Consider the following 72,089-nt stretch of genomic DNA (forward strand, 5'->3'; position numbering starts at 1 on the left):
TGGGCCAGCCCTCTTCTTTTGGAATCCATTTTCTCAGTGCGGTGGGAGGCAAGGTCATCAATGAGAGCACCTGCTTCTAAGTGCGATCAAGCACCTTCCGGAGAGCAGGAGGTGTGCTCCGGTTCCCAAACATCACTCAGAGGGTGGTGGTGTGGTTAGTGGGTAAGTCTGTGTTGAAAACCAATTATGGGGTCTGCATGCAACTTCAACTGAAATTCAAACAACAGTAAACACATATGCAATGCTCTGAATTTTATTTTCTAATAACTATTTGAACCACTCTACAAAATGTTCTACAATATTATTTAACAAAACATGGGCAAGATTTAAGGTGGGAATTAGACCCCATTTCCCTACCATCAAAAACACCTTCCAAACACTTATTTTCTTAGAGGATATTCAGTTTGTGGAATTACTTAGACGATGGCATATTTTAATTCCATTTACCAGCATGGGGATTTACCAAGAGCATAAAACTCTTCAAAATAAAACACTACACATTTCTTTTGAACCACCTCCAATTAAGCTGTGTCAGGTGTTTTCCCAAAAGTTGAAACTAAGCTCAATCTCCTTTCCCCAGTCACAGCCTCGCAGCTGTGGCAGGTCTGCACAAAATCCACCCACTCCTCAGATGGCTCCTCTCGGGACGCCCGTAGTTCCCGTCATCACAGGTAGAAGAGAGAGTTCGCTAATTCCAGACTTGGTTCTTTGTGAATGCTCTGTGCTACCAGAAAGGTCAGCTTGTGTGCATACTGACAGGGGGCTGGGATGCTGATTAAGCCCTAAGGAGAAAACATATTGACAGCAATTACGAGGTTTGCCTGTTCTTTTTTTTTTTTTTTTTTTTAAGATTTTGTTTATTTATTTGACAGAGATCACAAGTAGGCAGAGAGGCAGGCAGAGAGAGAGGGAGAAGTGGACCCCGCACTGAGCAGGGAGCCCGATCCGGGGCTCGATCCCAGGACTCTGAGATCATGACCTGAGCCAAAGGCAGAGGCTTAACCCACTGAGCCACCTAGGCCCCCCGGTTTGCCTGTTCTTTAATCTTTGTTCCTGAGTTTTATCCTCTGCTAATTCCATACACAGCAGAATGCATTCGCAAGTAAACCGCCTAAACTCAACAACAAAGGGCAACCGCATCACAGGGAGCACAGACTCACCAAGCGAGATGGGGTTCGGGGCCCGTCTGGCTCCACAGAGCTGGGAGCTGGGAGCCATCACACTTAGCACTCATCTAAGTTTCCTGTGACTTGAGGCCCCAAAGGGCTCAGAGCAAACCTTGGCCTTGGACTTTGACAGGGCCCTCGGCTTCATGCACGGAAACACAGAACAGATGCATCCTTACGTCCCCACCACACAGTGTCTGAGTTGACTTCAATTTCCTCAACTGCAACTTGGAAATAACACCCTGATTTCCTCCCTAGTGTGCTTAAGACACTGCACAGAATAAGGTCCTCCGGGAATGATAAATACTAGGGCTAGAAGTAATAATAATAACGTTAACAGTTAATGCTGCTTCGTTTCTATGACAGACTGGATTTCTCCTACTGTGGACTCAGGACTCATTCATTCATTCACGCATGCATGCATTCATTCCTTCCTCCTTCGGGAAGTCTGGCGTTGTGCTGGGTGAGCTGGGTGATGACCCTGGGCGGGAACACCACGTGTCAGTGTCACACAGCGTCACTCACCGGCCAGTTGTAGTAGAGATGGCACAGTTTGAAGGTGAGTCTCTGCATGTGGTCGGGCTTCAAGCCGTTGTCATCATAGATGACGTTATAGTGGGTGGGGGTAACTGTTCCCTGGCCAGCTGCCTGACTGATCAGGTAGAAGTCATACCTGAGCGGAAAATGGGCACGAGTGTGAGAAAAAAAGGCCAACCGAGGAAGCCCAACGTGAAGAACAGGCAGCGAACACTTCGCGGAAAACTGGCTTTCGAACAGCACTTGCCATTGAGGACGTGTGGCCTCGGAGTCCACCACAGTGCCGAGCGGCGGGTTCTGCACCGACCGGTTCCCTTCGGTGAAGAATCGGGGTGCGCACTTCTTCCTGACCACGATCACCGACAGCTTGGCACTTGGAACCAGAAAGGCAGAAAGGGAGATGCAGAGAGCCAAAACCAAGCCTGCAGCATTCTAGTCATCTTTTTTGGTAATTTCTAAATAAATTCATCCATTCATTAGAAAAACACGGTCAAATGAAAAAAGTAAAAATTATCCCCCATATCAACTTCCCCCAAGATACACAAGTTTTCAAAATTAAAGGCTATTCTTCCTTGTGGCAAGAGTGTGCTATGTCCAGTCACTCTGCTGGTTTCTATGCCTGGAAGGGGACAGGGGAGAGTGTTTAGTAAGACAATGAGCTTCAGCTAGTACCTCTAAAGAAAGACTTTCCAGAATTTTCCATGGAAACAAGATTTCCTTTTTCCATTAGCAATAACCCCCTATTTCCCCTTCACCCTTCCTCTCAATTCCTGAACAGCAAAGAGACCCACAGGTTCCTCTTATTCCTCAAATCATCATTCCTGAATCCCGCAAGACACACACCTGGGGAGGATAGTGGATGGACCAACCGAATGTACATTTGGGCCAGATGTTGAAAGACCAGGAATTAAAGTCCGGATTCAGTAAATCCAAGGCCATATCCAAATACTGGCCATCATTCCCAAAGGACCCACTGAGATGCAAAAATTATGGGGAAATTTCACTTTAATCATTTTATTTGAAAAATATATTGTTTCCAATGTAGAAACTTATCAGAGTTGACGTCATACTGAAAGAGAATCCCTTAGCACAGCCGGCTGCTGAATGTACTCCCACTGGCCCGCAACCGCATGCTTGTGGTTGGGAGCAGACACAATCCCCTGAGGTGAGTGGGGAGGGACCTGGGCCGTGAGGGTCTGGTCTCAACGATACTGCCCTTGCCCCAAGCCATTACACCCTCCCCCCGCTGCCCCGCCCTCATGCAGCCTGGTCTCAGCTCCTCCAGGGCTCACGCATGCACCTTTGGTGTTGATGGTGTCCCGGACAGATGAACGCAGGGGTCTGCTTGGAGAAAGGTGCTCCCCAAATATTTTAAGAAGCCAATTTGAGATTATCATCCTCCCCTGTTTGTCAGTTCCAGTGTTTTCCCTGCACCTGCCACTTGACGTACTCACTACCACACCCCTGAATCCAGAAGGCTGGTGACAAGGCGAGGCAGCCCAGCTGGCTCTGCCTTCCACTGCTGTCCGCACCTCCCACCCACCTTGGCCATGTACCAGGGCCTGCACTTAAAAGGGCCTGAGCCCTGGCTGATTTGGGCCTTGAATTTCAAACCACAGCATGTTTAGTCCCCTGGCTTATCAATATGTGTGAAGCGTCTTCCCCCCACCCGGCTGAATCCCCCCACATGGCTGTGTCAGCCATGCTGAAGGACACCTGCTTTCCTCCAGGTGCCCCGACCCGCCACTTCACGGAAGAGCATCCCAACAATGCTCCAAGCTGCAGGAGAGCGAACCATCGGCTGTACCCACATGACGCAGGCACAGAGCCAACCCTCACTGCGTGAAAAAAGAAGACGCTGGCGTCCATGAATTTTAACACTTCTAATGTGCTGTCACCGCCAGAGTGGGGAACGCACAGCGGTTGCCTACCTGGTATTGGAACTTGCCTCTGTCACACTGCTCAGCAGCTGCGGAACCTCGTATTCAAGCAGGGTCTGCAGCTGGCCGTCCCCCACCCCGTTCCGGTACACGACCACCCGCGCAGGCAGGCCACGGTTGTGCCTGTGCCATCTGTTGAGCGCTCCTGCGGAAGGAGTAGTTGGTGAGAAGAGAATGGCTCGTCCAGCGCCACCAAAGGGTAACATCCCCCTAGAGCTCAGGGTTTTAGAGACCACTGTAAAAGAGGGTAATGCCTAGACCTGAGTTGTATCTGCAATAATATAAATAATATAAAAGCGGGTAACTTTAGGGGGACATTCGGCATCTCTGCTCTTGGAGGACTCATAATGGTTTCTATGGCATAACGTATTCTTGAACTTAGCATGCCTCTTTTGTGACATTTTAATATTCAAGCAATCAACGAAGTCATGCAATAAACAAATTCCCAAAACCAGACGAATACTAATTTGGCTTCTTCGAGTCTTTAAATGCTATCGATAGCTACAGGCTGGATAACTCCATGTCATTTCCTTCCCCAATGAGCCTAAATATGAAGACATAAGGAAAGGATGTGGCTACTCCTCTGAGAGCATCTCTTACCGTGGACTCACCCAATTTGATTCTAAGTTGCACTGACAATGTGAACTCTGAGAACATCGCCACCCACTCCAACTAGAAACTGCCCCAAGAGCAGAGACCAGACAGTAATTCCTATCAACAGAAACTTTTCATAACTACTAAAAAAAACCCCAAGTTTTGATGTGAGGGCAAAGTAACATAATACTTATTTTCATGTAGACATTGAGCAATTGCTTCAGAAGAATTTATTTTCCAGGAAATTTTAGTTCAACAGATGATGATCATATAGGTAAGGTCATAACCAACACATATCACTAAATTCACTTTTTTTAGGAAACATTTACAATGTCCCCCTTCGCCAAGAGTTTACAGATGGGAAAAGCACATCAGGAGAGGAAGTGAATTGTACAAGCCACACTGCGAGGTAGTGCCAAGGCCAGGCAGCGACCAGGGCTGGAGAGGAGACGGGAGCACCAGACACTGTTCCCATCACATCCCACTACATAGAAGGCACCCTTCCCCGCCTGCCGTCTTCCCCATCTTCTCCTGCTAGGCCGCCCTTCATCTGCCAGCATCCTATTCTACCCCCGCCCCACAGGCTTTCTTCCTGTTTCTAGACCTCACATCACTCTGTCACAATCCTTGTTTCTCTGGGGTAGGTTCCTTTGGTATTTTCCCTGCTTGCCAGAGCCACCAGCAGCTAAAAACTGCCCTTCCTCTTGGCTTTCTGTTTATCACACACACAGGACACGTGTAGCTTCTCCAACATCTGTGAGCATGAGTCAGGACATAGCACTGGAAATCTCTAACCAGGTGACGGTCTACTCGGACAGGCTTAGGGCATCTGCTGCCCCGGTCTGGTCTGCTACGGGCACACGGACTCTGGGCCAGAAAGAATAGTGCTCTGCTCGGAGCCCACCCACACCACGATACTTTGAGTACCAGTCATGAAAACTTTCAAGCAATCTGCAACATCTGTCGTCGCTCTCTGGAGGATACAGCGAGAGAACCACCTAAAGTGAGAAGAACACAAAAGTAAACTTCAGATTCAAAATGTTTACCCTAGACATGCATTAGGATTAAGTGAAGAAAAGGAAAACAACCGAAGTGTCCGTCGGTGGGAGAATGGATGAAGATGTGTGTGTGAGCCCGCACGCGCACACACACCCAGAATTCTATTTAGACACAGCAAAGAATAAAGTCTTGCCATCTGTGACAACATGGATAGATCCTGAGGACATTACACTAAGTGAAATATGTCAGGCAAAGAAAGACAAGTACTGTACATTCTCACTTATACGTGAAATTAAGAAAAAAAAAAAAAAGCTTCTAGGTACAGGAGGAGACTGGTGGTTGCCAGAGGCAGGGGGTGAAAGTGGGGGCACTGGGTGAAGGAGATCGTAGGATACAAACTTCCTGATACAAAATAAGGAAGTCCTGGGGAAGTAATAAACAGCTTGGTGAGCACAGTTAATAAGACTGTTATTGTATATTTAAAAGTTGCTAAAAGAGTAGATCTTGAAAGTCCTCATCACAAGAAAAATGAATGTGATGACTATGTGGTGATATTCACCAGACTCACTGTGGTGATCGTTTTGCAATATGTACAAATACCGAATCATCATGCTGAATACTGAAACTGATGTGATGTATGTCATTAGGCCTCAATCGAAATAAAAAGAAACAGACATTGTGAGTAAAACTTAATACTCATGATTTTGTATATGCTACATGAGTACAATTAAATTAAGAACCCCCCTTCCCCAAAAGAAATTTGTTGGTAAGAGAAACTGAAGCATGGTACTGGCATCAGATACAGTTGGGTTCAAATCCTAGCTGGCACACTCACCAGCCATGCGAACCTAAGCCTCAGTCTCCTCGTAGGTACTAAGGAAACAAACAAGGCGGTAAGGTAGTTACTAGCTCATAAGGTTGTAAAAATTAACTTAGATAATCTATATAAAGGACTTAGCACAGTACTGGGCACAAAATAAGCAATAATATATATAAACCACTACATTATTGTTTCAAAGGAATTTATTAGTTTAGCAGATCTACTTTCAAAATACTCAAAGATTTCTCAGGCATAAACGTCAACTCCTATCAATGAGTCTTTTGGACTTGAAATCTGAACATGATTAACTTATTTAAATTTCAGAAGTTCTCTTGCTAAAGTTATTAATTAAATAAAAGCACTTGAAAAATGAAGTCATGGCTTAGCGGTAAGTATGCACTGACATTATTATTATATAACCGACAATGACACAATGAGGAATGAGGTTAACAAACGGGAAATCCTTTATCTGCTTCATTAACGAAGTGACAAACAGGATCTCATACAAGCTGGAAGGAATTTGACATCCCACCGCTACTTTTCCTGTTTCTCGCCATCATAAGTATATACCTGACCCCAAATTTAATGGAGTAAACCAAATAGCTTACATCCGGGAATAAAATACGTCACGGTTCCTACAGCCTCAAAACACTCCATTTCGTTGCAAATAGTAAAACGATTCTAAGAACTACAGTTAAGTACCATGACTTTATATTTAATGCGTTACCGCAGAACCTGTTTCTGTTTCCAACAGCTGCACGAACAACTACACCAAGTAAGTGTCAGTAACAAGAAGCACGTGCTGCGCGTACTGAGCCTGTGGTTTAAGCATTTTATTTCGTGTTATTTCCACACATGCCCTATGAAACAGGCATTGCCAACGTGACTACAAGTGAGGTGCAGCAAGCTTAAATAGCCAGACGTCAAACACAGAATAAGTACATGGCAGATCAGGATACAAATCCAAACAACGTGAAGCCAGAACTTAGCTGCCTGACATAATGTACGTGAGATTTCTAGTATAGGACCTGAAACAGGGCAGATGTACAGATACATAAGAATTTCCATCATCCATCACTTTGGGAATATGATAAGTATATGAGTGGCAGCTTGTCCTGATGTTTGCATAAATACAGTTTTTTCACAAGGCTACCTATTAATATTATCAAACACATTTTTATCTGTAAGTATAATTTATGACTAAAGTGTTCATATTTTTTAAAATGAGTGAAGAGGCACCTGGGTGGCTCAGTGGGTAAAGCCTCTGCCTTCAGCTCGGGTCATGATGCCAGAGTCCTGGGATCAAGCCCTGCATCGGGCTCTCTGCCCGGTGGGGAGCCTGCTTCCCCCTCCCTCTCTGCCTGCCTCTCTGCCTGCTTGTGATCTCTGTCTCTCAGTCAAATAAATAAGCAAAGCCTTTAAAAATTAATTAATTAATTAAATAAAATGAGTGAAGAACACAAACTGTTTCCTGCTCTATGGTTTCTAGCTAAACCACAAACAATAATTAGAGAATATGCTGGGGTAATTGTAAAAGCACCTGGTGATTCCGGGGTTAGTACTGGCCACAAATCCAACCACCACCATTCCCTTGTTGAACTCATCTTTGCGGACATCAATACCGACCACCATCAGGGACTTTAACTGTAAAAGTAAATTTTTCATGGTTTAATGGAATGGGACATTATTTCCCCAAATGATGATTTAATAAGTTTTTTTTTAAACTGTCCTTAGTTATTAAATTATTTAAGTGAAGCTACATGCCGGCGAAACCAAGGGCCAGAGGAAGCAGCCTATTAAAACAGAAACCAAAGAGACTTAAAGATGGAGGGATGGCTGTGGTACACACTTTGCTTCAGAGTCTCACTGTAGTGGCTACCATCCTTTGGGGAGAGGGACAAGTGCCCGTGGTGACCCAAGAGGCTCAAGGTGAGTGGTCCGTCATTTATCCGGGCCTCTGGGCTGCAGGTATCTCAAGGAGAAGTGCATTTCCCATTCTTTAGATGTCTGGAGGACCCCCCCCCCACTCGCTCCTTGGCTCTGCAGCCCCCAGGAAGCAGCTGGGGCTCCCCACATACATCCTGCTTATAGAAATGGAAGGCAATGGACAACATTCCTTCACTTCTCATCCCCTCCCCTCCTTCCACAGTGGCCAACAGTTAGGGAAAGAGAAGAGGACTTTCTCAGTTCCCGCCATAGTCCAAGATCAGAGGTCTGCCTGAGTCCCGGGGGAGTCTCCTCCAGGGTGTGGAGCTCCTCTGATGGCCAGCAGCTGCTGAAAGCTGATAAAAGCAGAGACCTTGGAGCAACAGATTTCCTGTAGCAGCAGCAGGGCGGCTCAAGATTGAGACCCTCCAAGTCTCTGCCAGCCCAGCTTCTCAGTCATGAGACGTGCTGCCAACAGCTCACCCGAAGCTCCCGGGCAACAGGAACCACACCTCACCTTCTGGATGGGGTCCTGAGTCATGCTGGAGCCCAGCGCCAACACACAGACACTTCTGGGATCAACAACCACAACAAACACAACAACCACAACAAACACTTCTGGGATCATGGGAAAATACCTCCCACTTGATGTCATTGTTAAATTAAGGAAAGCATTGAGAGATTGCTAAGAGGAGAAGAGTGACAGACTGCTCACAGGGATCTCCACAGCCCACAGCTCGCCTCCCAGTTTGCAGGCCATTTGCATCGCGATCCTGGTGGCAATGCTCATCGCCATTCCCTGTCTGTTCAAGGTCCGCGTGAGGGCGCACTGGCTTGGCACGGGGCAGACGGAGCTCAGGTATTTTTTAATGGAATCATAGTAGCTCTTCTGATAAGAAGGCAGGATACACATTACCTAAAAGACCAAAAAAAAAAAAAAAAAAGGAAGGAAAAGTCACCTTACTTATGTTTAGAAGTAGCTTTACAAAAACTGAGGGGTGGCAGGGTGGCTCAGTCGGTTAAGTGTCTGACTCTTGATTTTGGCTCAGGTCATGATCTCAGGGTCATGAGATCGAGCCCCACGTCAGGCTCCCCCACACCTCGAGCATGTGTGCTCTAATAAACAAACAAACAAACAAACAAGAAATGAGAAGGGGGATTCTCCAAATATCTTGCCCTTAAGTTCTGAAGAAGCAAACACTAACATATCTAAAGTTGTCTCAAATGGCCCTTAACCACTGACAACGGGTCAACGCTGCTTCAAATGCGCTTTCCTCAGCCGCCTGCTCCACAGTCCCACTCCAAAGCTACCCATCCCTCTTGGCTTTCACTGCCTCACATCTCTTCAGATTTGATTCTATTAGGCTCCCCAAATTCCCTCCTAACATAGCTCCTTCCCCAGCTTCCTCCCCACCCCTTGTCAGCCCTTCCTGTGGTTCTCCAGCTCTCACCCCCTCCCTCTACTCCCCCAGCCTCACCCACACATAGGCCAGGCGGAGGATTAGCTTGCACAGTAGTATTTTCCCCCACTAGGTACTAGACAACCAAAATAAAAGAAACAAACAATATTTTGTTGTTGCTATTGTTTACTGTGACCTGAGAGTGGGGATATGGGAGGAGGGAAAATAAGGAGAAAGAAGCTTCAGGTCCCCAGGTATTTTTAAATTCTGCCACCTCTGTCATCGGCCCTATTTCTGATCAGGTGCTTCTCTCCAAAGGGCCTCTCCTGACCTACCTGCATCTCCTTTCCCTCTTGTACTCCTTACTTTCAAAACTGCCATATTGTAGAAAAAATGGGCACTGTCATGATTAGCAGAGGACAAATAAAGTGATTCTTCACCTATAGATCTATTCAAAGTATCATCACGCCAAGGGATAAAATTATTTACATTTAATTACATAAAATAGGGGAATACATTTGTCAGAACAGTCCTCTCAGAGGAGTATTCCTTCCTTCCATCCTATGAATTTGGAACCAAGCAAGGCAGGTGATAGAACAAGACAGTAGTCCAGCGGGGACGGGGACCAAAAGAAGGTGGGAGACAAGTGAGACTGGTTGTCTACAGGGGATGGAGGCACAGGTGATACGTGAATAGCAGGAGCCATGCTTCCCCCCAGAGAAGGGACGTACAAATACAGATGTGGGGGACACTTCCCTGTGCTGCTGGTTTGGAACTGGAGGTGTGAACACGTTTAACATGTACATAGACACACACAGATGTATGTGTGTATGTATCTACAGTCAACCCTTGAACAACATGGGTTTAAACTGTGTGAGTCCGTGTCTATGCAGATTTTTGGATAAGTATAGTTCAGTACCATAAATGTAGCTCCTCTTCCTTATGATTTTAATAACATTTTCTTTTCTCTAGTTTACTTTATTGTAAGAATATAGTATATGGTATATATAAAATACAAAATATCTGTTAATCAACTACGTTATAAGGCTTCCAGTCAACAATCAGGTAAGGAATTAAATTTGGTGGGAGTCAAGTTGCATGGAGATTTTTGGCTGTGCAGGGGTCTGTACCCCTAATCCCCACACTGTTCAAGGGTCAGCTGCATCTGAGAACATAAATGTAGACCCACACTACACGTACTCCTAATTTGACCCATTGAGAAAACCGGGGAGCAGTGACACCCCAGTAACAAATGAGCACACCCAGTTGCCAGATTCTGATTTCTAAATACTGTTCTCTACCAAAAGGCATCATAGCTCACTGGAGAAATATCTAATTCCACAGTGGGCAGCAGAATTTCAAGATTAATTTGGAATACCTTATTGTGCCAGACAGTAAGGAAATGTCCCCCCAAAGATGGGGATATGTCAAAAAGACACAGAAGCCAATCTGAATGGGTCTTCCACTAACAAAATCGGGAACGATTTCAGCATCAAAATAGATAACAGTAGTAATAGACTGTAAGCCGGTAATAAAATAGGAAACTATGAATCCATAAGGATTTAAACAAATGAACAAAGAAATGGGGAGAAGAGAAAGCTCTTCATTGTAACATAATGCTACCTACTAAATGTAGAAGGAAATACAATGCTACATACTAAATGTATAAAATTAGAAAGCCACTATTTGGCAAACACCATAGTGATAATGGGTTCAGATTAAGAATTATCAGTGGATTCTGAAACTAGCAGGTAAAAGTTTGATGAGAACAGGATATTTACATACTCTCAAAGTATCTTCCTGCAAAACAAAAACAAAAACACCTGAAAATTACAAAGCGAACTGTAGACGTAAACAGAGAAACCTGGCAGATAGCACCTTAATTAATGGGGTACCTCCCAGGAAGACGTATTAAGAAAACAGGATCATTGCTTGATACTCCTGCCGAAAGTGCATAACCTGAATTGAATTATAAGGAAACATCAGACAAACCCAAATTGAGGGACATTATATAAAGTAACTGATCTATACTCTTCAAAGTTGGAAGGTCATCAAAACTATGGAACTATTTCATGAAAAGAGAGCTATCCTAATGACCCAGCAATCGCACTTCTGGGTATTTACCCTAAAGATACAAACGTAGTGATCCGAAGGGGCACGTGCACCCGAATGTTTACAGCAGCAATGTCTACAATAGCCAAACTATGGAAAGAACCTAGATGTCCATCAACAGATGAATGGATCAAGAAGATGTGGTATATATACACAATGGAATACTATGCAGCCATCAAAAGAAATGAAATCTTGCCATTTGCGATGACATGGTTGGAACTAGAGGGTATCATCCTGAGCGAAATAAGTCAATCAGAGAAAGACAATTATCATATGATCTCCCTGATATGAGGAATTTGAGAGGCAACGTGGGGGGGTTGGAGGGTAGGGAAGGAAAAAATGAAACAAGATGGGATCGGGAGGGAGACAAACCGTAAGAGACTCTTAATCTCACAAAACAAACTGAGGGTTGCTGGGGGGAGGGGGGTTGGGAGAAGGGGGTGGGATTATGGACATTGGGGAGGGTATGTGCTTTGGTGAGTGCTGCGAAGTGTGTAAACCTGGCGATTCACAGACCTGTACCCCTGGGGCTAATGATACATTATACGTTAATAAAAAATTTAAAAATTTTTTTAAAACTATGGAACTGTTTCAGATTGAAAGAGGGTCTAAAGAGACAGCACGACCAAGTGCAATGCAGCAGATCCTTTTACTAGAGAGGACATATTTTGAGGACAGATGGAGAAATGTGAAGGGAGTCTATGGATTAGCTGGTGTTACTGTTTCCTGATTTTTATGGTTGTCCTATGGTTCTGTAGGAGAGTGACCCTGTTTGTAGAGCACTGAAGTACTCAAGGACAATGGGGCATTAGATCTGTAACCTACTCTCAAATGGTTCAGGAAAAAAGAGGACAGACAGATAGATATAGGAAGGAAGGAAACAATAAAAAAAATATGATAAAATGTCAACTGGAGGATCTGGGTGACCGGTATATGACAATTCTTTGCAGTATTCTTATGATCTGTTTTTATTTTATTTTTAACGAAGAGAAATGCTCTTAGGGTTAGAATTCCTTTTGTTCAATATATCATCCTTATGGGCCTTTTTTGTGTCTGACTAGAAGAGAAGCAGACATGGCCAAGTTGCTTTGCGGGAAATACAGAGGGATGCTGGGAGCCTGAATGCATACATTGAACAGGTGAGACACTGCGGTGCAGCGAGAGGTGGGGCCTGGGAGAAGAGGAAGCATTTCCAAGAAACAGGGATGGCTGAGAGATTTTTCAGAACAAGGATGCCAATTTTAACTTGTCTGCAGTGTTGGGGTATGCTCTAGTCATGCCTTGGTCCCAAACCCTCCGCCAAGTCAACTCACCCGTGCACATGCGCAGTGGTCTGGGAAATGAGGCCGCTGTGGGAGCTGACGCACTGCACGGGGAATGGCGCTCGTTAAAGAGGCGAAAATCTAGCGGCAGCAGCCATAGGCGACACGGAAAAACCTAAACTCTCCAAGAACCCACTGAAACACTGGGGGCCCCAGCATTTATGGGATACAATGGGAGTCACTTTATCTTAAATCTTAAATAAATATGTGGACATCCAAGAGGATAAGATAGAGGTACAAACAAGTATTTAAAAATTAACATTAGAAGTGCCTGGGTGGCTAAGTCATTGAGCGTCTGCCTTCGGCTCAGGTCATGATTCCAGGGTCCTGGGAACTAAAGGCCCCACATCAGGTTCCTTGCTTGCCGGGAAGCCTGCTTTTCCCTCTCTCACTCCCCCTGCTTGTGTTCCCTCTCTCTGTGTCTCTTCCTGTCAAACAAATAAACAAAATCTTTTTTAAAAATTAAAATTAACGTTAGAAATATGAAAAGGAAATTAAATGCTGATTAAAATTCTAAGATTAATACTTTCTTGGGTTCTTGGGGAAATGCACAGCCATTTGCAAACATATTATAGGAGAATGTGCTCACATTCCTTCTTCCAAGGAAAGAAGACTATTAGATATAAAGAAAAAATAAAAATTACACATCAAAACAAAAATTATCCTATACTTACCAACTGAACATTAGGATCAACGTGTCTCTGTAGAGCGCTAAGGAATGCAGCTGGATTTTCTTGTACTTTGATGCTACATAAAAAGATTAATTTTGAGGATATATAGTTCCCTTTTTAGTAACACATAATCATATAGAGTTAAAAATAATACAGATTTTTATAATCCCACTACAAGACAACACCAAAACACTTACTAATCATTTTTTATTAGCTTAGAAAATAGTCTGGTGGAAACTGCGAATTTCTCAGCTGTATATATCCCTACAGTTAAAAATTCCATAGCCCAAAATGAGGTTGAACGTGAGGTTTTGAAAGCACGAGTCTCAATACTAAGCATCTGAAACTGGTTTGCGTTAACCTGGGATTAAGGTTTCTTTAATACTAAATCCCCACAAGAACCTTAAAAGTCTCAAAAATCATCAGATGAGTGAGACCAAGCTATTCAGCTAATCTGAATGGTTCTGACTAAAAGATTATTTTTTTCCTCAGTGACTGCTCGTTTGGAGCCTGGACTATCTAGCCTGTACCAGTCATTCAGCAAGTAGGTATCTGTTCTGTGCTCACATTATGTTAGGAGCCAGACGCCGTAGAAGTAATTCCCACACAGAGGACTTCACAGATTGTCTATGTAGAATCAGCTTCTGAGAGGCGGACATGCTGGATGGTCCTAATGCCCAGCGGCCTTTTCAGCCTTGCCCAGCAGGTGGCAGGACCCCAGTTCCCTGCTCACGGATTCTAACTGAGCACCAGGGATGGCCCGCAGCTCTGTTAAAACTAAACGTCCCTGACTTTTCCAAATCAATCTCTTGCGCACGCAGTCTCAGCCTCCATCTACTATCCATTCTTTCCAAACTCATCAGGCAAATGTTTCAGATAGGAGGAACTAGGCATATAAATCCAACAACCAAGGGGCCCCTGGGGGGCTCAGTCATCTAAACACCCAGCTCTTGATTTCCGCTCAGGTCATGACCTCAGGGTCGTGAGATCGAGTCCCCCTTTGGTCTCCATGCTAGACAAGGACCCTACTTAAGATTCTCTCTCTCTCTCTCCCCCACCCCAAAATAAATAAATAAAAATAAAACATAAATGGGAAAGATAAAAGAATGAAATAAAATATGGGTTTTCAGGGCCCCTGGGTGGCTCAATCATTAAGCGTCTGTCTTTGGCTCAGGTCATGATCCCAGGCTCCTGGGATCTAGCCCCGCATCCGGCTCCCTCCTCAGCGGGAGGCCTGCTTCTCCCTCTCCACTCCCCTTGCTTGTGTTTCCTCTCTCGCTGTGTCTCTATCAAATAAATTTTAAAAATCTTTTAAAAAATAAAATAAAATTTTAAAAAGGGCTTTCAAATAAAACAGGCTAAGAAAAGAACACGGCACAGACTTATGCATGGAATTCATATAAGAAAGAGCTTGCACTGTCACCCCAGGGTCTGTGACTGGGGCTTCTTTCATTCATCTTTTCCTGCTTTTTTATCTCCTAGGTTAGGAGAAATTAGAGCAGGTGAAACTGAAACCAGACAATTTGTTAACCGATGTGATAAGAGGACCATTCTAACTACAGTGTAAAATGAGACTTTGGGGCCATCAATGGTTTTCAACAATGCTTGCACTGCTGATGCAATTAATTAGTAACCGCTTGTTTAACGAATAACTTCCCACCTTGCCAATTAGGACATTTGGCCCTTCACTATTGCAGCAGTAAAAAGAAGTAGGCGTTCCTCCTTATGAACCGTACGAAGCTCAATAAAATGAGGCATGACCAACTCGATTGCTTTCCTAAAAGCAAACAAGATCCGATTCTGAGTAACTGGATATGTAGGGATCCCTTACTAAACTGAGAGCATATGCCATATGCTCATCCCCAGCAAATGGTACAGCCTCTAGTATACAGCAGAAACTCAATAAATGTTCAAAGAATAATGCCCTTGGTTTTATCAGAGAACTATCTAAATAATCTTGGGCTAAAGTAACAGAATCAGAAAAGCCTATTTCGGATCTATTTTTACATTAAAATTTTTTAGGGTGTATCAGTGCAGAGCCTGATGCAGGGCTCGATCTCATGACCCTGAAATGACGAACCTGAGCCGAAAGTCAGATGCTTACCCAACCATACTACCCAGGCACCCCTCTTTCTTATGTTAAATTTTAAAACATAAAATCTATCAAATAAGTCGGGAAATGCAACTTTTATATCTTTCAATATCCTGTTTCCTGTTAAGTTTTATAAATAACTGATATGAAATAATAAAGGGGGAAAAAAGTTAATGGATTTATTAAGGACTTATGGCCCAACTAGTACTGAAAAGATCTTGGGGGTAAGGAGACCATTGTCTAAAGCACTGTGAAAGCAGTTGTATAAAAACCAACATAAAATGTGTTTTAACTGTATAAAACTTCAGTCACTACAAAATCTATCTACTTATAATTCTTTTGTTAGTACAAGAAAACTATTTTCTCGGTATTAGGAAACTTCACTGAGCTAAAGCTTTTGTAGCTACATCAGCCATCCTTTCTGATTTTTAAACCAAATTAATAGATGAAAACGGCTGGGACAATTTTCCGTGTTTTCTCACGTTTTGGGGTAGTCCACATTAAATCCCATGGAACTTCCAACTCTTCTCAAGCAGTGCAGAAAATCCTCGGTCACTTTTTCATCTCTGTTGCTGCATATAATCAGCCATTTATTCAAAGACTGTGCACTTAAAATCTTGCAATTTCGCATATCCTTGGACCACTCAGCAGCAGACCCAGGCTGACACTGAGAAAAATAATGATCATGAAAGGGTTGAGCGCATTTATTCACAGAGCAGCTAAACAAAAGTCGTGCAAAGATGGTCCACATTCTTCATAAGAGACCTGTTTAGTACAGTTTGCTATTCACAGACTTAGAACACTGATCCAAGCACTGCACATCTGGACAGAGTAGATGGGCCTCCTGGAAGGGGAGGCATCTGAGCATCACCGCAGGCCAGCCAGTCCCTGGCTGCAGACAGTTGGGCAAGTCGCTTTACCTCGGACTGCTGCTGTGTGCAAAGAAAAGTGTCCCGTTCAAAGATCTCCAGGTTCCCTTCCAGCTCTAAGATCGATGGTCTTTAATATGAATGCCATAGGCCAGTGGGCTGTCTGACTCGGTCTCCTGAGGCAGAAAGCTATCTGAAGGGGAAAATGCTGACTACTCATACTCCAGGGCATCCAACTACAGCTCACAAACGCTACGGAGCAGTTAAGAACATGCATCACGCCAGGAGTAGCTATGTCTAGGAGCAAAGATGAGGCCAGGGCACAAGCTCCTTTCTCACTCTTGGATAGTCCCTGCCCCAAGGGACCAGGAAAACTATGTTCTCTGCACTGAAAAGGGGAGATTTTAGAAGGGTTACCAGCCTTCTGCTGATATCCACAGACCGGAACTGAATGGAATGTTCTTGGTCCAGTGGGCCGGGAAGAGGCACTGAGAGCTGAAGAGGAGACACTGTAATCGAGTCCCTGGTGATTCAGCCTGGCTATCTCCCGAGAGCTTGTCAGAAACGCTGAGTCCTGGGGCCCATCCCAGACCCGCTGAATCGGAATCTGCATGTTAACATGTTCCCAGTCTCATCAGCACGAGAGCGCCTAAGGAAGTATTACGATCCCCTTGTTCCACAGACTCCCCAGCTATGGCTGAGAGACATTATGGAGGCAGTTGGTGCCAGTGACAGATTTAGACTGGTCTTCCTGAGGCTGCATTCAGGAAGGCTGTACTTTCCACCAAACTCTGAAATCCAACCACAGGCACCCTCATAATGCCCCGCCATTAGGTGGCCAGGCAGGGACTCAGTTCCAGGAGGTGACCTTAGCAAAAGAAGGACAAGGGTAGCCTGCCATCGCCGGTTCTCTCTGGAGTTGCGGTTCATTCTTTCTGTTACCACCAGCATGAGGAGAGCCAGGGCCCTCTCACCTCACTCCTACTTGTTATGGGCTGGCAGAAGACCCAGGAAAACTGCCCAAAACACTCTGAGGCCTATGAATCTTTAGTCTACTAAGTTCCTAAAACGCAAGTTCAGAAAAGCAAGCAGCCCAGGACGCCGTCAACGCTCACCAGCCACAACCACCGCTAGGGGGCGCCTTCTCCCATTTTAGTGCCCCTTCTAAGAAAAACCAGTTTCCACACTAAAGAAACGCAACAAAAAAGCTCTGAGAAATGATTTTGCTTACAGAGATGAGACAGACCATATTAAATATTTATAACCTGCTTCATATGTGGAACTGACCTTCTCTTTACTGACTCCTGACCAAAATCTTAATGGGGACCTACTTTTTGTACTTTACACATTTTGGTTCTGTCTTGTTTTTAAAAGTAGTTTTCCCTCAGCTTCTCCAGTGAGGGTTTTGGTAACTTGGATAGATGACAGAAAAGAAATGCTGAAAAATTCCCGTGCCACCAGCACAAAACTTCCGCTTCTCAGTTACGTCCATTTAAACATGTCACCTGAGAAAAATGAGAAGAGGGCCTTTAAAAATAAAATATGTAACTGGCTTTAAAAACGAGCAAAACTATGGGAAAAGTAGAAAAATAATGCACCATTTTGCATAAAATAGGTTCATTTCTTCAACTGAAGCCTGAAAGAGAAGTGTCTCTTCAGGTTTCAGAAAGCCCCTCTAACTAAGTGCTGTGTGGCTGGGGACAGGCTCTGGGCACATTCCTTCACGTTGATGCCAACTGAGCAGCATTTTACTTGGAGGAAAAGAAAGAACCCCGGTATCAGAAAACGTAGCCTATTGGAATTACCTCTCACCAGTTAAAACATTTTCTCAGTTACTATGGAGTGAGTGTGTGAGTGTGAGTGTGAGTGTGAGTGTGTGTGTGTGTGTGAGAGAGAGAGACAGAGAGATAGAAAGAAAGAGATATGAGAGTACTATAACACCTAATAACAAGTAGGCATATTTTAATTGTCATAGCCTGAAATACACATTTTCTAATGCATCTTTAAATGAGAAACCAAACCACACTGACCTAAATCACGTCCAGTGGGTGCTGATAAGTACTCGCAAGTATACTCAGATTGAAAAGGAAAACAGAGGGGGGACTTCAAGGTTTAGGACAAAGGGAGGACGTGGATATGGACATAGAGAAACCAAATGACTATTATAAGCCCACTAGTCACCCCTGCATATGATCACACACACATATTCAAGTAAATACTTTTAAATGAAAATAGAATCATAGTACTTACTACAAGGTCTTGCATTAATAATTTTTCTGAAGGCAAAACCCGCCCAGTCAGAGACATCTGGCATCCAAAATGCAGCCCCCAGGTCTCCAGCTCAAAACGAGCATCCTTGTTTCTGTTGATAGAGTTGAGTTTTAAATCATTAATAATTTTCTAAAGAATTCTGATCATTAGAGAGAGAAATATAACTTACTGAATTGTTCAAAGACTAATTTATCTTTTTTATGATTCCAGACTTCTATTTCTACTCACCATTTCCCCCCCTCAAACAAATGATGGGAACAACCAAACCCATTTGAGACACTCAGAGATGAAGAGGGTTTCTGGTGTGGCACCCTGGTCAGCAAAATGGGCCTGTGAGCCGGACAGACCTTGGTTTAACTCCTAGTGCTGACATTTCACAATATGTGACCTTGAGCAAGACTCAAATTTTTTATTATATGTGCTGCTGAAACGAGCAAAAGACTCAAATTTTTTAAACCTACGGTTTCCTTATTGGTAAAATATAGGGATAATAAGCCTAGCAACCTCTGAGGGTTGATGTTAAAGATCAAGCTGATGTGGAAACCACTACCACAGAACCTGGCACATGCTATGTGCTCAATAAAGATGAGCCATTTCTCCCTAATAAACATGTTAATAAAGAGACATTATGGAGCCTCTGCGTGTGGAGAGGTCTTCTGTGAATATCTGAACTGGCTGGCCTAGGAGAGGATGAAAGATGATAGAGGAAGGGAATATACACACTTGGGGTTTGGAAGGTTCACAGGGTAGACGGCAGGAGGAAGACCGTGAGGAGAGTATTAGTGTCATCAGTAATCACGGCTTTATATTTGTATGGTCCTTTCAGATTAGATCTAGTAAACCCTAATCGTAGTTGATGTGTGATCTCCTTGGATTATGATACATGGTCATCTCTAGTAAGCGCTAAGTTCCCTCAGGAGAGCAAGCATGCCGACTTTGCCTCCAGGCCTTCGACATGGCAGCGGGCACAAGGGGAGCCAGGCCCTCACGAGAAAGACGGATGAGACTCGTGCTTTACCTCGCAAAGCTTCCCCTCTCTCTTTAGGGGAGCTCAAACCTCCTTACACAGGCTCTCTGCAACAGCTCATTATTTCCATCTAGTAATGCTCTGTCTGGTCTGGTCACATGGAATAGTTTGAATTAATTATTTGGCTTCAGATACTATCTGCTCAAGATGAGATGGGTGAAGTAATTGCCAGTCAAGAAACTGGCTCCTGAAGCCGATGGGATTCCTGAAAGATGGCAAGAAGAGGCATCCGGGAGAGTAATCCACAGCCCAGAATAAGGGGAGAGAAGCATCTCCAGGAGGTGTAAGTGTGAGGGATATCCAGGATAAATGACGTGAAGTATAGCCATAAAAGGGAAAACTATGAGAGTAAAAGCGTAACAGAAATGCACATTTACCCTACAGAAATGTTCAAGAAAAAGCACATTACAAAACACGATATACAGTACTTTGCCATTTTCCTAAAAAGAACATGATTATATGCAATTGAAAATATCAGAGACAATATACACCATTCAATTATGATTCATTCATGCATGAAATAAATGTTTACTGAGTGTGCACACACATGCATTTCTTTTCTGTTTGCAGAAATTTCCAAGTTCATCCTCCAAATTTTTTATCTTTAAAGAATAAAAGACCATGCTGCAATGTTGTCCAGCAGAAGTATAAAGCCATCCACATATATAAGTTTTAAGTTTTCTAATAGCCGCATTAAAAACAGTAAAAATTGCCAAGTAAAACTATTTTGAAAATGTATGTCCTTTAGCCCAATAAATTCAAAATGTGATCATTTCAAGATGTGGCAGTAGCCACGTTCCAAATGCCCTGCTGTGTCGTGAGGCTACAGCCCTGGACAGCAATGTCTTCGTAGGTCAGAGGGGAGAAACGGGAGCCGCTCGTTACTGGCATTCCAGGTGACAGCAAACTGTCAGAATGAGGACAGGAATACAGCGTGAGGGTAGACCGGCTAAACCAAAGGGCACAAAGGTATTCCTAAGTTTAAAGATTGCACAGTAGAATCTTTCTAACGATGAATGTGCTGAGGCCACCATATTAAGACCTGAACATTCTCAATCTCAAATATGGGGCGGGGGTGGGGGTCTGCTGTGGTTCTGTTTTCTGTTTTTATAATCTCCAACCCTTTCCTTCATTCAAATGTTTATCCAAAACCTCCATGTATTAAACAGATGAGAGGAGGGTCATCTGGTTGAAGCTGGATGGTACTTCGGCCCGCGCGGCCTCCAGCCTCCTCCCCTCCAACCCCCCCGCCCCCCCGCCCCGTCTGTGATCCCTGAGGCATCAGGGATGAACGTCTGGCTCTGGACCACACAACCCAAAGGTGCCTTGCCCTGAGTCAACAGCAAAGAGACATTCCATCAAAGAATGAGACATTCTGTAGACCATCCAATTCCATAAGCCAGACCTGAGGCAGAATACACTCTGGCCCAGTACCTCTGAATGTCGTCAGCGAGCCTGGCCAGGCGCTGCTGCCTTCCCATAGGGCTGAGACGCGTTTCTCCAGCCACGGCCTTCATCAGCTGGAAATCAGAGGTTGCGTGGCGGGTCAGGCCTATTAATGGAAGTGAAAACAAAGGGGAAAATGAACAGCATGCAATGTAACCCAGCCCAGCTCTGCCAGATTTTAAGCTTTGCACCTAAATTGACTCGGATCTAGCCTATGGATAGCATTGTCCCCCCAAAATGCAAGCCCCTCATGTCATTCTAAATTTTCTAGCAACCACGTTTTGAAAAGCCAAAAACAGGGGCAGCTGGGTGGCTCAGTCGGTTAAGCATCCGACTCCTGCTTTCGGCTCAGGTCATGATCCCAGAGTCATGAGATGGAGCCCCAGCCCAGCTCTCTGCAAGTCTGCTTGAGACTCCCTTCCTCTCCCTTTGCCCCTCCCCCTGCTTGCTCTCTCCTCTAAAATACATTGATCTGTTTTTTAAAAAGCCAAAAAAATGAAGTAATTTGAATAGTATATATTACTTAATTCAATATATCTAAAATGTTATCAATTCAACATGTGATCAATATTAAAAAAAATTAATAAGTGATTTTCCCTGCTTTCTCACACTAAGTCTTAGAAATCCAGGGTGTATTTTACACTCACAGCCTGTCTCTAGCTGGCCCTTCAGTTGCACTAGCCACATTTCCAGGGCTCAGTAACCCTATATGGCCAGTGGCTGCCAAATGGGACTGTGCAGATCTAGAGTATGAGAACGCCATTAAGAATGAGCAGCGTCCCTCCCTTCGAGAATTATCTTTACTGATTTTTCTAACTGTGAAATAAATATATACCCATTGTAACTGATAACAAAATGTAAAAGGTGGAAAGTCCTCCTTGCTTAGTCCCGCCCTGTTAATCAAATGAACATGATTAAAAGTGCTCATATTCTACTGTATGGTGAGAATTACCTTCTAGAACTCACGCAGAAGGAAAACAAGGGTCATTTTGGCACCACACAAACGATGTACCTAAAGAAAATCAAAGTCCTATTGCGTCCTACACTAATGAAGCTCAAAAATGCTGGAGAGAAGCTTGGTTTAATATGATCCAGCAATTCCACTACTAGGCATTTACCCCAAGAAAATGAAAACACTAATTCAAAAAGATACATGCACCCCTATGTTTACTGCAGTATTCTTTACAATAGCCAAGATATGGAAGCAGCCCAAGTGTCCATCAATAGACCAATGGATAAAGACGATGTGGGGTGTATATATATATATATATATATATACACACAAGCACATATATATACAGGCGTACACACATACACATACATATACACAATGGAATATTATCAGCCATAAAAAGGAATGAAATATTGCCATCTGTAACAACATGGATGGATCTAGACAGTAGAATGTCAAATGAAATAAGTCAGAATGAGAAAAACAACTAACATGTGATTTCTTTTTTTTTTTTTTAAGATTTTATTTATTTATTTGACAGAGAGATCACAAGTAGGCAGAGAGGCAAGCAGAGAGAGAGGAGGAAGCAGCTCCCTGCTGCGCAGAGAGCCCGACACAGGACTTGATCCCAGGACCCTGGGATCATGACCTGAGCTTTAACCCACTGAGCTACCCAGGTGCCCCACTAACATATGATTTCACTCATATGTAGAATGTAAGAAGTAAAAGAAACAAACAAAGAAAAAAAGAGGCAAACAGAAGTACAGACTTCTAAATTAAAGAACAAACTGGTGGACGCCGTTGCGGGGGTGGGGGGTGAGCTAGATGAAGGGGACTAAGAGCCCACCCATCAGGATGAGCACTGAGGAATGTACAGAATTGTTGAACCACCATATTGTACACCTGAAACTAATATAACACTGTACAGTAACTGTACGGGAATTATAAAGATAAATAAATTTTTAAAAAGAATATTCAGGCACAGGGGCCAGCTAACGCAAAGGCAGTGAGGTAAGAGTACACGTGGTGTTACCATTTGTAAACTAGTCTGGATTAGAAAACTTTGACCTTGAGAGTTTATCTCTTATTAAGTTACTAGCAACTCTAGAGTCTCTCCCAAATAAAGTAATTTGGACTGGTTCTTTGACTACTCCCTTTTAGCTCACTCTAATTAGATAACACCACTGTAAAGGTTTCTGGTTCTGGTTTCAATTAACTCCCTTGAATCCTCTCGCTCATTCTGGAATGAGAAGGATCATAAAAAAGAAATCAAGATCTGAAGTTGAACAGGTAAAAATTTAAATCCTAAATTCTGAGGTGCCTGGGTGGCTTAGGCTGTCACTGTCTACCTTTAGCTCAGGTCGCAGGGAGTGGGCTTCTCCCTCTCCCTCTGCCCCTCCTCCCATTCAGGTCTCTCTCTCCTGCTCACTCTCCCTCTCCTTTTGCCTCTCCCCCTGCTCCTGCTCCTTCTCTCTCTCCCACTCACTCTCTCAAATAAATAAATTAAATCTTATTAAAAATCTTAAATTATGCCTATTAAAAGACATGGGACTAAGTGCAAGCTGCAAGCTTCGGTTCCCTTGACTATTAAATGGGGGCAATAAGAATTATACCTAAATCACAGGGATTTTCATAAAGATTGCGTGGAAGTTAAATAGAATAGTGTGTCTCAAAGTAATAATAAAAATTGTGGAAGTAAGAAACTTTGGGAGGTGAAGGATAGGTCTATGACCTTGATGGTGATGATGGTTTTTTATGTGTACAGTTACCTCAAACTCATTCACAGGTATTCATTAAATATGCACAGCTTTTACTTGATTTTTTTCTTTACTAAGTACGCTCCACACCCAGTGTGGAGCCCAACATGGGGCTCAAACACACAACCCCGAGAACATGACCTGAGCCAATATCAAATCGCTTCACCCTGAATAAGCCATCCATGCGCCCCTAAATATGTATAGCTTTCGTCATGTCAATCATTACCTCAACTAAGCAGTCTAAAATACATAAATAAAAAAGTAAAGACTGCACATAAAAAAAGAGAGGCTGGGGCCTGGGTGGCTCAGTGGGTTAAAGCCTCTGCCTTCGGCTCAGGTCATGATCCCAGGGTCCTGGGATCGAGCCCCGCATTGGGCTCTCTGCGCAGCGGGGAGCCTGCTTCCTCCTCTCTCTCTGCCTACTTCTCTGCCTACTTGTGATCTCTCTGTCAAATAAATAAATAAAATCTTTAAAAAAAAAGAGAGAGAGAGAGAGGCTTAGTTTCAGGAATCTCTGGGGGCCTATTTTACGTTGAAGTAACAAAGGGAATACATGAGCTAAGGAAAACATACAACTCTTCCTATGCCAAGCAATTTCCAAAGCACTCTCTATCTTCCCACTTTGTCCAACACACATGGCTTCATGGGCCCACCCTGCACAGGTCAGATGAATGCTCCGGTCCCCGAGAGCTGGGGGAGGTCCCGCCCTCCGCCGAGTTTGTCCAGAGCCTGGGATGACGAGCCTGACTGACAGACCGGAAAGCATAAACATTACCTGTTAGAAAGCAGAGCTCAGGGATCAGGTGGGCCACCCGGGCCTCAGTGCTGTCATTTCTCTTGCTTTTCAGCAGACTCACAAGCACTGGCTGGTTTAGGTCAGATAAAGTAATATCATATTGCTACAGAGTGCGAGATGAAGGAGGGAAAAGTTACTATGAAACACTGGAAAATGAGCATCCGCACTTAAAACCAACAAGCTCATCCCAAAATGAACAGATGAGCCAATCTTTTTAATAAAGATACCAAAAAATTCCCACCAATCCTTAGGGTTCCCCCACTCATTTCTATTTCCTGCCAAGGACTCATCTTTCCTTTCTCAGGGTCTGTTTTATGATTTTAATTATTAGCCTTTATAATGCAACACTTTAAAAAAAAAAAAAAGATTTGTTCATTGTTTCATCCAGAGTCCAAATCGTCTCCAGCCACCTCCACACATTACCAGGCTCTCCTGGAGCTGAGTCAGTGTCATTATTTCCACCACTGATGACCAACGCAGCGGCTGCTCCGGGCATAACCAGTGTGCTCATTCAGAAAATATCTACACACAGATTGGAGGTGACAGTTCCATAACTCAGACTCCAGAGATCCCCCAAAAGCAGGACCGTCCCTGATTTCCAGGACTGCCTGACGTTAGTAGCGAAGCAGCTCTAAAGTTTGACGAATGGAAATCTGATCCCTGGCTGGTCGTCTTCATTGACTGGGACACTGAGGAAGTTCTCACCTTTCCACAGGTTCGAAATGGGGTGGGGGACAATCGCTCAGCGGCATCTGCCGTAAACCACCAAGCACGCTGCCTGGTTTATCAGTCCTCCACAATGGTCCGCCCCATCCCTCCCCCTTTCCCTGCCTAAGCTGGAATTTCAAACATTCTCACCTTGCCAAAAGTTCATTTCCTTTCCAACGGCAAAGGTCCCAATTAACACTCGTTTCCAGTATAGCTCACTCAATACTAATGACAGAACAACTGGAATTATAATTTACAAAATGTCTGGGCACTGTGTGATGCTGACATCAGTAATTACAATTAAGGAAGTGAGAAACAGGAGTTTCCCTATTCAATAAGGACTTCTAATCATTAAAATGAAAAACAATTTGGGAAATTGCAGTTTGAAGGGCTAATTGTCACTAATGCTCCAGCTAAAAAGCTTGAGGAAGTCTTCGTAGAAGGAGAATTTTTATATGTGATGTCTTTAATTCAGTACATAGCTCATGTCTGTGATGTGCCAGGAGCTGCCATGGACACAAGGATGAGAGGCACAGCCCCTACCTTATACCCAACTACACATCCACAAAGCAAAGAAGATGAGAAGCACCAATAAGGATATGCTAAGCCCTTGCATTTTTCCTCATTTAATCTTAACGACACACCTAAGAGTCAGACACTATCACCATCCCCTCCACAGATGAGGAAACCTACAAGAAATTAAACAATTTTCCCAAGGTCCCATAACTGGAAATTAGCACAGCCAGCATTTATCCCATAAGATTTGGCAATCTCTGTGTTATACCATTTAGTACTGGGTGCCTGGGGAGGAAGGTGGGGGTGGGGTATGGTGGTGGCAGTGAAACAATTTAAGGCTGATAAGGCTTCATGAAGGAGGCAGAATCCAACAGAACACCTTGAAGAAAATACAGGAGTACGAGGAGTCCCAGGCAGCAAAGCTGGGACATGTTCCAGGAAGAGGGTATTGTATTTATCTGTGACATGGCCAAGAATTCTGCCCCTTAAGCTGTGGCATAGAGTAAACCTTACTCTCTCCCTTGCCCTGATTGTTTTAGCATTTGAAAATGCTTTTCACGAGATAAAACAGGGAAATATAAAGGCTAATATCAAGAAGACCACCGTGAGAGCTGGTTACATAGTAATTTTAGTGTTCCTTCCCTGAGACAGAGAGGAAAACATTCTAGAATTGGCACAATTCCTTTCTTTTTCTCCCTAATTACAATAAATATGCAGTAAACCACAACTCATTACAAAGAAAGTGAGTGGGATTTTACCACGATTCCCTTCTCAGAATATCACAGATCCTAAAAATACCTCTGTTCAAGGAACACACTTACTCAGGCAAGAAAAACCTCAAATGTTCAACAAACTTGGTGTTTAATAAACAAACACTTATGGAGCATATCATGCACAAGACGCTTTAGTAAGCACTGTTCATCTCGGGTTAGCCAAACGCCATCCCTGTTCTACAAGGAAGACATTCTAGAAGCAATGTGTGTTGCGTAGAACAAATGCTCAGAGAACGGCTAGCTCTCCTGTGACTGTGACAGGAAGTGGGGTCAGAGAGGGTTTCACTGATGAGGTGACAGCTGACTTCGAAGCTAGGGTTTTAGCTGGTGTTGAAAGGGAAAAGCGCAGCGTGGATTTGTGTGGATGTCTAGCGAACATGAGCAAAGGCTGAGAAATGCTTAGCAGCAGCGAGTGTATACAGGGACGGCAGCATGAGGTGCCTGGTGGCAAGGTGGGGAGCAGTGAAACTGAAAGATGAGAGGAAATGAAAGAGTGTGACGCTAGAGAGGAAGAAGGGGAGGCTGGGAAAAGAGGGGCAGGGTCTCCTCCACGTGTCCCGAGCTCGCCACATGCAGGTACCGGGCTGAGCGGTCTGTAGACACGCTCACCTCACTCAGTGCTCATGCCGCACCATGAAGGCAGATCAATGGCTCCGCTTTACATAGGACACTCCAAGCTCAGTGTTTTGCTCAAGGTCACGGGGCAAAGCCAGGACTACCTCACTCCAGTCAATGCACTTAACCACCTTCCTGGGCAGTATTTCAGGAGGATCTCTCTGGTGGCAGTGAGGATGGGGAGTCACAGTGAAGATGGCTGGGGCAGGGACACCATAAAGGGGTGACCCAAATCCCCCAGATGGGAATCTGTGAGGTGTCCTGCATTCCTGCAGGGGGAACAGGGCTGGGGTGGGGGGCTGGGTTCCAGGGAGAATTCAAGTGCAGAGGGGGAAGGGTTCATGTTGGTGACGTGAAAGAGCAGGTGAGGGTAAGAAGAGGAAGGCAGCCAGGGGCTGAACTCCCAAGGAGAAGTGGGAGTGGGGAAGACCCGCATTCAGCACGCGTGATGCTATTCTGAGATCCCTGTGGGTCATCCGCGCAAACGCGGTCTGAAACTGGAGATGAGTCTGTAATTTGAGAATGAGGGCAAGGAAAAAGTAGTCCATTTGTGAGGTCTCAAGATAAGAAGATCAGATCCCTCAGGAGGGAGCTAGGGTGGGTAACAGCATTTAACATGTGGAGAAAAGGAAGGGGAAACAGCTAAGGAGGCTGAGACAAGAACAAAATCTGGTGTAGAGGGGTGAGCCCTCCAGTCAAGGAAGGGAACAGCTCCAGGCAGGGGGGAGGGCTCGCTGGTGTCAAGGGCCACCAAAAGCCCTTCAGAATAAGAATGGCAGCTGAATTTGACCTTCAGAGAGCTATTTCCATAGCAGCAGAGCAAATGCCAGACTACCGAGGTTTCAGGGAGGAAGAACAGGAGAGATGCTTGCAGCGAGTGAAGATGACCTTCCAAAGGAATCAGCTAAAGAGGGAAAAAAAAAACCTTTGCTTAAAGGTGTAGAAAGGAAGAGTTCTTGCTGTGTTTGTTGTTCCCGAAAACGTCTGTGAGATTTTGGAGACTGAAATATGATTATACGTCAAAGAGAAGGAGCCTCTGGAAGGAGCTGTGGATGGAAGGTGGGGCAGAGGTCACGGAGAAGGCGCTGACTCCAGCTCCTGAGGGAGTCGACTCCATCAGCAAATGTCAGTGTACCTGCTCCGTGCAAGGTGGTGGGCTAGCCCTGGGTATCCGGAAATAAAGAGCTCCAAGTTCAGGAGGGAAGAGAGACTGTTCACATCCTGCCCATCACAATGTGAAGCCGCCAAATGCAGAAAGGGACCCCTGGGGAGAGCACCAGGAGGTCCCTAAGAGCGGACAGCTCAGCCGAGGAGGGAAGAGTGGTCGGTGACTGTCAGGCTGCGAAGGGGAGTAACTGACAGAAGGACCCTCAAACAAAGGGGAAACACAGCGGAACGCACAAAGGAAGCAAAGTGGTGAGAGAGGAGGCTCAGGAAAGGGAGCGCCAGATCATAAGGGGCACTGCCGGGGAGTTCAGATCCAGCGCCTGAGGCACTAGAGAGCCACAGAAATATTTTAAGCAGAGAAGTGATATTATCAGCTATGCTTTGAAGGGAAAGGCCCCAGGCTACAGGAGGAGGGGCAACAGGAGACAGGAGGAAGGTCTGAGCCAAGCCAGGGAAGGTGGGGACCGAGGGCGAAGGGACAAGTCAAAGAATGGTGTCAGAAACAGACTCAGCCTGACAGTTTGGGAGACTTGTTTGATTCGGAAAGGACTAGGGAGTCTTCTATGAGCTAAGAGGAAGGGAGATGAGGGTAGAGTAAAAAAGTCCAACCTGTTTATAGTAATCCACGTAGGTGACCTCAGTGCCGTCCTTCTTCCGAAAGGTGTGCGTGGGCTTCACCGACCAGTCAATGTCATCGATCCGATAGGTTTTGTTATTGTATCTGAGAAATGCAAGGAATCTTTCAACGTTTTCCCCAAATCATGCAAGACAAAGTGGCTATTTCACTACAGTTATAATTCAAAGTATTAGACTCCTAACTTTCAGAAATTACAATAGTAATACACGAATAGTCTTTTTTTTTCCCCCTAATGATCAGCTTTTATCTGAGAAGAGCATTCATTAACTCTTCAGAATACAGGAAAACCTCCGTATTTCAACAAAGCTGGTGAGAAAGTCATTAGACCACAATCTTTCTCACCGAGAGACACTCTAACTTCACTATAAATTATTCCTAGAAGTTCAAAGGCTGAAGCATTGCTCAAAACTTTCCCATCAGCTTCTGGTGTCATTCAATTTTTTTTTTTTTTTTAGCTCCCAGATAGCTGTTCTGATAAAAAGCACCCAAACAGGGGGCAGGCTGGGTGGTTCAATCAGGTAAGGGTCCACCTCTTGATCTCGGCTCAGGTCATGATCTCAGGGTCCTGGGATCCAGCCCCGCATCAGGATCTGCGCTCAGTGGAGAGTCTGCTTGGGGATTCTCTCTCTCCATGTCCCTTTCCCCCACCCTGCCCCACTTCAGCTCTTTCTCTCTTAAATGAATAAATCAATCTAGAAAGGAAGAAAGAAAGAAAAGAAAGACACCCAATAAAGGCTGATGAACCAAGCAACCCAAGTACCCCACTCAATCTAGGCCTGGCTCTTAGTGGAACTGCCAAGGAGATTGGTTAAAATCCTTCCAAGCTCTCTCTCCTCTGCAGCTCTGTGTGGCATGTGGTGTCTTCACATGCCGCCCCAGCCCTGGGGCAGAAACCTTGTCAGGTTTCTCTTGGGCTCTTAGTACTTTGTAAGGTTACTTTGCAACAGTGTGATACACTAATTTGCGATGATCATGACAGGAGGCTAGGAGGACAGGAGGCTAATTCAACCAGTCCCACCTCCCAGCTGTATAACCCAGAAAAACAACATTAAGTGGCAATTCCAAGCCAGACTGGGAGAAGGCTAGCACGTCCTCTAAAAGAATGATCTGCGGACTAACAGCAGTACACGGTGACTTTCTGGTACTCAGGAATTAACCTAATTTGTGTTTAATTCAGTTCAATGTGCACTGTGGGCAAATTATATATAGAAGAGTCTAGGGACTGGAAAGGTCTCAGCCTTAAAGATCTCATACTCTCCCAGATAACAGGGGCCGTGGACCTAATGTTCTCTCCTGGTGATGTGATGAAACAAAATAAAATGGCTGTGAAGAGCCGGCTGTAAGCAGCGTGCCACCGGCACAGCACAGGGGAGGGAACGGGGTTTTTTTAATGGGGTGGCCGGATGAAGGCTGCAGAAAAGCAGTACTGTTGGAGCTGCGTTTTGTCAAGGAGAAACTTGAAAGTCAAAATTCGGGGTTGAAAATCCAGGCAGAGCTACTGAAGCAGCCAAATGCAAACTACCGGGGGTGGGGGAGGGGTGCAGCAAACGGTAACGCAGGACCCTATCCTATGGCAGAGGCTCCCCGAAGCCTGCTCCAGGAAGTCCCAACCCCAGTCAACCCAGCACGGCCACATCTACACAGGTGGGTAAACTGAACAGATCTCAGGATGCAGCCCTGATGCTATTCCTGTTCCCAGAAGGCAGAAAGAATGCAATTCCTAGGGAAAAGCTTTTAATGCAGGCTTTTACCTTGTGAGGACAATGAGCCCAAGCAGCTGTTTTTCACACATCTGGGTAAAGCAGGACATACCAGTTTCCTGGCAGATACCAGCCATGAATTCTAGAACAGTCTCATTCCGGAGTACTTTATAACTCACGTCAGCAGTAAACAGGAGCCTGCTTTCAAACTGTGACACAGAAATAGCAAACCCAGGCCAAAGGGACAACCTTCAAGTAAATAAATATTGAAAAATACGTATTTGAAATGCCGTATCATGAAACAATCACCATTTTTAAATGCTGATTTTACATTCCAACTTTCTAGATTTTATGAAACTACTTTTCTTCAGTCTGATTCCTTCTAGTTGCTGATTAAAACATTAGCTATTTCTAGCTGGAGTGCCTTTGAACGTACATTTATGAGAATTACATGCCCACAGAGCAGGAGGAATTTACCTTGGCACTACTGACATTTTGGACCGGATCTGCTCTATCCCAGAATGAAAACCTCTGGCTTCAGAAAAGCGCACAGACTCGATGGCCTAGGGAGTGTTGAGACCTCATGAGAGTAAGCAATCATCTAGATGGTATCATGTACAAGGACACAAGGGACACTGTAGTAGAGGCTATGGCTCCCGTCCATATTTAGGGCTATCACGGACCGAAGACCTGCCTAAGGAAAACTTAACAAAAATGACATGAAAGAAAGAGCAAATATTTTTTTTAAGAACTGCTTCAGTTTATTTTGTGGACTTCCTTCACGGTGCTCCTGAGCCAGCCTTCAGGACAAACATATGTCCTGTGCCAACTCCAGCTCACAAGAGCTTCTTGTCCACGGCAGGGGACAAGTGACAAGAATGGACAGGATGCTTTACACAGACCGCTGTGCCACACTGACTTACCATATGGAAACCCAACCCTGTCCCCCCTACCTGGCACAAGGCAAAACAGCCTTCCCCCTCGTGTTCTACCTTTCCCACTCCTTCCTGCGTTTACATATCTGTCTTTGGGTTACCAGCTGCCTGTCTTTAGCTTGACCACATATCTGGGAGAGCTAACAATCCATTCTAGACACAGCTGATGACCTAACCTGAAACACCTCCTTCCCATTTCGAGCGGAAATTCCAGTTTCATGTAGCTGACTTGTTTGTCTGACCTCTGCTTACCCAATGTCAACCACCCTGGCTGTGCTAACTAACTTCCTGTCGGCAAGAAAACGGCTTCAGCTACGTGGTGTGACACCATCCTGCTTACTCTGCCTTCATTATTACTTGTCACACGCAGAAAACGCAGTTTCTGGATTCCTTCTAGGATCGATGATAATGATCTAGCACGCTAATAGAAGAAAACAGGCTGCTAGCTTCACACTGACGTTCTCCATTCTATAAAAAACTTGAAAATTTAGAAAATCCTTATTTTTCATAATACAGAGTCTCTCACAGGAGAGCATAATGTGTAATATTGCATTGTAAATTACGTTCTTCACATTATAACAATTTCAGGGTAACAGAAAATATAAATAAACGTACTTGTGCTGGGGAATTTCCACGGGCTCAGAAGGCTTATAGAAGTTCCGTCCAATTTGGTACATGGCCAACTTTTTTAAGATCCTGCAAGTATACATTTTTTTTTTTTTTTAATCTCTGGTCAGCATCAGTTAGTAAGAGTACAATTCTAAGTTTGTCCCCACGCTGAATATATGATAAAAATATGTCGGAACTACAGAACTCTCATTCTTCTAGTACTGGAGGGTTTAGATGCTAAATAAACCTATGAATGTGTATATAAGAACTATGACTTCTTTCTATTTGAGAATGATAACTGAAATTATTTTTGTCTGTTTCCACTTAACTGCAATGATAAATATGTGGTCACAATATGACTGTGGTTGTAACATTCTGGTTAGCATGGAGGAGATAAGGCAAGCCATGTTTGAGGGTTTTCTGGCCTCTTCCCTGTTTTGAGATGGGAGGCTGTTTCTTTCTTTCTTTTTTTTTTTTTTTTTTTAAGATTTTATTTATTTATTTGACAGAGAGATCACAAGCAGGCACAGAGGCAGGCCGAGAGAGGGAGGGGAAGCAGGCTCCCTGCTGAGCACACAGTGGGATGCAGGGCTCCATCCCAGGACCCTGAGATCATGACCTGAGCGGAAGGAAGAGGCTTTCACCCACTGAGCCACCCAGGCGCCCCTGGGAGGCTGTTTCTAATGAGGCTACATAGCATTGCTGCCTCTTCAGCCACTAAGCCTGGCCACCTCTGGAACAGGACATGTCACCGATCTGAGGCTGCCCATGGCATGGGGGAAGTGTAAGCGTTTCAAGTCAGGAAACATGGGTGACAACTGCAGGATTTGGGCTATGAAATGTCATTGAGCCTCAGCCTCCAACACGGAATACCATCCAAAGCTATTTAGCAAGACGTCTGACTAGAATTAAGAAATAACATACCTGGGGGTGGGGGTGGATTCCTTTTGTGTATCCCACCCAGCAAAACCCAAACTCTCTGTCCAGAGGCTGTTATTAAGCAAAGCACTGGCGCCGAAGCTTTTTGAACATATCACCTTGCTGGTCCAACCAGGAGTGTGGAAAATACTGGTTTACCAGTCTCTGTGTTCCCACTTGTCATCCAGGAAACGTGCTAAAAATTTCGGGCCCCACTCTTGAAATTCTCTTTACCAGGTCGAGTGAGGGGCCAAGAAATCAACATTTCATGGAGATCCACCCAACAACCCCCGAGATGACCCCCAAGAGGCAAATGACCCTCACATCACTTAGAAGGGCACTGGACAGTGATGTTACAACCCTCCTTCTGCCCCAGGGGTTCACATGGCAGGGGGCTGATGGGGAAGGGAGAGCAGAGAGCAGCGGGTGATGTTAGAGCATAACAGATCTTTCATGACAAACCCAGACATCCCTGATTTTTCAGCCTGGGTGGGAGGGCCGGAGAGGGTTCAGAAAAAGAAGGGAGAGAAAAGGCAGCCCTACCCCACCCTACCCCACTCCAGCCCTGCCACCACTGAGACCCCACAACCCTTGAGCTCTTTGTCCCAACTCAGCACTGGATGATGAGGCAGCAGCCAATGAGAGGCTGCAAGGGACTGCGGGGCCCATCACCACACAGCTACAGGAAAGCACGGGACTTGTACCGAATGGCATCGCTAGCCTCAACTAAAGTGCTGTGGGAGGTGCCTCACTTTCGGAAGATGATGCTGAAGACCTGGGTGCACACGGGGGAACTTGCCGGCAGCTCCCCTGTCAGAGTGAGAGTCATCCGCACAGTGTCGCCTCTCAAAGTTTCACTGGACAGTTCGGTGACCTGGGAAAAGAGGTACTTAATGTGCACGCTAGGTCACCCTCAAGTGTGAAGAATCAGAGACAACACAGCCGTCACAATTTAATATGTATTAACAAACAGAACTGCAGGTGTTAGCATGTAATAATATAATCACACTGCACTTGCAGGGTTTTCCTATCTTGCTAATACTAGAAAAGCAACACTTCTCTCTCCTTTCTTTTCTGTTTTTGTTTTTTTTAAGGATTTTACTTATTAATTTGAGAGAGCAAGAGAGCGAGCACAAGCAGGGGGAAAGGCAGGCAGAGGTAGAGGGAGAAGCAGGCTCCCTGCTGAGCAGGGAGCCCCACCCAGGGTTGGATTCAAGAACTCCGGGATCACGACCTGAGCCCAAGGCAGTCGACTGAGCCACGGAGGCATCCCTCTCCTAATTTTTTTTTTTTTTTTTTTTTTTTTTTTGACAGAGAGATCACAAGTAGGAAGAGAGGCAGGCAGAGAGAGGGGGAAGCAGGCTCCCCGCTGAGCAGAGAGCCCGATGCGGGACTCAATCCCAGGACCCTGATCATGACCTGAGCCAAAGGCAGAGGCTTAACCCACTGAGCCACCCAGGCGCCCCACCTCTCTAACTTCTTAATGGAGAATCAAAATCAGACTTAGGATACAGAGACTTGATCCAAAGATAAGTGTTTCTTGACCTCATTTAGCTGAGATTGGGGAGCAGGTCACAAGTTACTTGGAGAGTCTGATAAAAGTTATAGACATTGTCCCTTGAAAACTGCACATATGTATATACCACAACGATGTACCCATTTTCAGGTGGTTCACTGACACCCAGAAGTCTATTAGTGGACTGTCCAGCCCACCCTGGGTTCATGGATTCCAGAGGCCTCTCAAAAGTTTATTCATAGGGGCGCCTGGGTGGCTCAGTGGGTTGAGCCGCTGCCTTCGGCTCGGGTCATGATCTCGGAGTCCTGGGATCGAGTCCCGCATCGGGCTCTCTGCTCAGCAGAGAGCCTGCTTCCCTCTCTCTCTCTCTGCCTGCCTCTCCATCTACTTGTGATTTCTCTCTGTCAAATAAATAAATAAAATCTTTAAAAAAAAAAAAAATTTTATTCATAAACAGAAAAGCAGAGAGACACCCAAGTGGCTCAGTTGGTTCAGCATCTGACTCTTGATTTTGACTCAGGTCATGATCCCAGGGTCCTGGGAAGGAGCCCCGATTTGGACTCCCCACTCCCCACTCAGTGGGGAGTCCACTTGAGGAATCTTTCACCTCTCCCTCTGCCCTTCCCCCAACTTGCACGGGGGGGGGGGGGGGGGGGGGGGAAGCTCTCTCTCTGTGTGTCAAGTAAATAAAATAAATCCTTTTTAAAAAAAGAGAAAAGCAGAAAAGAAAGGTAAGGACAGGGAATTTGTAAGAGGGCAAGTAAACATGGGGAAGAAATCAGCAGACATTAAAACACACAGGGAATCTACTAACTTATGAAAGGTCTAGAGAAATGTGTATATTTCCTATAATCGGAAACAATGTTCTAACAATAGAACAATTTCATGAACAGGTTTCTATACCAGCTACCCAATGAAATATGAAGTTTGCCAGACCAGACAGGACTTGGTACAGGCTTTTGGAATAAAAGAGTGATCAAATCAGACAATAAAAATCAGTGACCAAGGACTTTTCAGGAAGGTAAGAAATCAGAAGAGGCCAGTTCATTAGCTAGTATTTTATCCGTACTTTTTGTAGCTACAGTGTACTCATAATCGCTTTCAGGCTGAACCAGAAATGTAGGGCAGGAATGGCTCACTGCATGGACACAGACAGACGGGTCCTTCCACGGTGGGGGTGAAGTATTCCACTAAGGTGATTTCTTACTCAACTTGTGAGAAGTCAGAGGTGGAGAGCTGTAGGAAGAGCTCATCAACACCTGGGAGAAGTCTAGCAGGCAAAAGAGGTGAGATGCTTTCAAACCGCTGTGGAGATTTCAGGACAAAGGCTGCAGACACCAAAGGACATTGGGTTGAGGGCTTGGCACGCAGGTGGTAGCAGAGGTCCCGCCTCACACTGCCCTCCAGGAACTGCATTCCTAAGAGCCATCTAAGCAAACTCTCCGCTCCCTGCACCTCACCCCCCCCACCCCCCCCACCCCCGCCAGGCGCCAACTGCTCTTGGGTTCCTGTGTTTGTTCTTGCCTACGCCCCCCGGGCTTCCTGTCCCAGGCTGCGTCAGAGTGTGCTTTTACTTCTCAACCCAGCAGCCACCTCATGGTCGTCTGGTTGGCAGGACTTAGCACTTCTACACCAACAACGTCTTTCATCTGTTTCCGCTGCTCCAGTTACTTACCACAGGGCTTAGGAGAACATGACTGGGAACTGGACAAACCCACGTCCTCCGCCTCCTGCAACCCGTGTGACACAGAGCAAGCCACTTCAATTCCTTAAGACCTTTCCCCATCTCTAAAATAGGAGGACGTCTCGCCTAAGTCCCAGTGTTGTGAAGATTAAACAGGATAATTCACTGATCTCATCTTTATCCCACAGCACACGCACGCAGGAAGGTTAAATAAATTGCAGGGCTTTGTCCCTTGATTCAAGCCCCTTTGACTCCTGCCCAGATGACTCCAGTGGCTCTTTATTAATCTTGTCATTTTCCCCTGTCAACCGTCCAGCAGGATGTAATCAGAGTAAATGTAATCTAGCAGAGATCTCATGGAAACACTCTCTCTGAGGCTTCAGTGCTCCATGGAGGATGGTCCCTATCCCCCAGCAGGACATTTAAGATTCTCCCTACCTTTGGAGCCACAACTTTATTCCTTCCTAGCCAAACCTGAACAATCAGAAGTTTCTAAAATATGCCCCTCCCCCCCCCAGCCTTCTGTCACTGCGCCTTTGCTCCTCCCCGTCCTGTCTGGGGATCCCTCCTCTCCCCGTCATCCCCTTCACTGACCCAAATCCCGCCCGAGGAGCCAGTATCAGCTCCCACTGAAGTATCCTGCTGGTCAGGATCTTGCCTTTGGTCAAGTTCTGTATGAAGACCTTGGACGAGATACTTAACCTCTAAGGCTCGAGGGGTGCTAAGAGGATTAAGTGAGAGCCTGGAAGAGCAGGTACTCGAGAAATGTAATCTTGTACAATATTCATTTGTAAATAACCTTGCACTGTATTTGGTCGTCAGTAACTTTCCTACTGAGTGGAAATGATTTGACACGAGCCATGTTTTATCTGTCGCTGTTCCCTCAATGATGCCAGCACCTTGAAATCACACCGCAGGCTCTCTGTAAGGGCAGAATGAATGCTAGGAGTGGCAGCTAGATGTGACCAGTGAAAGCAGGCCACATGGTGGCCACAGATACACAGATGGGGTCTGCAAGACAGTGGAAGGCCAGAAAGCAGCCGACTAGGACTTCTAGAACTGCACACTGGGGGGCTGTGATGAATGCATGAGTGCAGGGTGTCTCTCAACAAAAACAGGGATCCTACAAAGTGTGCAGAAGACGGACGGGAATGCAGGATTAAGCCTGAGTCACTGTGAAGACCAGAATAAAAAGGTGAGCACAATAACATGTTTGTTGTGACACTATTTCTATTATTTCTATCTCACCATCACTGGGTAGGCAGGCCATAGGGTGATAAGATATAAGACAATACTTTTTTGTTGAAACCTGGGAAATAAAGTGAACAACCCTGATTTGTCTCACAACTTTTCTTTTCTTTTCTTTTTTTTAAGATTTATTTATAAATTTTTAAGATTTATTTATTTATTTGAGAGAGAGAGAATGCACAGAAAAAGAGGCAGGTTCTCTGCTGAGCAGGGGCTCGATCTAGGCACTCCAGGATCATGACCTGAGCCAAAGGCAGTCACTTAACTCACTGAGCCATCCAAGTGACCCATGATCTAACCATGTTTTTACTCACCTGCCTCTTCATTAGATACCATCCCTAAGGTGCATACTACATGCTCATTTTGAATGAGAAACAAATAATATGTTTATTCTGAGCATCTGTAGAGTAAAATTTCTCCATTTTGGTTAGATACAATCGAAGAAAGCTGGACCACTCATGGTGTGTGTGTGGGGGGTATAATATTAACATATTTAATTCACTGTTACTGCAGATGTATCAACAAGAACAAGATAATCCTTAATGATAATACACTCAAAATACAGCATTTAAGTACAAGAGGCACCATACTAGCATGCTATCGATGTCTGGTCATAGGACAAAACCCAGAAGGATCAATAAGGACTTACGATGAATTAAAATGTTTCTAAATTTAAAGATCCAGATTTTCCAAGCCTCTAAATTTTAAGCCTATGGTATGATTTTTTAATTCCATATACAGAGAAAATAATCACTCAAGCAGCTCGTATAAATCTTAGACTCTCATAAAAAGATAAAGGCCCCAAGAGTGCTCAAAAACGCATTTCTTGAGGAAATTCACAGAGATTTATATGGAGTCTAGAAAATTTAAATTTATGCCTTGGTACCATCCTGTCCAAAATGTTGAACTAAAGGATTAAGGTTTCTCAGGGATAGAAACATAAAGTTTTAATTCAATGCTCTACTTTAATTTTTTATAAAGAGAGTGGTTCTTTTTTCCTTGTAGTAATTTAAAACTGCCTTAGGACATATATGATAAAAGCATCAAAAACAGTATATTTTAGGACTGAAAATGCTGAACATACAAAAACATGGATAAAGGAATATGAATCATGCGACTGCCGTATCCAGTGATCACACCATTAAAAAAATCCTTAGAATTGATATCAATAACTCATATTTTGTATGATCAAAGAAATGACAGCTTTCAAATTAGAGATTGATATAAAGTTATTTAGGTACAACTGTGCAGGAGCAAAAGAACAAATTCAAGGCTCTGAAGCCATAGGCTAAATGGTGTTTGTTGAAGTCTTGCCTGTTTTGGGAAAAGTTTAAAAAGGAGGCCCATTTCAAGGACACTTTGCAAAAAAAATTTTTTTAAATCGCAGTTTTAGGCAGTGTTTGTAATACAGCTCTTATTTTTTAAATGCCACATCATCAGCTTCTTAATTAAGAAATCAATACTGATGAGATCTTAATTAGGAAGTTTTTTGCTCTCAGGCATGGGAACAGGACAGAGTAAAGAAATGAGACACTCGTCCCAAATGTAATGACAATCAACTAACCTCTTAACTATACTCGGGTGAGTGTAAGTATATACATGTGTGTAGGTGTAAAAGGTAACCATACTATACCTTTGCTTCCAGCTTTTGTGAGAGGAAAAGGATGACGCCATCAAATGCTTTTGCTTTGTTGGAAAGTGCCTTATGACTGTAAAGCAAAGCAATTCTCAGCCTTCTAGATTCTATATCTGGAACATAGGCCACATGATACTGGTAGAGCTGCCAGTCCAGGGGCAGATCTAAACTAAAGAGATTTGTGACCAGTTTCACAGGTACTCCACTGGAACCTGAGAAGACAAATAAAAAACATCTTTTTTTCACCAAAATAAAATCACACCTTGTTAATATTAATCACACCATTTAAGATTTTTACTTACCTGTGCATTGTTGTTGCTGTAAAGCAAGGATTCTGGTTCAGTGACACAAGACAAGCTTTCATAACCTACAGCCCAGTAAACTTATGGAATCCTACACACACACATTCAGGAATTAAAAAGGGATCGTGTGATCATGTGTAAAGGAGGCCTCATAAGAACCTAAGAGAAGATACTGACATTCTTGTCGTAGGATTTCTTCCAGAGCCTGCCTTCCAGCTCTGCGTCTGTGCAACGCAAATTGGCTCAAGCAGTATTTTTAGATGCTGCTCTGAAATTATGCTGCTCTTAGATTATAAAGACACTGTCCAGTTCTTACCATGAGCACCTCCAGCCCCTTGGAAATCGAGACAATCAAAAGTTACCCATCCTTCTGACAATTCTGAAATAGTTCAATCAGGGAAAAGTGGAAGGCCCTCAGAGATTGAGGGAAGAACGGGGGAAGGAAAGAAATTACACATCTTTTATGCATGAAAACAGAGAAGGCCTCTGGGCTTCTTTTCTGCAGACATGGGTAAGCTTCCAGAAATTCCAGCCCCTCAGAATTTTTTATTCACCTCTTCAAAGTGTATCAGACACATTCAGGGATGGCCTCATTATAGTGGTTGTTCAGTGCTCAAGATGGCATCAGATCCCTCTAGGATGGAATCTAGGAGGGCACAAGGAGGTACTTCTGAGTTCTCCTTGTAGGGAATCATCCAGTGTTTGTCTTATAGAAAGGAATCTTATTAGATGGGCACTATTTTGCTTCCTTTCATGAAGGAAGTGGAAACATGAGCTCCCAAGGTGGTAAAGAAAAAGAGCATCATGTGTGCATTGGTATTTCCTCAGTTTCTATGTATGGTAGATATCTGCTAGAAGCAAGTGATTCTTGTACTATTTTAATTAAAGAAAAGCTTTCTTTTGTTCTCCTGTATCCTGGGAAAAGGTAGTATATTTTAGCTACTCATATTCATGGACAAAGAGAAGTCATCCTAGAATGTCAGATCTGGCAAGACCCTTGGATATTACCTACACCAGTGTTTGTACACTGTAATTATGACCCATTAGAGCTGAAGTCATGACAACATATGACATGACCCAACACATTTTATGAAATGACTAGAATACAACAGAAGTGACCAGAGTACCTTGTACATAGTAAGGGCAAGCATTTTTCATGAAACTTGGGTCCCATTTTTTGTGGTACTGTGTGTATGCTAGATAACAATGTATCTACTCCTTAATTTTTTGCATGGTTGTAAAAAGCTTGAAGAAAACTGATCTGCATCAGGGAGTCTTTCCCAACTTTTGGGAGGGTGTCACAAAGCCTTTCAAGAATCTAATGAAAACACCTAACTTCCTGAAGATGCATAGGCCCATAATTCTGGGTGTAATTTCAGGGGTGACTTTGAAAAATGGTTAAAAATTCCAAAAACTGACTAGATCTTTCTTTTTACAACTGAAGTACAGAGACATTATTGTTTCCCATAGGAAAACTGTTGGAAAAGAAACAGAGCTTATCCTTCAACCCCTACGCCAAGTGTAAGGAGAACATCTTTTCAAAGAGTGATATGTTTAAGGGAAATATTCTTACCTCTATTAATAAAGGAGAGAATTAAGGCTAAAACAATCAGTGTCTAAATAATGCTTTAAATATAACAGACATTCAATAAACATTTTTTAAGTCAATATATAAACTTGTTTATTTTAGATCTAGAAATTAAAATTCCTTAAGCACAATTTGGTAACATTTAAAAAGTAAGTAACACGATTACTCCGTACCTCTTTTGCAATCTCTCACATGGGCCAATTTCTCTCTGGTGCAGACACTCAGGTCCTTGAAGTCCCGTCTGATTTTCCCACCTCTTTCAGTGAAAGTACATCCAGCATCACCAGAAGATACAACATCTTGACCTAAAATGTGAAGAGAATGCCATGACATCTCATGTTTCATTCTAGTGATGCTGTTTACAACTACTATGTCAAAACTGAGTCTCTAACCGAAGCTCAGACTTTTGTGGCTTTAATGAAAACCAACCCTCGCTGCTGAAAATAATCGTGACTATTTAGAAGTCTTCAGCCTAAAACCTGAAAACCGTAAAGGAAGCGTGATATGTGTTGTTAGAAAGAACATACCACAAGTTAACTCTACCTCATAATGCTCAGGTCTAGTCTGATTCTCCTCTTTGTTAAGGAGAAAAAGGCCCATCCCCTATGCCCTCCTCCACACACAGGTTTGGAGGGCGGCTGTCCCTCCTTCGGCTCTTGCATAACCCCCTGAACACTCAGAGATAAAAAGACTGTCCACACCAACTTCTTTACGCACTGGGGCTGAATCTGCTACGTCTCTCAGTCATGAGAAGAGAACTCCAAGAACACTGCTGTCAGTTTCTGTGCGAGTTCATTCCTTTGAAAATGAAAGCCAGCATTTCACCTTGGGGCATATTACTTACTGTTAGGTTCTGGCAAATGTGAAAGGAAAATCTGTTTCCAAATGAACATTTTCTCTTTAAACAAGTATAGAGATGTTGTTTGTTGGGGTATGACATGGCACTTTGAAGATAATGTGAAAATAGGAAAGTATAGAGTATTACTACAAACCAAGCGTAGTAGTAGTATTACTATGAAGTAATAGTATGACCAATCTCTAGGACTCTGACCACCCTTTGATACAGCCATCGCAACCCCCTCAAATGACATTATCATTGGCTCAAAACCGCTGCTCATACCGTTTCTGTGGAGTCTGAGTCTCCCAGGAAAATCACATTTATTTAATTTTTAAAAAGGTTTAAAAATTATTCGTACTATATTATCCATATCATTCACTGCTCTTGATTTCAAAATGTTAGGTGGTTTATAAAAAATCAATCTACCATAAGATGGTAGTTACCAGAGGGTGCCTGGTGGCTCCGTTATTAAGCGTCTGCTTCCGGCTCAGGCCATGATCCCAGGATCCTGGGATTGAGCACCACATCAGGCTCCCTGCTCAGTGGAGAGCCTGCTTCTCCCTATCCTTCTGCCCCTCCCACTGCTCTGGCTCTCTCTCAAATAAATAAATAAAATCTTAAAAAAAGAGAGAGAGAGATGGTAGCTGCCGGGGTTCAAGGGAGGACAGAATGGGGAGTTAATTTTTAATGAGTACCAGGTTTCAGTTTTGTAAGATAAAAAAGTCCTAGAGGGGCGCCTGGGTGGCTCAGTGGGTTAAGCCTCTGCCTTTGGCTCAGGTCACGATCTCAGGGTCCTGGGATCGAGTCCTGCATCGGGCTCTCTGCTCAGCAGGGAGTCTGCTTCCCCCCTCTCTCTCTGCCTGCCTCTCTGCCTACTTGTGATCTCTCTCTGCCAAATAAATAAATAAAATCTTAAAAAAAAAAAGTCCTAGAGATGATGGTGGTGATGGCTGCACAATGATGTGAGTGTCCTTAATGCCAAGGAGTATGCAACTGAAAACGGCTAAAATGCAAAATTTTACATTATGTATATTTTGGCACAATTTTTAAAAATAATCAAATAAAAAATTCTATGTCTGAGCCTTGCTAGTCACAAGAATGTTCATCAGGCGTGGAAAGGAAGTCCCAAGAGCAGCTGGGCAGTGGATGGCATGACCTGATAACCCCCAAGACAGGTGTCCTGTGCGACCAAGTGCACTTCCTCGAGCTCAGAGCACAGAGGCTACTTGTGGGAGCTAGAAAATCCCTAGTGGAGAATAGACAGCTGAGCAGCAGATGATGGTGGAAGGACTGATGATCAGGGGTCTGGGAGACCCTAAGTGCTTAGAACTAACATCACATAACTTCATAGTCCGAGCAAGGGGGCAGCTAACAGGTTTCAGCCGTGGCTACTGGGTGAATTATGTGTCCCCCAAATTTACTTGTTGAAGATCTAAATCCTCATATCTCAGAATGTGACTGTATTTGAGACAGAGTCTTTAGTAAGGTAATTAAGCTAAAATAATGTCATTAGCATGAGCCCTAATGCAATATGACTGTGTCCTTATAAGAAGAGGTAAAGTCACAGACAAATACAGAGGGAAGACCATGTGAAGACACAGGGAGAAGACAGCCCTCTACAAGCCCTGGAGAGAGGCCTCAGAAGAAACCAACTCTGTGGACACCTTGATCTCGGACTTTCAGCCTTCAGAATTATGAAACACCACACTTCTGTCATTTAAGCCCCCAAGTCTATAGCACTTTGTCATGGCAGCCCTAGCAAACTAGGGTATGCTATGACACCATGACAGCAGCAACTTGCAGTAGCCCATGGACAAGTACCCTGAGTCCCAGTCTGGATTTGCAGTGAAGACAGCTACCATCAAATGGTGGGAAAAAAGAAGAGAGCATAGCAGCTGGGGTGGTAGGTTTCTACCATCCCTTCAGGATGGGGCACGGACACTTCTGTGTCATAAAGAACTTCTGAACATTTTTCAGAATTATTCAATGAACAGAAAAAAACAGAAGACCGGATTCCTGGCACCTGTGGATGCCAGAAGACTGGATTCCTGGCACCTGTGGATGCCCAAGTGCCAAGGAGCATCAGGAAATTCAGTGGCAGACTGTGTCTTGGGGTCCCAAAGAAACCGAACACACACGGGATCCTCTGAGAAGAGGTAAATGGGATGCCAGAGAAGTGAGCCTGCTGCTGTAAAGCCTAGCAATCACTCCAGTTCCATCCAGATGGGAGGGGATACAGGGGAGGGCGGATCAAACCGCACTTACAACTCTGGGACTTCCTGCTTGTTCCCGCGAAGCTACTGGTAGAAGATGCTTCATTGTTGCCAGTATCATCAGATGTAGGCTAAAATGGGGTGGGGGGAGCAGAGAAAAGCTTGGTTAGATTTAAGATGTTAAGTCATAAACCAAAAGGTTATCACAAAATAAGAAGTGTATCATGTCCTACGTCTTCAATAACGAATGTCAGCTAATGCTAAATAATGTCCCTAAAATGCTAGAGAAGATGAGAAGAGACTGTTTGTTCTAGAAGAAAAGGATAAAGACCAGCTATAGTCTTCCCCATTTATCAAACTTTGGTTTTGACTGTGAGCCAGATAGGAGGTATAAAGAGGCAGAGCTGGGATTCTCCAGCCCAGAGAGTTCATCAGAGGGAAGGTGGCAGAGAAGAACATGGACCTCATGCTTCCACTGCCTCCAGGCATGGGGCCTCCGATGTAAACACATTTATAGCAAGAAAACAAACTGAGCCCAGAGGACCTGGGTCACCAGCTCAGGTGATGACTCTTTTGAATAAATGGGTCCCAAATTTGTTTATGAAATAGGCCAAGGAAACCACTGATATTTCCTCTTTTCACAGTAACTACTTCTGTTCACTCAAGAAGTATATGTTGGCCTGCTAAGAAATGCATGAAGTCAAGGGAAAACAATGACATGAAAGTAAAGGCACAAGGAGCACACTTGAGAACTTCTGGTCTAAAAGACTGCTCCAAATACTGATAGGTCCCCGTAACATCCCTCAAAAGTTGCTGATTCGCCGGCCAATTTAATCTAATCTTGCCTAAATGTAACCAAGAGTCCTACCCACGCTGGTTGGTCAAGAAACAGCGACTGAATCTAAACCACATCTGTGTCTGAGATTACTTGTGCAGGCGTAGGAATTAGAGAGACAAATCATATTAGCTCATATGCCCTACAATGGTACAACAGTTTTTACCAAGAGACTTAAAACTGAGTTAAGTCATTAAACTCTCAGAAAGCAGAAGGAATGAGGCACTTGCCTCCAATCTTCAGTACTCTTCACCAGCCAAAAATATCTACATGACTCTCTTACCAGGATAAGCACCCCACCCCCCAGGAAGGGAAAAATACGAGAAACCCTGGAAAGACCCAAAGTCCAGCGGGAAGATACCCCACTCCTTCCCAGCAGAGCTGAGGAGGTAAAAGCAGAGGAAGGCGGTGTGCATGAAGGCCACCGAGAAGGAGAGCGCGAGGCCCTGTCGGCCACGAGTCCTACACACCGATGGTGATGGCGACCGTGGTCGTGATGGCGGGGCACGGGTGCGACCGGCTTCCGCCGCGCTGGGGCTGCGGGCCATGCCTCTGGCCCTCACGCGGGCGCGGCCACTCATGTTCCCAACGAGCGCAGGGGTACCCTCCAGGCAGCAAGGTCTCAAGAAGAGTATTTCGAGTCCAGAGGACGAGGCTGTGACTTGAGGTGGCAGTCGCGGCGAGTCTCCGACTCCGACAGCAGGAGACACGGCGGAGGCCCACGCGTGGGTGGAGGGGCGCGCACCGCCTGCAGCGATTCCGCCTGCTCCGGGGAGCACGTGACCGGGGGCGGGGCGGAGCCCCGACTTCCCTTGACTCGCCATCCCCCACCCCCTCCAAATTTGGCATCTTCCAACACACTGGGTTTTGCCCACGCTGTGCCTGGAAGGTTGCATCAGACTCACTTTACTCCGGTGGTCTTCTCTGCTCACTAGTGTGGCCAAGCACCTCTTCTGTGCGTAATAGCTGCAGAGCTTTCCATTCTCTGAACTGTTATTCTGTTGCTATTTTAAGAATTGGGTTTCTCGTGTTTTTCTTTTGATTTGCAAGAAATTTTATCCTTTTTTTTTTAACATCGTAAATATCTACTCCCAATCTATCCCCTGTTATTTTTTAACTAGGAAGTCCTTTATCTAACCCAAATCCTTCATTTTGGTATAGTCAAACCTACCTGGCTTGTACTTTGGGGGTCTTTTCAAAAGAATGTTTACCCGGCCCTAAGTTTACAAGGACATTATATGATATTTTATTTTATTGACTTTATAAATTTACTTTTCACATATTATCTTTTATCTTTCAGGAGTATATAAACTCGAGTTTAGAATATGTTTTTCTCTTCTCAGACAAGAAAAGATAGTTATGAGCCCCGGTAACTGTGTCCACACATGAAAAGGGCTGCTGGTAAGAACAGTGTGTTGACTGAGGCATTCAAATCGTATTAGCACCTTCACAGGTAAGGGCAAGGGTGAGGAATTCACTTCACAAGCCCCTACAGAGTGAGGTTCTTTAAAGATTGTATTTATTTATTTTATTTTAAAGAGAGAGAGAGCAGGGGGAAGGACAGAGGGAGGAGGGAGAAAATTTCAAGCTGACTCCACAATGAGTTCAGAGCCTGACTCTGGGTTCAATCTCATGTGCCTGAGATCATGACCTGAGCTGAAACTAAGAGTTGGCCACTTAACTGAGCCACCCAGGTACCCCCCCCCCCAGTGAGGGTCTTTAAACCCTGTAGCAGTTTTTTAGTAATTGTACAGATGCTCTGATTCTCTTCCTCTCAAAAGGCCAAGCCTAATTCCCTCCCATTAAGCATGGGCTTCTCTTAGTGACTTTCTTCTAACAAATAGAATGTGACTGAGATGATGGTTGTGTCTTCTTTGAGTAGGTCATGGAAGACACACTGTAGCTTCCTCCTTGCTCTGTCTCTCTTAAACCACTTGCTCTGGGGGCTGTCAGCAGCCATAGCCTGAGGACACTAAAGCAACCTTAGAAGGAGATTTATAGGGTGAGAAACCAGAGGCCTCATGTCAGCAACCAGCACAACTTGCCAGAAAAATGAATCTCATCAAACTTCTCCTCAGAAACCAAGCAAGAGTCCTTGACCAAGTCCTTGACCAAGCAAGAGTCCTTTTGTCCAGAAGACAAAAGAGTCACAGTTTCTGAAGTGTTCAAATAAGAAAAACAGCAGCTCAGAATTCTAAAGCCAGCAAATATACCTTCAAAATGAGGGTGAAATAAAGGCTTTCTCAGAGAAACAGAATTCAGAGTCAGCGGATCCATACAATAAAAAATGTAAAAGGAAATTCTTTAAGCTAAAGAAATATGAATGTAGAGAAACTTGGATCTATATAAAGACATGAAGAGTGCAGCAATAAATAAATGTAAAATATCTTTTTTTGCATTTTTACTTTCTCTAAAAGATAACAGTCCAAAGCCAAAAATAGTAGCAATGTGTTGTTACATACATATATACACAAAATATATATATATATATATATACAAAAACAGTAGCAATGTTTTGTTACATACATATACATATACATATATGTATATATACAAATATATATACAAAAATAGTAGCAATGTGTTGTTACAAAAATAGTAACAATGTGTTGTTACATATATATGTGTATATATGTATATGTATATGTATGTATATGTGTATGTATATATATATATGTAACAACACATTGCTACTATTTTTGGCTTTGGAGATATATATATAGTTACATATAGCATGTGTAAAAATAAAATGTATGCCAATAGCCAAGGACAGGAGGACTTGGGAATACATTATTATAAGGTAACACTATTCAGGAAGCACTATAACAGTATTTGAAGGTAGACTCTAATTAGTTATTGATATATTAATAAACCTTAGGGTATTCAATAAAGAATTATAAGGACAATTATAAATACATAATAAGTCAATTATGGAGGTAAAAAAGGAGCCTAAAAAATGTTCAATTAACCTGAGAAGGCAAAAAAAAAAAAAAAAGATGGAATAGAAAACACCTAGCCATATGGTAGATTTTGATCCAACCGTGTCAATAATTATACTAAATATAAGTGGTCTAACTGTGACAATTAAAAGGGCAAGCTATATGCTGTCTATTAAAAAAAAAAAACCTGTTTTAAATATCACACATAGGTTAAAAGAATGGAAAAAAGATATGCCATGTGAATCCTAACTAAAAGAAAAATGGAGTACCTGTACTACTATCTGTTATGGGTGAATCAAGTCCCCCATATTCGTATGTTGACATCCTAGTCCTAAGTACCTTAGAATGTGATCTGATTTAAAGATTAGTTCTTGGGCGCCTGGGTGGCTCAGTGGGTTAAACCACTGCCTTCGGCTCAAGTCATGATCTCAGGGTCCTGGGATCGAGTCCCCCATCGGGCTCTCTGCTCCGCGGGGAGCCTGCTTCCTCCTCTCTCTCTCTCTGCCTGCCTCTCTGCCTACTTGTGATCTCTCTCTGTCAAATAAATAAATAAAATCTTAAAAAAAAATAAAAATAAAGATTAGTTCTTTATGGAGGTAATCATGGTAAGGCGAGGTCATTGTGGTACGGCCTACTCCAGTATGACTGGGGTCCTTGTAAAAAGGGAAAAGTTACAAGAGACACGTGAAGAGAAAAGATGATGTGGAGAGACAGAAGGAGAAAGTGGGTATCTACAAGCCAACGAGAGATCCTGGACCAGATCCTTCCCTTACATCCCTTAGAAGGAACCAGCCCTGGCCCACACCTTGACTTTGGACTTATATCCTCCAGAGCTGTGGTACTTTATTACAGTAGCCCTAGCAAACTTGTATACTGTTAAGACACAGTAGACTTTGAAAAAAAGAATATCATCAGGGATGAAAAGGGACAACTTAAAATGACATTAAGAATATTCAACAACAACAGAATGTAGTTCTTTTCAAGTGTATCTGGGACATTAACCAAGAGGACCATATGCTGAGCTATAAAACAAACTTTAAAGGATTAAAAAAAATAGAAATCATACAACATATATTCTGTGACCAATGTAAGACTCAATTAGAAAATGAAAACTGAAATATTTCCCAAAGATTCCATGTATTTAGAAATTTTATACACACTTGTAAATAATCCCTGGGTCAAAGAGGAAGTTTCAAAAGAATCTCTTTTAATGATCTTATTTATTTGAGAGAGTGTGTGTGTGCATGAGTCAGGGGGAGGGCAGCAGCAAACTCCCCACTGAGCAGGGATCCTGATGTGGGGCTTGATCCCAGGACCCTGAGATCATGACCTGAGCTGAAAGCAGATGCTTAACTGAATGAGCCACCCAGATGCCTCAAGCATTTTGTAATTAGGACCAACTTAAACATATGCAAATTTGGGGGATATAGCTAAAGGAGTGTTTTGAGAAAAATTCATAGCATTAAATACTTTCAAATCAGTAGTCTAAAAACTTCCATCTTAGGAATCTAGAAAAAGAACAAAGTTCACTCAAAGCAAGAAGAAAGGGAATAATGAGGATGAAAGCAGAAATAGACACACACAAATACAATAAATGGGTATTTGTCAAATTTTAAAGGCAACTCAATGAAGAAAGGATCATTTTTTTCAACGAATGGTGCTGGAATGATTTGTTATTTGCAAACAAGGGAAAATCTACCCATACCTCACACTTTGTAAAAATTAATTCAAAATGAATGTAGACTCAAATGTAAAATGTGCAACTATGAAACTGCCAGAAATTAGGTATAAAAGAAAGTATTTATGATCTTTGATTAGACAAAGTTCTTATACACACTACAAAAAGTACTATCTGGGGCGCCTGGGTGGCTCAGTGGATTAAGCCGCTGCCTCCGGCTCAGGTCATGATCTCAGGTCTGGGATCGAGCCCCGCATTGGGCTCTTTGCTCGGCGGGAGCCTGCTTCTCTCTCTCTCTCTGCCTGACTCTCCGCCTACTTGTGATTTCTCTCTCTGTCAAATAAATAAATAAATAAAAATTTTAAAAAAACACCCAAGATTTAAAAAAAAAAAAAAAAAAGTACTATCTATGTAAGAACAAAATGATTTATTTGACTTTAACAAAACTATACACTTGCTCTGGGTAAGGTGCGATAAGGACAATGAAAAGGCAAGCAAGAAACTGAGAGGGTATACTTGTAACTCACATTCTGATAAGGACTTTTTCCCAGAAGATATACAAAAGTCTCAATATTGAACAGTAAGAAAAACAATTTTTAAAATGGGCTAGGATGCTTGGGTGGCTCTGTGGGTTCAGCATCTGCCTTTGGCTCAAGTCTTGATCCCAGCGTCTAGGATCGAGTCTCACATCGGGCCTTTTGCTCAGGGAAGAGCCTGCTTCTGCCTCTGCCCCTCCTCCCCACTCATGCGCTCTCTCTGACAAATAAGTAATCTTTAAATTGATTAATTAACTAATTAAACAGGCGATTAATTAATTAATTGATTACAGATTAAAATGGGCAAAAGATCTGAATAGACGCTTCACCAAAGAGGTAGAAACAGCACCAAAAAAATATGTGGGAGGCAACACATCATACAGAAAATACTCTGTGTCATTAGCCATAAGGGAAGTGCAAATTAAAACCGTGGTGTGATCCTTTTACACACCTAGTGCAGTATCTAAAACAAAACACACCCCCAAAGCTGACAGTACCAAATGCTGGCAATAACACAGAGCAACTGGAACTCTCATGATGTTGGCGTGAGTGTAAAATGATACAACCACTTCGGAAAACAGTTTGGCAGTGTCACATAGATTTAAACGTGTACTTACACTATAACCTAGCAACCCCACTCTCACTGATCTAAGAGAATTGAACACTTACATTCACATAAGTCGCTGTTCTTGTAGCTGTAATAGTTATCATCAGCAACTGGGAGTGGTCCAGATGTCCTTCAACAGGTGAATGGACAAGCGAACTGTGCTACATCTATTACTCAGCAGTGAAAGGAATGAAATACTGATGGTCACAACAACGTAAATGAATCTCAAATACATGTTGCTAAGTGGAAGTAGCCAAACTCAAAGGGTGACACTTTGAAGAACTCTACTTCCATGACATTTCAGAAAAGACAAACGAGAAGGATGGAGAACAGATCATTGCCAAGTTGGGATATAACATGATGAAATTTATGGGAGATGGAACTCTGCCATGTGATGACTATGGTAATGGACATACCCTCTAGGATTTGCGAAAACCCAATGAGTATATCATGAAGATTAATTTTTTTCCTCTATATAAATAAAGAAGAAAGTAAGTAAGCTAAATATACCAGTTTAATGACAAAGATGGTCTGGCTAGATAAAGAAAAAAAGCTTTTTAAAGGATACATTTTAAATACTCAGATGCAGTAGGTTGAAAAGAAGGGGGATTAAAAAGATACCATGAGGGACGCCTGGGTGGCTCAGTTGGTTAAGCAGCTGCCTTCGGCTCAGGTCATGATCCCAGCGTCCTGGGATCGAGTCCCGCATCGGGCTCCTTGCTCCGGGGGGAGCCTGCTTCTCCCTCTGACTCTGTCTTCCACTCTATCTGCCTGTGCTCACTCTCGCTCGCTCTCTCTCTGACAAATAAATTTAAAAAAAAAATCTTAAAAAAAAAAAAACAAAAAAAAACTGAATTCTTTATAAAAAAAAAAAAAAAAAAAAAAGATACCATGAAAAGCGAACCAGAAAAGAGCTGGAAATGCTCTCTTACTGTCTGAGAAGGTAGACTTAAGGCAAGAAGAATTATGACATATTATAATACATTACTGGCCACATAATAAGGACAATGTCAGTTTAATAGAAAGATATAACTCTTTAGTGTTCATCCAATCACTTAGCCTCTAAATATAGAAACACAGAAATCCATTCGCATGGGCATGAAAGATCAAACATGAAGTCTGAATTTGTGTCTGGGGTTTAACCTGCATCTATAAAAGGGTTTGCCATGTGATATGTCATTCAAAATTCAGTATTCAGGAGCCCAGTGGCCTGACTGTTCAGAAGCTCCATCAGTGAAGGCCCACAAGTCTGTGTGTGTCAGTCCATGTCAGCTTGTGTGCTCCGTGGCCAGTCGGGTAGCTGCACAGAGTCTCCAATGCCGTGGGCTGTCAGCCCTCACCTTCCAACCATGGATGGCTGCAGCATTCCTTTGGAGGTGCCACAGTGGAACGGGCTTCTTTCTCAGGTGGCACGTCTGTTGTCACATCCCTCGGTGGCCAGGGATTTGGGAAAGCAGTGATGGGCACATGGGTTGCCCATCATCCCTTGGTGCAGATTGCTAAGGCCTCTGCATCTAGGCTTGGCCTTCAGGTAGATGTGCCATTTCCATTTCATGTGGGAGCTTTTGTAGCTTTTGCGACTTTGGTTCAGAGAAGACCTCAAGTGGGATGAGATGTTGTAACTTTGCCTTGGGCTTGGTCATTGTTATTCGCTAGGATTCGATTACACCAATGCAGTTATGTCTCAAGGGGCTTACACTCCTCAGAGGTAGCGTATAAGACAGATCCCACAAAATAGCAGGGGCCTGTCACTGACAAAGGCTATAAACAGCCATCAGTTTGATGAGAGACGCCCGTAATTTCACAGTCCTGAGGAGGATGGAGGACAAAGGCAGAACCTGCTTCAGATTTAACTGAACCACTTCTATGGCCGCTGTCCAGATTTAGCTGCATTTTTGGTGAATTCATTCAGAAAATGTGTGGAAATTCTCAGGTATGTAATTTGTGGTCTCCAACACTAGAGAAGCAATGACATGGGGGCATCCCTTGTCATTGTGGATGGCATGAAGTCAGGGATTCCTCTGGGGAGTTTGTGTGCCCAGACCCCAGGCCTCACCTTATTTCTGTTTGAGAAAACTGAATAGTGCCTACCTAGATCCATTTTAGTCTCTGGAAATCAAAAGATGGCCTAGGGCCTTCTCTCCCCAAAACCCTCTTGCAAGGTGGGTCTTCTGATAATGGCAGTACGAAGAGGCAGAGCAAATCTTCCCACAGAAGACAATTATGAAAACTGGACACAAATATTCAAAACAAATATTTGAAGTCACTGAAAAAGAAACACAGGCAGGTCAAAACACGAGAAACACTTTGATCTTGAATTACTTGAATCTTGAACGAAATGGGTAGGAGCTGCAAGTTGTCACCTTCTTACCTATGGGCATGTTCTCCTAACTCTTTTGCTCTCTTTTCTTGTCTCACTCTCTCCTTCTCTTTGACTATTGATAACTGCAGCCCCCATGGCTCAAGAAGGCAGGTGATGGCATTCACAGTGCAGAGTAATTGGAAGTTTAGAGGGAAAACTCTGAAAGCGAGAGAGCAGCAGAAGTATTGAGATCCCAAAGACAGGCTGCAACAAAATCTCTGGTTGATGCTGAACTGTGTGTGTGGTTGTGGGACCCTCAAGAGAAACTGCTGATAACGCAGTGAGAACCAGACGGATCCTGGTGAATTCTGCAAGTCCACACTTCAACTGATGAATTCTTCCGTTACCACAAAGCTTAGACAGCAGAGAGCAAAAACCTTACTGTCTTGAGGTTTCTAAGGTCAGAACGTGTGGTTGGGGTCCATCTGGAAATTTAGAGGAAATACCAAGAATAAGGTGACCACAGAGACAGTGAGGCCAAGAACAAGGCGACCGCAGAGGCAGTGAGGCCAAAATGGGAGTAGAAACTGTTGAAATCCTTGGTTGGCCACTAAATTACACAGATGTAGGGATAGATCCTTGCTCAAGATTCAGGATAAAAATGCAGCAACTGGATACTCGAAAATGGAGTTGACCCACCAACCGTCGCACATGGCAGGGGTTCCCATTTCACCGTGTGGTCCAGGCAGCTCGACCACTTTCTAGGAAAAAAAATAAAGGCAATCCTCAGAGAAATAAAATAGGTTCCAGATTTGCTAAAACATATCTCTGATGCCCACTTTTAAATTAAGTATTATCAGACATGCAAAGAAAGAGAAATATGTGACCATAATAAGAAAGGCAACAGAAATGTATTACCAGAAAAAAAAAGTATTCCCAGCATGTCCCAATATTGGATTCAGCATTCAAAGACTCCCACATGGATCTAAAAAATTCAAAGAATTGAATGAAAACATGTTGAAGGAATTAAAGGAAATCTTGGTATTAAAGAGTGAACAGGCAGGAAATCTGAATGAAGAAATGAAAAGTATAAAAAGGTCCAAATAAAAATTCTCAAATTGAAATAAAAATTCAGTGGACGAGTGCAAAAGATGATCTTGGGAAAGCAGTAAGGTTGAATAGAAGTCCACAGAAATTACCCAATCCGAAACAAAACACACACACACACACCCCCACACACACACCCCCCAGAGAGAAAAAGGGAATGAAAAATAAATCCTTAGAAACCCATGGAAGAATACATAAAAGGCAATAATAGGCAATAGACAATCATTCAGAGTTCAAAAATAAGGAGGAAGGAAAAGAGCAGAAAAAAAGTTTGAAGAAATCACATTTAGAAGGCCCCAATTTTAACACACAGATCCAAGATGCTCAATACGCCGAAAGAGACCACCAAGAAGACCACCCAGGCACATCTCTCTTCAACTGATGGAATAGGATAGGGAAAAAAATCTGGAAAGCAGCAGGAGATAATAATACCTTATGTATAGGGTGTGGTAGTTTGAAAATGTTTGCAAACTCTAATTTCCCTCCTCTCCAGGGGTCCAACTACTTCCTTTCCTCTTGGGTGTGGACTGTACTCAGTGACTCACTTCTAACGAATAAAGTGGACGCCATGTTGCGTGACTTTAGAGATTAGGTCATAAAAGGGTCTGTGGTCTTTTGCTCTCTTCTTTTTGCTCCTGTGTTTTCAAAGAAGCCACGCGCCATGTCATAAAGATGTAGTCAAAGGCCAGGGCTTCCAGCTAAGAGGCCAGCAAGGAACCAAAGCTTCCAGCCAACAGCCCCATGTGTGAGCTTGAGCACACATCCGTTAGCTCTGGTCAAGCCCCCTCATCATTGCAATTCCAGCCAACCTGTTGATAGTAACCCAATGAGAAACCTCTAGCCAGAAATACCCAGCTAGACTGTTCTTAGAATTCAGACCCTCAGAAATGGATTGAGACAATAAATGTTCACTGTTTCAAGTTGTCTTTTTAAAAAATAATTTGTTACACAGTCGTAGGTAACTATTACAGGATTTGGTGTCTGGGAATGGGGTGCTGTTGCAAAAAAAAAATTAAAATGAGGTCGTAGCTTTGGAATCAGGCAGTACTTTGACTTCAAAGTCAGAGGCTGGACTCTGAAGAGAGTTTTTAGGAGAAAACTAGATTTACATAAATACCCCAAGTTTTCAGTAAAAGGTGAAAAGATAGGACGCCTGAGTGGCTCAGTTGGTTGAGCAGCTGCCTTCGGCTCAGGTCATGATCCCAGCGTCCTGGGATCGAGTCCCACATCGGGCTCCTTGCTCAGCAGGGAGCCTGCTTCTCCCTCTGTCTCTGCCTGCCTCTCTGTCTGCCTGTACTCGCTCTCTCCCCCTCTCTCTCTCTGATAAATAAATAAATAAATAAAAATCTTAAAAAAAAAAAAAAAAAGGTGAAAAGATAGTATAGTGAAAGGAGTCCCAGAGAGCCCTAAAATTCTTCTGTGACTGAAGACTCAGGGCAGGACTGCGAAACACAAATACAGCTATGGGATGGGTGTAGGATAACCATTAGAGAAACTTCGAAGAGAAAGCAGGCTGAGACACTTGTGCAGCTGGTAACATACGCCATCCTTCATGGAACAAGATGGATCCCTAAACATGCAAAACTAAGGTCCTAAGTGTGCCAAGAGCCTCTGGTCCAGGGCTGGGGGATGTCTAGGCTCTCCTTGTCCAGTCTTCTCCCTGGGCTCTTACATGGTGTTGTCTTCCCACAGGAAAAAAGGAAGGGGCTTGATGCTCAGCTGCAAGCGAGTTTGGGTCAGGAGGTTGATCCCTGAGACCCTTACGCCCACGGTTAGGGTAAGGTGGGGGAGGCTCGCCCACCCCATGGTTCCTCCTTTAGTTACCGCTCTGAGGTTGGACCACATCCCATTTTTGTTCTAATCCAGGCAGTGACAGTGCCTAGGGCTCTGATGGGTCTCTAGGGTTCCTAAAGGTGAGACCCTGGAGGGCCCGGGGTATGGGAGGGGTTGGGACAGAGGGGACACAATGGTGTCATGGAGATTCTTTTGAGTGGGACATTTTGGGCATTTAATGGACTGCTGAGCATGTCAACACTTGTGTCACCGGGATGCCTGGGTAGCTCAGTCATTTAAGCATCTGCCTTCAGGTCAGGTCATGATCCCGGAGTCCTGGGATTGAGCCCAGCATCAGGCTGGGCTCTCTGCTCAGCGGGAAGCCTGCTTCTACCTCTGCTCTCCCTGCTTGGGTGCATTAGCACGTTCTCTCTTCCTCTCTCTCTGACAAATAAATAAATAATTCTTTAAAACAAAAACAAAACCCTTGTGTGACCAACCTGAATTCGTTCGTGATTACTTTTTCCTACAGTATGAGACAGCGGCCTTGTGTCAGGCTGGTGATGCAAGATTTGTTCCTACTCCCAGCACATGACTTCCAGATCCCCTGGCTTCTCTTTTTGCCACTGGAATCTGGACATGTCTGTGTTCCTATTAGCATGATGCAAGGAGCTAGGGAGACTGGCCCACCTCTGCCCACGAGGACCCCCCCCCCACACTGACCTGCATGTTTCTTCCCTCATCAGCTTTCTGGTTCCAACAGAAGAAAAGCTATGCTGTCTCCCTCCCCGTTTTTACTTCATGTCCCACTAAATAGTAATGTCCTACTTCCCTATTTAAAATAAAAATCCAATGGGTGCCTGGGTGGCTCAGCTGTTTAAGTGACTGCCTTCAGCTCAAGTCATAAGACTGGAGTCCCAGGATTGAGCCCTTCTTTGGGCTTTCTGCTCAGCGGGGAGTCTGCTTCTCCCCTGACCTTCCCCTCTCATGTGCTCTCTCTCATTCTCTCTCTCAAATAAATAAATAAAATCCTTAAAATAAAGGTCTGATATGAGTTTCTTTTTTCTACTTCTTATTACATGCGGTTGATGGGTTAATAAAGGAGAAGATTCATAAAGTTTGAGACAGGAAGTAAGGGGAAGCACTGAGAACCTTCCAGAATCTGCATGTTGGAGGTGCTGTGTTGCCAGTGGGGACAGGAGAGGCTGAAGGGAGCCTAGCATGGACAAGGCCATGGACGAGGCTGAGTGGGCTTTCACCACGGTCACTCTTGGGCAGGGTCATCTTCTCTGCTCCTTTGTCCTTGTCCCTCCAGTAGAACCTCGTCCCACTAGGACCTGTGATCAGAAGGACTAGGACATCATGGGGATCTTGTCCTGTTTCCAGGTCCCTGAGCAGCAAGAGGTTCATGTAGCTCGGTCAGCCTATGTTCAGGCCTGGGTCCAGCCCTCAGCCCCTCTTTGTGTCTTTATATTTTGCTTCTGTGGGTTCTTTTGGATTCTGCCTCTTCTTTTTCATGTGTAGAGTTCTGGCCTCAATTCCTCGGGGCTTCCCCCATCTCTCACAGCAGGAGGAGTCACTGTGCCTGTGATTGTTCTTACCAATCCCAGGGAACCCCTGCCCACAGGCCTCCTGTAGCTTCAAGAGACTCATTTTCACATTCATCCAGGTCTTGCCTTCCTTCCAGGGCTAAGTCCTGGGTTATTTGTTCCATTTTTACCAACCTTTTTTTTTTTTAAAGAATCAGATTCAGAAATTAGTAGAAAGGAGGGATCCAACAGTTTTCATCTTAATTGAATTCCTCTTGGGTTGCTACCTTCTCGGCAGCTTGCCCCCTTCCTCTGCCCTTCCCTCCAGTTATTCAAGTGCTGGCTCTCATGCAAACTCATGGAATTTTTTTTTTTTTTTTAAGATTTTATGTATTCAGCAGAGAGAGAGAGAAAGAGAACACAAGGAAGGGAGAAGCAAACTCCCCACTAAACAGGGAGCCTGATGTGGGGCTTGATCCCAGGATCCTGGAATCATGACCTGAGCCAAAGGTAGACGCTTAAGCGACTGAACTAGCCGGGGGCCCAAACTCATGGGTTTATAAGAAAGAGTTTAATTTAGATTCACAGTTGGTTAGAAAATAGGACCCATAGCCTAGGGTCATCTTTTCTGAAGAAAGAAATGTAATCCTGTGCAGTGCAGGAGGGTTGGTGTGTAGGGAGGAGCCTAACAGAGGGAAGGAGAGCAGCACTTTGAAGGCAAAGTGAGTGAATGGGTGCTGTGGCTGCCACAAAACAGCATTTGGCCTAAAGGTCGCATTAATAAAGATATTATCTCTAGAGCAGGGAGGTGTTCTATACTGATTATTCATTCAACTGATATTTGTTGTGTGGCAGATATATGACAGACTCTCTTTGATGTAGAAAACCTCAGTGGAAAAAACAAAACAAAACAGGTAAACACTGCCAGCCTTGTGGAACATAAATTCTATCGCTGAGGGGCAATTTTGGCAGAGCCCTCAGAGTGGTGATAGGACTTGAGTCCACATTTCAATGTTATTTTTTTCCTGTGAACAAAAAGTCAAGAGAGTGATACATGTTGTTTTCTCTATCAGAGTACAGCCAGATAGAAGATTTAGGAAGAAATTAGCCACTCAACATAAAGAAAATCTCTGAGTGGCCAAGAGAGTGGATCTTAAATGTACCTACCACAAAAAAAAAAAGAAATGGGAATTATGTAACTTGCAGGTGTAGTTAACCTTGGGACAGCGATCATTTTGCAATATATAAGTATATCAAATCAACAGGTGTACTTTTTTTTTTAACAGGCATACATCTGAAACTTATCCAATGTTCTATGTCAACTACATCTCAATAAAACTGAAAAACAAATCTCTGAAACCCTGCTGAGACTATATCTTACATCAATTTCTCTTTTCAGTTCTTGGTGTTTCCAAGTTGTTCTAATTCCAAGTTGTTCTAATTGAGTTGAAAGAGAGAAAGAGATAAAGAAAGGAAGGAAGGAAGGAAGAAAGAGGGGGGTGGTTAGGGAAAGGAAGGAAGGAAGAAGGAAAGAAGGCATGCATACATACATATACACATCTTGTTTTATTTCAGGAACACCACAGAACAGGCTTGAGGCTTCACAGCTAGGAACAGAATCCAGAATCACACCCTATGTGGTTCCAAATTTCTAAGAAGCCCTTGGTGCTGAACACAAACGTCATTGTCCATAGCACTGACTCCTGTGATGCCGGACACTGGAGCTGATGGTAAGGTTTGCTGACCACGTGCCAACCTCTGACTCAGGACCACAGGAATACTGGAACTTTGTGCTCTCTTCAACTCTCTTAGGGAGGAAAGTGGGCTCTGCTTCCTACCTAGACTGTCAGTGTGGGATTCTAATGTGGAAGCAGGGTACACGTTCCAGAACTGGAACTTGGAGGTAGGCAATAGAAAAAAGAATGGTCAATTCTAATTTTGGGAGTAATGATCTGAGATCTAGAACCTGATCTGGTACACTGTAGGCACTTTGGTGTAGCTGGATGAATGAGCGACTAACAAATGACATCTTTCAACTTATTCCCTTGATAGTCTCTTATGGGGCCCCCTCTTTTGTCCACTCTGGTTTACACTCACAAATAAGTGAGTGGCAAATAAGCTGAATCATGAAACGATTACTCAGAATCTCCTTGCCTTTGTTGCTAAGATTAAGAGAACAAGATCTGTAAGATTTCAGAGAATAGTGTATATATACACTGATAATTTATATCAACTTTTTATTTCTCTTTATGTGCACATATTTCTGGAGAGAGTATCCATAACACTTCGGTTTCTATGTGGTCCTGGCAAAAGTCTAAAAAGAATTTCTTGTTTAGAAGTTATCCTACTCATCTCTGGCCCGTGAAGAGCAGATCCACTGACATGATATAAATGCTCTTTTTTGTGGGGGGAGGGCTATTACCAGTCTGGGACAAGATAAGGTAGAGGTTTAGTTGCTCATACTCACTTTCCATTCCCGTCTGTATCTTGATAACAAATAGTTCACAAACCAGCACTGGCTTACTACTGAAGACACAAAGTAGCCTGTATTCCAGGACCTGTCCTGGTCCCAGATGAAAGAACAGGAGTGAAAAAATAGAGTGGGGGAAAAAAAAAAAAGAATAGGAGTGAAAAATAGTGAAAAAAATAAATGGGATTCCATGTCTAGTAACACAGTTGACTTGATTTTTAAGTTGCCTCTTCCATGAAAAATAATTGATAAAATGTAAAAAGAATAAAAAAGTACAGTACAACTATCAAGAGAATAATCATTTGGCCCAAAAACATAAATGTGGGCAATAATCCAGAGAGAACAGTTGGTTTTAACCTTAGGGCATTTGCCAAATCTAGAAAAATCTTAGCTGTGGTTTTCTCAGGCTCATGAGTTGTAACAGATGGGAAATGATGCCCAGAGCTTATTCATGTGGGGAGCATGTGAGATATCCCCTCCCTGAAAATCTGAGAAAGCAAAATTCATATTCTCAGAATAAGAGTGAAACAAAATAAAATCTGCTCTACCCTCTAGTAGAAGAGTTTTTTAAAGAAAATTTCATTTGAGACAGAAAAAAAAAAAGGAGCAAACAACTGTTTTGGGGGAATTTGCAATCATGAGTTAACCCATCTGTCATTTATAGTCTAAATTTGCTTTACTATTTGCGCCAAAATAACCCCAAGCAATGGTTTCATTTTATAGTGGCCCTGGATTTGTGAGAACCCAAAAATTGGAAGAAAGAAACAAAAATCCCTAGCGAAATCTATATTTAACCTAGGTGTCAAAGAATTTACACAAAAAATTTCATAACAAAAAAGAGCAACTTATAGCAAGAAATGAATAAGTACAAATAGGAAAAAAAAAAAAAACTAGGAGAATCAGCAGAAGGAAAATTTAGTAAAAAGAAGCCCATAAAAATTCAATATTGAGAGGCGCCTGGGTGGCCCTGTGGGTTAAAGCCTCTGCCTTCGGCTTGGGTCATGATCCCAGGCATCGGGCTCGAACCCCCGCATCGGGCTCTCTGCTCAGCAGGGAGCCTGCTTCCTCCTCTCTCTCTGCCTGCCCCTCTGCCTGCCCCTCTGCCTACTTGTGATCTCTGTCTGCCAAATAAATAAAAACAAAATCTTTTTTAAAAATTCCAATATTGAAATTGTGAGACACAGAACATAACATAATCAAAATTCTATATAAATACGTAACATAAACACATATTATAGATGATAAAAAGAAAAAAAAAACTTTAAAATGCCTGTAATAAAAATGACAAAAAAGCTACCTGGAAAATAATTCAGGGGTGCCTGGATGGCTCAGCTGTTTGGGCATCTGCTTTTGGGTCAGGTGGTGATCTCAGGGTCCTGGGATTGAGCGCCACATCAGGATTCCTGCTCAGCAGGGAGTCAGCTTCTCCCTCTGCCTCTGCCCCTCTCTCCACTATGCTCACTTGCTCTCTCTCTCTCAAATAAAAAAAAATTTAAAAAAATAAAATAATTCAGAAACATAATAAAATACCATTAAATAATTTAAAATTATAGTATAAAACATCTACTTAATAAAAAAGGAGTCAGTACAAGATGAAGGAAAGTACACAAGAAACAGAACACAAAAGGTAAAATGGCATCATAAATTCAACTGTATCAGTATTCACATTAAATGTAAATATAAATTAAACAAGTGAATCCAAGTGTACATTGTAAGACTGAAAACCAAACAAGAACCAACTATGCTGTCTATAGCAGACACACTTCAGATTTAACTACAAATAGATTAAAGTTAAAGGGATGGGAAAAGACATCCCAGACAAAAAGCAACTGTAAAAAAAAAAGCTGGAGTGGACAAAAGAGACTTTTTAAAAAATATGCATAGGGATAACAGGGACATTCTATACTGGTAAAAGGATTAATCCACCAGAAAAATAAAATAATTACAAACACATATGCATCTAATGACCAAGTACCAAATACATGAAAACAAAACTGACAGAAATTAAGAGAGAAATAGACAATATAAGCACAATAGTTGGAGACTTCAAAATCTCACTTTCGATAATGGATTAGACAACTATGTAGAAGGTCAACAATAACAAAAAAAGAGAACACGAATAATACTATGAACCAACAGGATAAACTAACAGTCATTTACAAAACACTTCACCCAACAATAGCAGAATATACATTCTTCTCAAATGCATACGGGACATTCATTCTTCAGGATAAACCACTGCTAGGCCACAAACCTCTAAAAATTAAAAATGATAGAAATGATACAAAGTATGTTCTCTTATCACAGTGGCATGGAATTAGAAATTTATCTGTAACTGAAAGAAATTCAAGAAACTCACAAATATGTGGAAATTAAACAACATATTTCTATGAAACCAGGATCAAAGAAGACATCAAAAGGAAATTAGAAAATACTTGAGATTAATGAAAATGAAAACACAACATAGCAAATTTTATGGGATGCTACTAAAGCAGTGCTGAGAGGGAAATTTGTAGCTGTAAATGTATGCATTAAAAAAAGAGAAACAGGCACCTGGGTGGCTCAGTGGTTCAAGCTTCTGCCTTAGCTCAGGTCATGATTCCAGGGTCCTAGGAGCAAGCCCAGCATCTGGCTCTCTGCTCAACAGGGAGCCTGGCCCCCCCACCGTCTGCCTCTCAGCCTACTTGTGATCTCTGTCTCTCTCTCCCTGTCTGTCTCTCTGTCAAATAAATAAATAAAATCTTTAAAAAAGAAAGAGAGAGAGAGAAATATATCTTACTGTATGGTGACTAACATAATAAAAAATAATAATAAAAAAATAAAATAAACATCTCAAAACAATTACCTAAACTTTCACCTTACATCAAAGGAAAAAGAGAAGCAAACTAAACCAGAAATAAGCACAAAGAAGGAAAAAGTAGGCTTAGAGGGGAAATTAATGAAATAAAGGGAATATACAAGCAATACATGAAATTTACTAAATCAAACTTGGTCCTTTGAGAGAGCAACAAAACTAACAAATCTTCACCTAAACTCACAGAGAGAGAGAGAGAGAGAGAGAGAGAGAAGGAGGAAGGAAGGAAGGAGGGAAAGAAAGAAGAGGAGGGAACACTATCCAACTCGTTCTACGAGGCCAGTATTAATCAGACACCAAAACCAGACAAAGATATCACAAGGATAGAAAAGCCAATACCTGAGTATAGACACAGAAATCCTCAAGAAAATATAGCAAATTAAACCCAGCAACAAATAAAAAGAAATATACACATGACTAAGTGGAATTTATTCCAGGAATGTAAAATTGGTTTAACATCCAAAAAATCAATTAACATAATATACCATATTAATAAAATAATAACATAATAAAATAATAAGAAAACCTATGCTTACCTCAACAGATGGAAAAAATACAGTATTTGATAAAATCTGGAACCTCTTATGACAAAAACACACTCAACAAACTAATAGTAGAAGGAAAATTTCCAAATCTGATTAAGGACTTTTATGAGAAATACTATAGCAAACATTATACTTCATGGCAAAACACTGGTTATTGGGGCACCTGGGTGGCTCAGTGGGTTAAAGTCTCTGCCTTCGGCTCAGGTCATGATCTCAGGGTCCTGGGATTGAGCCCCACATTGAGCAGGGAGCCTGCTTCCTCCTCTCTCTCTGCCTGCCTCTCTGCCTACTTGGGATCTCTGCCTGTCAAATAAATAAATGAAATCTTTAAAAAAAAAAACTGGATAATTTCCTCCTAAGATCAGCAATAAGACAGTTACTTCACATAAAGCCTGGTTCAACATTCTAGTTTTCATCATTTTACAGACCCTTTCTTTACATGCTCTCAAAATTGTACCCTGGGCACCTGGGTGGCTCAGTTGGTTAAGCAACTGCCTTCGGCTTGGGTCATGATCCTGGAGTCCCGGGATCGGGTCCCACATCAGGCCCTCTGCTCATCAGGGAGCCGGCTTCTCCCTCTGTCCCTTGCCCCTTTCGTGCTTGTGCTCTCTCTCTCCCTCTCAAATGAATGAAATCTTTTAAAACAAACAAACAACTAATTGTACCCTGAGTGAGGGCCTCACCAGTGGGTTTTGGTACCATAGTCTGTGGGACTCCTGAATCAGAGAATCCTGGGAACTTCTCTTCTCCACTCCCCTGACCCTGTCGTGCAAAAGGCTTTGGGTTCCCAGCTGGAAGTTGAACAAAGGGCCCAGGCCCTTTGGTGACTCTTTAACTTGATTAATTGGCCTGTTGCCCCGGGTATTACTGATCAAGTTTCCTCCTTGCAATCCCCACCTTTTAACTTCCTGAGTTTCTCCAAACAGGGGTAAATAGAGTAGACTTGTTTGGGGCCTTTTAATGTTGGAAGAGCAGTAGGGAGTCCCTTTGTCCCACCCAACATTAGGTAGTGCGGTATTAAATTGTTTCAACCCCATAGATATCCATTTTATTCATCCCGTTTTTTAAAATTTACTTATTTATTTATTTTAGCAATCCCTTCACCCAGGACCCTGACATCAAGAGTCACATGCTCCTCCAACCCAGCCAGTCAGGCACCCTTATGCATCCCCTTTTTAAATGAATATCTAAAGATTCCCACCCTGAGGGGATGAGTTGAGTCTCCTGACCTACCCCTTTCTGTTTCCTCTTTGTTTCCCTCCTATCAGTACTTGGCTTTATTCGCTTTGTTTCTTAGTAACTGTTCTAAAACGTCCACCACTAGGCAAGGAGGAAGTTCCTGAATCACAGTGGAGCGTCACTGAGGGAGATTCATCAAAAGGGGGGTGAGCTCTTAACAGTGCACCCCGAATCTAGCAGGGTTGGTCTGCTTTATTTGTTTTATACAGTGGTATCTCACACTAAGTCCTATTAAAAACTAGACTCTCCTTAAAAAAAAAAAAACAGGTGTGAGACTTAGTCTCTTTCTTTACTTTTGAGCAAGAAGCTACTTAAGGACTCTTATTCACAAGCTGAAAGATTTAGAATGGCAATATTCCATCTCCCAGCACTCAAGACCGTGCACTGTGAAAACAAGTGGCCTTAGAGTCCAAGAGCATCAACCCCAGCCCAGCAGCGATGAGATGTGCAGCCCTAAGCAAGTAAGTGGCCGCTTTGTTATCTGCAAAATGGGGATCATAAAAGTTAACTCACAGGGCGTGTTGTGATTGTAAATTGCAGACTCTCACAGATGTAGGAAAGTATCCGGCTTAGATGGCTACATAGCAGGTTCAGTAAAATTCACCTTCTCTTTGCTGCTTTGCCCCCTTAGGGCAACCTCTACCTACTCTCCCTGCAAAAGGAATTTCTTTCCTATTCTATGGTGCAAAACCTGTTTTCTCTTTGGGCTCCAGGAAACACAAAAGATGTGGATATCATCCTGAACATCCTGAGCCCTCAGGTGCTATAGAAAATTATTTTATTGTGTAACTTGTACACTTTCCGTTCCCTCCATATGGTTCCACCAAGAGAACTTGAACTTTGTATGCTTGATACTTTATCCCCAGCAACTACTCTGGTCCCGGCGCCTCTCAAAATTATTTGTTAGATGATAGAAGATGCTTGAAGACCAGGAGGAAACTCTCCATTGCTTTTTCTTCTCTGATTAATACTGTCCCATTGCTTCACTTTTGTTGTTGTTGTTGTTGTAAAGAATTTGCATTCCAACTCTTTAACATTTTTCCCCAAATGACTCAGCAATTTCGGCAAGTATGAAAGCAGATTACTAACATTAAGACAAAAAAATCATTGACTCTCGTGCATTATGACACACGGAAAGCTGTATCTTGCTTACTTAGTTCAACTTGCTCACTGCTCAGAGTCTAGTCCAGGACTAGCATACATAATAAATAAAGCAAGAAATTACACCCATAATCCCAAAAGAATGTAAATGGAATTTCAAGCAGAACAGCAGGTCTGCCAAAACTGATGTCTAAATAATTGTGGTTTCTGGTTTATGATGTATGCTACACGCTTATGGAATTACTAGACCATAAAGGACCTTGTTAAACCTTTAGAGAAGGAATTGGGTATGACTAATTTCCAGGAGTACTCTATAATATTTTCAATTATTTTATTTATTATGAAATCATAAAAAAAAGTTTAGAACTTTATTACTCATTCTAGAGGACTGCTGGCAAGTAAAATGCTTTCAACTAGAATAAGGCAGATGTAATGAGCAGAGACATTCGTTTCTTTTTCCAAGAGGAATTTATCTGTTAAGACTGGTAGAGTAAATACAATACGGTAAGGTATAAAAAGAAAGAAGCAAATGGATCTGTTACTGAAATCTTTTAAGACTGTATCTGCCTTACTAAGGATTCTTTGTTCAGATATGTATGGAGCATGATAAACAGAAGCTCACTTAAAAGTGTGACTCAGAGGGGCGCCTGGGTGGCTCAGTGGATTAAAGCCTCTGCCTTCAGCTCAGGTCCTGATCTTGGGGTCCTGGGATAGAGCCCTGCATCTGGCTCTCTTGCTCAGCGGGGAACCTGCACCCCTTTCCCCCTCTCTGCCTGCCTCTCTGCCTACTTGTGATCTCTGTCAAATAAATAAATAAAAATCTTTTTAAAAAATAAAATAAAATAAAATAAAAGTGTGACTCAGAAAATAGTGCAGGCAAAGTGTTTATGCCCTGAAGACTCAAACAGATACGTGGCTAAGTGAAAATAAAGTAAGTAGTCTATCGTCAGTCTCGCTGATTTGCTTTACAGAATAAGAATTCAAGGGACGCCTGGGTGACTCAGTTGGTTAAGCGGCTGCCTACAGCTCAGGTCATGATCCCAGGGTCCTAGGATGGAGTCCCACATCGGGCTCCTTGCTCGGCAGGGAGCCTGCTTCTCCCTCTGCCTCTGCCTGCCTCTCTGTTTGCCTGTGCTCGCTCGCTCGCTCTCCCTCTGTCTCTGGCAAATAAATAAATAAAATCTTTAAAAAAAAAAAAAAAAAAGAATACAAGAGCAAAGCTGCCAGTACTATATGAACTAATGATCTTAATACCATATCAGTCCTTCTCAATAAATGAATAACAGGACTTGACTGGTTATTAGTAGAGAGTTGTCTACTAAGTGTCCTGCCCCAGACAGTGGTACTGACTTAAAGCCAAGAATGGTCCCACACAGAGTGGGCCCACAGGCCATGTTTGTCTCCCAGACAGGAGTATCTTGAACCATCTTCTTTCCAGTACATCAAGAAAAAGGACAGTATTGCCAGACCTTTAAATAACAACAACAAAGAAGAAGAATGTAGTTGTAGTTATTAAGGAAACAATAAAATCATTTCTTGGGGCCTCCACGTGGCTCAGTCAGTTAAGCCTCTGACTCTTGATTTCAACTCTGGTCAAGATCTCAGGGTCAGGGTCATGATACTGAGCCCCATATCAGACTCTGTGCTGGGCATGGAGACTGCTTAAGATTCCCTCTCTCACTTTGCCTCTTCCCCTCCCCCACCCCACTTGCATGCTTTTTTTCTCACTCTCTCAAAATAATAATAATTATTATTATTTTTATTATTATTTCTACTTATTTTTAAAAACCTGGGAGATTATGAATAAGTGGTAACGGTTCGAGGGACAAACTTAAATAACCCACCTCTTACCATATGATCCAACAATTGAGTCCCTTAGTATTTACCCAAAGGAGTTGAACACTTACATTCTCAAAAGCTATAGTATATGGATGTTTATCGCAGTCTTACTCATACTCATAATTGCCAAAACTCAGAAGCAATCAAGATGTCCTCTGGTAGGTGAATGGATAGAGAAACCGTGGTCTATCCAGACAATGGAATATTATTCTGTGCTAAAAAGAATTGGGCTCTCAAGCCATTAAAAAACGTAGAAGAATCTTAAATGCGTATTAGTAAATAAAAGAAGCCAATCTGAAAAGGCTAATACTGTATGATTCTGACCATATGATATTATAGAAAGCCAAACTATGGAGACAGTAGAAAGATCAGTGGTTGCCGGGAGCTTGAGGGATGGGGGCTGAAGAGGTGAAGCACAGAGGATTTTTAGGGCAGTGAAACTACTCTGTATGAAACTGTAATGGTACATACACGTCATTAGACATTTGTCCAGATTCATAAAATGTACAACACCAAAAGTGAACCCTAATGTAAACAGACTGGGTGATTATCAGTGTATCAGAGCAGGCTCATCAGTTGCAACAAATGTATCACTCTGGTGGGGGATACTGACAATGAGGGTGAGGGGACATCTGGGAAATCTCTGTACTTTCCTCTCAATTTTGCTGTGAAACTAAAACTGCTCTAAATCAGAAAGTTGGGGCGCCTGGGTGGCTCAGTCATTAAGTGTCTGCCTTCAGCTCAGGTCAGGATCTCAAGGTCCTGGGATCAAGCCCCATGTGGGACTCCGCTCAGCGGGGAGTCTGCTTCTCCCTCTCCCTCTCTCTCTCTTTCTAAAATAAATAAATAAAATCTTAAAAAAAAAAAACTAAAATAGAAAGTCTGTCAAACACACACACACACACACACGCACACACACACACACACACACAAAGGTAAAGATACAGAAGATGCAAAGATGTAATGGAATGCTCTTCAGCAATAAAAAGGAACTATTTAAATAAAATAAGATGAAATCAGAGGGAGACAAACCATAAAAGACTCTGAACTCTAGGAAACAAACTGAGGGTTGCTGGGGGGGAAGAGGATGGAGGGATAGGGTTACTGGGTGATGGGCATTAGGGCATGTGATGAACTGAGCAGTAGGTGTTGTATGCAACTGATGAAGCCCTAAACTCGACCTCTGCAACTAATAATACAGTATATGTTAATTTTTTTTAAAGATTTTATTTATTTATTTGACAGAGATCACAGTAGACAGGCAGGCAGAGAGAGAGAGAGAGGGAAGCAGGCTCCCTGCTAAGCAGGGAGCCCGATGCGGGACTCGATCCCAGGACCCTGAGATCATGACCTGAGCCGAAAGCAGCGGCTTAACCCACTGAGCCACCCAGGTACCCCTACAGTATATGTTAATTAATTGAATTTAAATAAAATAATTTTTTTAAAGATTTTATTTATTTGAAATGAGTGAGAGAGAGAGCATGAGGTGGGGGGGGAAGGTCGGAGGGAGAAGCAGATTCTGCATGAAGCTGGGAGCCCGATGTGGGACTCGATCCGGGGACCCTGGGATCATGACCCAAGCCAAAGGCAGTCTCCCAACCAACTGAACCACACAGGCACTCGAATCTAAATAAAATTTTTAAAAGAACTACTGATCCATGCAATAATATTGAAGTGGGCCAAATGCATTATGCTAAGCCAAAGAAGCCAGATTGAAAGTCTACCTAGTGCTCAGTTTTATTTATGATGTTTTAGCAAAAAGCAAAATATGGCAATAGAGAACAGATCGGGGGTTGCTAAAACCAGGTGGGGTGGGGGGGACTGTGCCCAAAGAGGCAGAAGGAAAATGTAGGGAATGAGGGAACTTGACCACAAGACTTGTTTCCTGGATCCTAGAGGAGCACCGGCAGTGCCGTGCCATCAGAATCACTGGAGTGAATTACCTGAACTAACTACATTTCGTTAGATTTCAGACATGCAAATGAGCCCAGGGAAGTGAACATCTAAGATGCCTATCTGCTCAGAAATCTGAGGAAGCAGCCGCAAAGGCAGGCCATGGCTCCTCTTTGACATTTGCTCCGGTCAAACCAAAAGGAAGCCTTTGATGGTTCTTTCCCCTTTTTGGAAACAGTCCAAAATTCTTAGCTTCATTTATAAGACTTTTCGCAATCAGATCCTTATTTGCTCTCTAGAATGGTCTCTAGCCCCCTCACATCCCTCCTGCCCCAGTATGCCCTTGTCGTCTTGTCCAGGATGACACAGTATTCCTCTAACTCACCGTATTCTCTCATACTTACAGGCTCTGCCTATTCTAGTTCCTCCTAAATACATCGCTTCGAAAGTGTGCTGGTAACTCCTCTTCGTACTTAAGGACTCACTCAAACATCTCGAAATCAAGGGACACTTTCCATGACCTCTGCTCACTCTCAGCACCCAAGCAGAAGTTGACAGCCCTCATCTGGGCTCCCATTATGCTTCATACATTCGAATGCTGTGCTCTGATTCTAATCAGGCCACTGAAAATCATTGCTTCATTTGTGTCTGCTTCCAGCCTGTCATCTCCTTGAGGACAGGGACCACGTTTTTCACCTCTGTGCCTAGCGTCTGGCGTGATATCTATTACGTGAAAATATGTTTTGATTACATGAATGGCTGAGTGGGTGGATGTGGTGTATGAATGATGGCTGGATACATCAATAAAAGCTATAAAATAAGTATGTAAATGTATATTTCTCTATTTTCTCATTCATCAATAAATCTGATGGACTGATTTTGGCTTTCTATTTATCCCACCACCACTCCCTGTTTTCAGATATGAAATGCATACCGATCAAGTTAGATTATAATAGCTGCAGAAAATAGTACATACCGGGTTGGAGGGGACTCACATATTTTAACATTGCTTGGCTGTGGCTGTGAAAGGCAGCACCTTTCAGGAAATACAAGTCTCATGGCTTAGACAACGTCAAGATGACCAGCAAATCAGACAGTTACTATGTACTGTTCCAGTTTGATCATGGTTCTATAGGCCCACCTTTAATCTCAAAAATAGCATCAAATAGCTAAAATATAACTGTAATCTTCCTCCTCTGCATTGAGGAAAAGGAGAAGTGGCAGGGAATGGGCAGAAAAGGACGCTATGCTCTACTTAGACAATTAACAGGGACAGAGAGCTAGGCTTAGATGAATGAAGCAAAATGAATAAATTAAATAATCATGCATGAGGGAAAAATCTAATAATTAAAAAATACTTTTAAGGGGCACCTGGGTGGCTCAGTGGGTTAAGGCCTCTGCCTTCGGCTCAGGTCATGATCCTGGGGTCCTGGAATTGAGCCCCACATCCGGCTCTCTGCCCAGGAGGAAGCCTGCTTCCTCCTCCCTCTCTGCCTGCCTCTTTGTCTACTTGTGATCTCTGTCAAGTAAATAAATAAAATCTTTAAAAAAAATACTTTAAAAATGTACTTTTGGCATAACAATGCTTTCTCCCAGATACTCTTAAACTTAATAAGTTGGTACAATATGCAATTCAAGTAATATAAATGATTATGATAAATATGCATATAATATGGTATGAAATGCAAAGCAACCAGTTGTCAGGCTGTTAGTGTTAAAACACTATTGAAGGTCAGTGCAATGATTCTGAGTTCTGCTAACTAGAACTATTGCCCACATTTGTTCATAGCTTGTAGTTATTTGTGTTTGCCTACAGTTTAAATAATACAAAATTATTAATAATAGAAACCTAATTCTAGAACAAAGATGCCTGAGATATGAACATAAATCCAGAGCTATGACTCTAGGACAAATAGCTGATATTTAAGAGCCAGACAACATTCTAGTGTCACAGTTTTAGAGAAGTTTTAGATTTCATGTAGGAAATCCATAAATCCATACCACATCAAAATGCATACTGAGAAAAAATTCTATAGACTGCTGTTAAATCCCTTTGCAAACCTTTTTTTTAGTGTTACTCAAGTTTTTCAGATTCAATCCAAGAGAGCATCTCCTGAACACAGTAAACCCTTAATCCCTAAACTTCTGGTTCTCTAAAAGCAAAGAAATAATCAAAGCACCAGTGGGCAGCTCAGCAACATCTCTCTGGCCCCCAACACACACATACCCTTCTTCTTTCCATTCACTCATCACCAAAAGGATTTTGTCCAGCTTGAATTGGGGAATGTACCACAGATGGCAGAAACCTATGGTATCTTTTTAAAATCCAGTATTAGGAAATGGGATGAATGTGCATTCATGACAAAATATTGTAAATTGGGGAATCTGGGAAAACCTAGAGCCATGGTTACAGTGAGTCGGGAGCTGAAATCAATGCTCTCTTCAGCTACACGCTGCTTGAGGGCCAGCACTATTTCTTCATGTGGCCAGTATTCGCTGTCATTCCATCACTGAGAATGCAGAGAGCTAGAAAGCTAGTGTC

General features: G+C 43.1%; 1 protein-coding gene across 3 annotated transcripts; it reads right to left on the bottom strand.

Annotated features, from left to right (window-relative positions):
- Positions 1 to 244: 244 nt before the first annotated feature.
- On the bottom strand, positions 245 to 45,719 carry PIWIL4 (piwi like RNA-mediated gene silencing 4). 3 transcript variants are annotated; one of them, XM_032359432.1, is made up of 21 exons: positions 45,653 to 45,719; positions 45,033 to 45,055; positions 44,353 to 44,431; positions 41,423 to 41,554; positions 39,357 to 39,571; positions 34,028 to 34,149; positions 32,364 to 32,444; positions 30,865 to 31,062; positions 29,086 to 29,197; positions 24,677 to 24,800; positions 21,181 to 21,298; positions 18,699 to 18,810; positions 16,062 to 16,246; positions 13,491 to 13,563; positions 8,698 to 8,898; positions 7,597 to 7,700; positions 5,165 to 5,235; positions 3,635 to 3,788; positions 1,951 to 2,076; positions 1,692 to 1,839; positions 245 to 782 (listed from the first exon to the last, which is right to left on the bottom strand). In XM_032359432.1, the coding sequence occupies exons 1-21, from the start codon at positions 45,714 to 45,716 to the stop codon at positions 666 to 668; spliced, it is 2,559 nt and encodes an 852-aa protein (XP_032215323.1). In that variant the 5' UTR covers positions 45,717 to 45,719; the 3' UTR covers positions 245 to 665. The 3 variants fall into 3 exon arrangements, with proteins under 3 accessions (XP_032215323.1, XP_032215324.1, XP_032215322.1); XM_032359433.1 differs by lacking the exon at positions 45,033 to 45,055 and having other exon boundaries at positions 45,606 to 45,719; XM_032359431.1 differs by lacking the exons at positions 44,353 to 44,431; positions 45,033 to 45,055; positions 45,653 to 45,719 and having other exon boundaries at positions 41,423 to 41,618.
- Between the last annotated feature and the right edge of the window lie 26,370 nt (positions 45,720 to 72,089).

This window comes from Mustela erminea, chromosome 9 (assembly GCF_009829155.1).
Source record: "Mustela erminea isolate mMusErm1 chromosome 9, mMusErm1.Pri, whole genome shotgun sequence".
NCBI lineage: Eukaryota > Metazoa > Chordata > Mammalia > Carnivora > Mustelidae > Mustela > Mustela erminea.

Bases quoted from the DNA above. Each gene is read 5' to 3' on its own strand.
- PIWIL4 (XM_032359433.1), bottom strand. From the start codon at position 45,716: ATGAGTGGCCGCGCCCGCGTGAGGGCCAGAGGCATGGCCCGCAGCCCC. The intron at 41,555-44,352 runs GTAAGTGCGGTT...TTCACATTTTAG, and splicing joins AAGCAGGAAGTCCCAGAGTT to GTCAAGATGTTGTATCTTCT. The intron at 7,701-8,697 runs GTGAGCAGTCTG...TTACTTTTACAG, and splicing joins TGTGGGCTGTGGAGATCCCT to TTAAAGTCCCTGATGGTGGT.